The following is a 71,395-nucleotide window of genomic DNA, read 5'->3' on the forward strand; positions in this document are numbered from 1 at the left end:
AAGTCTCGAACATTTGAAGAGTTAGCAACTCGCGCGCATGACATAGAGTTGAGCATTGTTAGCCATGGAAATACAAGCCCTCTCATACCTGAGGAAATGAGAAAAGAAGTAAGGAGGAATGACAGGAATGTAAAAGGCAATCTCAAATACCCAGTGGATGTTAACACTGTCATAGTTAAGGTTCCAAGAAGAAGAGCGAAGACAAATGAAAAATAGCTTGAAGGATGGCAAAAGAATGAAGTGCGTCGTCTGACTTTTAAGAAACATGAGCAAAAAGTATATCCGTTCCCTAATAAAGATGTGTCAAACATCTTAGAACAACTATTGCAATTGAAGCTAATTGAATTGCCAGAATGTAAGCGACTAGAAGACATGGGAAAAGTTGATGACCCTAACTACTATAAATATCATCATATCATTGGCCACCTAATCGAAAAATGCTTCGTCTTCAAATAACGAATCATGAAACTTGCCAAAGAAAACAAGATTGATCTAGACTTTGATGAAATTGTCGGGTCAAACCATGTGATCATTGTTTGTGATGTACTTCCAACTTTCAAGCAGGGGGCAAACACCAACCAAGCTCTCAAGCTGATCTACAATGATGATGCAAGGATCGGCCCCATTAATGGGAAGTTCCTTAAATGCTTATACGCTTGAAGATCGAGGATCGCTCCTCGGTAAGAGCTTAAATTGCCCACTACAACGCTGCAAGGGTACATGATGTCTTCCCATTACCTTTAAAAGCATACGAATAAAAAAAAAAAAAAAATCACCAAAAAAATCAATCATAAAAAAAAAAAAAAAAAAAAAAAAAAAAAAAAAAATCTTTTGAACTACATAATGGCTTGATCCCTCTCCGAGATATGTAGGCAGCTTAGTACTTTTCACTAAATTCAATCACATGAAAAAGAAGAAGGATTGTCAGTTTAGCTTGAAAAGTTTTTCCAAAGGTCGTTAATATGCTTTTGAGATCCCTTTGATTGGCAGGCGTTGCTTAAGATCAGTCAATTGCTCACTACATGATACTCAAAGATTATTGTAGTAGAAAACGACAGCTGCAAAGAATTGGTGTTACTCAGTTTTGCTTGAACTAATAATAAACATAAGTTGGTTCTTGGTTGTGGAGTAAAATAAAATCTTCAACCTTTTTTGCAATGAATGAAGTTTGCATGGCATTGCCCCTCTTCTGTGGACGTCCTCCCACGTCTCTAAAGTATGCTTTGCATCACTTATCTCCTAGGGGTATCTTCTTGTACCTTGCAAGTTTAAGCTACATCGTTTCTCTTCTAAGTTGTGCCACTTCACAATTCTGAAATTTGAATCACATCATCTCCCTTCTAAGTGGTGCTGTTTCACATCATATCTCTAAAATCTGGACAACGTCACTTTCGTCCAACATCTGAAGTTGGTGTTGCATCATCTCTCCTTTAAGGGCATGTTCGTGCAATGTCAAAGTCTCAGCAGCATTCTTCTCACATCTTCAAGGCTTTGCTGGCATCTCTTTGCATCCTCAAAGTCTTAATGGGAGTTTCTTGAAACTTCAAGGTTTTGTTGGCATCTCCTTGGATCTTCAAAATCTTAATGAGAGCTCCTTGCATCTTCAAAATCTTGTTGGCATTTCTAAAATCTTAATCTTTGGTAATAGTGCTATGTACCCTTGATGTTTGAATTTTGTCGCCTTTGAAAATTGGTGCTAATACAACTTCATTATAAAGGCCAATGTTGGTGTGACTTCAGTGCAAATAAAAGTGTTGACGTGGTTTCATAGCAAAGATGAATGTTGGTACGGCTTCAATGCAAATGAAGTATTGATGTGGCTTCATGGCTAAAATGAGCATTAGCATAGCAAAGATGAATGTTGGCAAGGCTTCGGTGCGAATAAAGTGTTGATGTAGCTTCATGGCAAAGATGAATATTGGCATGGCTTCAATGCAAATAAAGTGTTGAGGCAATTTTATGGTAAAATAAGAGTGTTAGTGCAGCTTCATTACAAAGGCAAATGATGGTGCGACTTCATAGCAGATGCAAGTGCAAATATTGCTTCAGTAGACAAAGAAATGGTGACGGTTCAATGCAAATGCAAGTGTTGGTGCAGCTTCATGACAAAGATAAGTGGTGATATGACTTTGATGCAAAGAAAAATATGGATCCAACTTCATTGCAAAGGCAAGTGTTAATATGGCTTCGGTACAAGGACAAATGCTGGGGTGGCTTCATAGTAAAGACTCTTGATATGGATATGTTGCAAAGACTCTTGATGTGGCTGCATTGCAAAGACAAATATTGATGTAGCTTAATTGCCAAGACAAAGGCTAGTACAACTTCAAAGTCAAGTACTAGTAATAGCATCATTGTATCATGAATACCGGTGATAACATTGTTGCCTAGATGACTACCGCTATGAGAACGTCAAGGATGGATATAACTAAGAGATTGTTGTTGCAAGGCAATAATTTGATAATATGGAGACAAACATCACTGTAAGAACGTTGTGTTCAATAGAATGTGAAGTCACCAAATAAAGATAGACATCAGGCTAAGAATGTTGATGTAAAACTTGACGCTAAAGCCCAAAAAACAAGGAAAGCATGCTGTATAACAAAAACAATCAACAACAAAGAACTTGTCAAAAGAAAATCTCATGGCACGTCTAAACAAGGAAAAAAAATCAACAAAGAGAGAGAGCTTCAATTTTAATATCTAGCCAACAAGTACCAAAAAAAAAAAAAAGTGAACTACAGAGCCTATGTTTAAGGGTCCGTTTGATTGAGAAGATGGAAAAGTTGGAGGATAAAAAATAAAGAGAGGATAGAAAAATGGAAGGATATAAAAGATTTTAGTTTCCCTCATTTGTGTTTGGTTGGGAGGGTAGAAAAGTGGATGAGTAGAAAACTTTTTTATTTTGTTGAAAATAAAGTTTGTATAGATTGACCATTATGTCCTTATTAAATAAAATAAAAGGTAACACATTATACTTTTTTTAAAAAAAATAATGTATAGATAGACACTAATTAAAGTATAAAAAAAAAAGCATAACAAAATGTTTTCAAAAAAAAAAAAAAGAGAACAAAAAAACCCAACCAAAATTAATGAGAAAATAAACATATGTGCACAAAAAAAGAAAGGAAAAAATAAAATAAAATAAAGGAAGCTACACCTCCATAAAAAGTCCAAGAAAATAAAAAGAAGAAAAGAAAAGAAGCTACGTTCAGACAAAAGAAAAGAAGAAAAAAATAATAAAAAATGAAAACCATCCCGTCAATAACAAAGAAAAAAAATCAAGAAAAAGAAGTCAACATGTCAGTAACAAAGGAAGAAAAAATGAAAGGAAAAAATAAAAAGGCTAACACATTAGAGATTTGAAGGTAAATTATAAGGGTATTTTTGAAAGCTCATTTCATGAGTTTCTTCCTCTTACTTTTCTTTCTATTTTAGAGAGAAAACTTTTTGGTGGGTCAGGAGAGAAAATATCTGGGCCCCACCATTTATTTTCTTTCCTCCCTACCTAACCAAACACACTCTAAAAAAGTTTTCCTTCCTATTTTCTCTCCAAAGTTTTCCATCCTCATTATTTCACCTCCAAACAAACAAACCCAAGTGATGAAGGAACGCAATAGCATGCCTTTATATAGAAAACTTTTGAAGTTACAGGTCAAAAAAAAAAGAAAAAAAAAAAAAAAAAAAAAAAAAAAAAAAGAAGAAGAAGAAGAAGGCAAGCCATTAAATGCTACCACAGAACATATAGTGTTTGAAGTCAAACTTTGCAAACTCAAATGAACTCAAAATCAAGAAACTTTACACCTAATTTTGAAGATAAAAGATGACATTCAATGAAGAGAAATAGAAAATGGTGCATCACTACCTACCTTTTGACCCTCAAGCCTAAATCTTGGCACTATCCTTTAACTTTGACAAAAAGTCAATTTTCAAAACGGACCTATCCCACTCAGTTTTTTGAGTACATTCCAATTTTGGGCTCTGTTTCTTTATTTGAAACTCGGAAATTACACAAACGTCCGATTTCTAAAAAGTTGACTTTTGCATAAATCCTAACCAAAAGTCAAAATTTTCAAGAATGACCTATCTTGCTCAATTTTTCGTGTATAATCCAATTTTGGGGTTGATAACGCCTTAAAATGTATACTTGTTATATATTTATATGGGCATTATCTCCTTATTCATATGCTTAATTTGTATAATTAATCCATAATTTGCATTAGTCTCTATTATTTATCTTTACATAATTTCTTGAATATGATGCTATTCATTGTGTGTAATTTTCTACTTTCAGGAAATCATGTGAGAAAGATGAGTTTACAGGAATTTGTGAGAGAATGGAGGCCAAATTAGAATTAAAGTGGAGCTAAAGGACCATGCTTAAATGTCTAAGGAGGTGCAGCTGAAGTGCTTGGATCCTCTACCATCATTGGAAGCTTCAAATAAGGAAAGAAATCAAAGAGGCAGAATTTGAAAAGGAAAATCTGATTTGAGCACTGATCAGTATTTTGGGCGTATCTCTCTCCTCAAAAATCCAATTTACACAAGGCCAAATGAGTTGGAACCATAATTTAAATATCTACAACTTTCCAGTTTTGAGTTTTTCGAAATTCTCAATTTTTGAAGGCCAAAATTAACTCACAAATTACTACTGTAAACCTGGACGGAAATTAAAATAGTAAATGTTTTTATTTTCTTTGGACACTTAGACATTAGGGTTTTGAAGGGAGGCTGTGGAGAACGAATTTTGGAGAGAAAACCTTGTATTTTCCTTTCTCTAATGGCAGCCTAAACTCTTTGCTAGGGCTAGGGGTTATGTTTCTTCTATACGGTATGAATATTTAATGTGATTCTTTCTAGGATTTTATCAACGACATATTTGATTGTTCAATTAGATTTCTTTTGATGTATTAGTTCTTCCATGCTTTCAATAAGTTCAATCATGTTTTTCTTATTGTTTAGATGAATTTCTAATAGTTTCAAATAGAAATCAGGATTTAAAGTGAATGGGTTTTTTTGAAAACTTTTCTAACCGCATTATCAATCGAGGTTATCATGCGTTCTTGAATTGTCTCAGTTCAACCGAATCATAAGTTTTTAATTGTATAAGAACAATCAATTATGAAATAGATGTTTTCTTAGATCACAAAGAATTTCATATCGATATAGGAAACACCCCGATGCCCTAGTATTTACATTATTGATTAAAATCAGTTTTTATTATTATTCTTGTTAACAATCACCAAGCAAAAGTATTTTTCTTCTTCACCCAAATTGTGTTATTTAATTATATTGTCTTTGAATTTACCCTGCTCCTTGTGGTTCGACCTCGGTACTCCGAGAATTATATTGCTACGATCTCCTACACTTAGAATTGAGCAAGCAGGGGTTCGTTCCTTCATTTGAGACTTGAAAATTGAACAAATGGCTCAATTCCAAGATACTTGACTTTTGTGTTGAAATCGATCGAAAGTCAAAATTTTCGAGCCAGACTTGTCTTGCTCAGTTTTTTTCGCGACTTGGAAACTGCCAATCTAACCCACTTCTCCGAAGTACTGGTAGTGTCCAAAACTCAAGCTCCTAAAATAAAATTTTGAGATTCATCCATTTAGTTTGGATTCTCTCAGGGTTATCCCCCAGACTTCATTAAGGCTTCCCTTTTAAAGAACAAATGAACTCTCACATGTATGTCTTAAACTTGAAATTACATTGGGTTGCTAGTTCAACCTACCATTCCAGTTCGGTGCCTATCAGTCTCCCACCTACCATTTCCGTTCGGTGTCTACCATTCTCACCAAAAATTATCATCCATCATTCTCGTCTAACATACCCATCTACCATTCTCCATCTCTCCGCTATAAATAGAAGGTTCGGATTCATTGAAGCTCATCAAGAAAAACACACTGAATCATGAAATGAAGATTTGCTTCTTCAAATTTTCAAATCCTCATTCTCACAACCATTTCTCGCTATAGCTTTATCATTCTTAATACCTAGCAACCAATATTGCTTCATAATCAGCTTGAACTTAACCTTCTCATGGTTTAGTAGAAACCCTCCTCACAACATCATTGTAGTTTTGAGATCCAAACAAACTTTATTTCTCCACTTAACGACCACCTTTGTCCATAAAATTTCACATAACATAGCCCGCATTATTGTTTCTTGTAGTCTCAGATCTACCTAGCCAGGAGATCTAAGGCCAACTGAATCGCTTGTTTCTAAGCTCAAGGAGCCTCCTAATTGCTTTGAGAACCTCATAGTCTCTCTCCAATTACTTGGTCTTACAACAGAAGCAGAGATTCGGAACAAACAGCAACTTGGCTGGTTTCTAAATCAGGATCACAAGTTAGCTTCATCTTTCATTTTCTGTGCTTTTCCAACATGTTGCAAGACCACAACTCCATATCTCTCAACTGACCTCTCGACCTTGTTCATATCTTTCAACAAGTTTTGTTGGTTAAGGGACGAAAGGTGTTAGGGCATCCTACAAATTTTCTCCTATCCAACACTCACAGCAATCTCCAAGGTCCCAACTCATCAAAAATTAGCCTTTAGTGTCGATCAATTAAGAATATGTTTCCACCAAAGCCACATTCCATGTCGCCCCCAGCTCGGGACACAAAGGTCAACATTTCTGGTACTTCAAAACACATGTTTCTGAAATTACTCCAACTTAAATTCTGCTTGAAGTATTTCAGAAAGTACTCTTTTGAAATTACTTCAACTTAACGTTCGTCGGCATGGTCCTATCACACAAGCGCATTCAATGACTTGCTGCCAGACCTCATTCAGCATGCAGTCAATCCCATATCTCAAAATACCCTAAAAACATCTACACCAAAAATTCCCCGACGTACAGGGCCAATTCCATGGTATTGTATGTTTCACCCATTCACCATCTTTGCTTCATCTCCGTCTTCTTCACCACCACCACCAGCAAACCCAAAATCCATAAGCTTTTGAAATTACCTCAACTTAACCTGAGCGAATAAATGACGCACGCACACTCAACCACTTTCCCACATGTCCTCTCCATAATCCAAAGTATATTCTTTTGAGATAACTTCACCAGGAGTTCTTAAAAATGCAAGGCTAGCCCCATAGCTCTGCATGCTGTACCCAGCCAACATCCTCACCTCATCACCATCTTCTACACCTTGTGATTGCCACCAAAGATCCAAAATACTCCTCTGAAATTACCTTAGCTTAATCTCTGCCGATATGATTCAATCACGTAAGTACATTCAACTACTTTCAGATAAGTTTTGTCCCACTAACCTATTTAAAATACCATGGAACACTCTTTTGAAATTTCTTCAACTTAACCTCCGTTGAGAAGGCTCAATCACACTACTACATTCAACTACTTGCTGACCATTTTGCCATCTCATCAGAACCTTTCATATGGGTAGGTATACTCTTTTGAAATTACTTCATCCTACTGAAAGCTTCACCACCTTCAACTACTTCACTCGAAGAGTTAAGTGTAAAAATCCGTTTTCGAAACTCATTCCCGCACCACACTCTGAAATTGTGTGCGTGAACAAGTCTCGAGGGGGCATTTGTAGAAAGAGAAAATTCTTAACCTATCACAAGCTGACACATCATACTATCAAGTCCACAAAATACGGCTAATTACAAAGCGCCACGTACTGGTACAAGGTTTTGTTATCACTATTCAGAAACCAACAGAAATTTGCCAAGTGTCGTAGAAATATGAACAAAAATGCATGCAAAAAAACCAATCACACATCAATGCGTGTAAGTAATGACACATGTCACCAATCGAACTTCGCCACGTGTCACTCACTCACCCTCAAACTCTTATAAATAGAAACCTTCCTAAGACATTTCTACACACCAAGACACCTTGGGAGAGATCTTGGAACACACACATGCACACCAAGGCATCCTTTCCACAAGTAGCATCAAAGAAGATTCAGAAGTACTGAAGCTCTATTGGAATCAAGCCTTGAAGCCTCTAGGAACTTCAAATGCAAAGAACATTCAAAGTAGAATCATCTAAACTACCTGTCTAGATCTCAAAAGTCACTGGAATCAAGCTCAAAAGCCTCCAGAAACCTTAACAAACCACAAATCAGCGAAACTCTATAGATTCAAGCCTCCAAAGCCCCAAAGAACTTCCAACACAAACCTTCGAATACGAAGAATATTCGAAGAAGAATCATCCAAATCATATTCCTAGATCTCAAAGTTCACTGGAATCAAGCTCAAGAAGAATCATCCAAAAAGCTTCCGCTCTATGGATTAAACCTCAGAAAATCTCTCATTAAAAACCATACAATATTATTTGGATCGGGTTGAGTCGTCAACCGGAAATGAAGGTCTCATTCAAAACTCAATGTCTACCTTCCAAATGATTAAATTTTAATATTTTATTCTACATTTAAAAATTTTCACTAACAAAAAAGACAAAAAATAAACCACAAAACTCTAAGGGAAGAGATAGGCTGACCAAGCATATAAAACACCAAAAAAGGCCTAGAAGAGCTTATATTAGAAAATCTAGAATCAATATTGTTATCCCATTCTGTCAATCTCAACTAAGAAAATGAATTCATTGTTAGGAAGAGCGAAAAAACCAAGAGAGACAAAGGAAAAAATGAAGAAAATTTATACTATCATCTCTTAAACCAAGAGACCTCTAAGCTCATTGTAACTGAAACAATAAATATAATCATACTCTATTTTATTTTTTTCTCACGAGACGATTGCTATGCTTACAAAAGAGTTGAATAGTGGGGAAGGTAGGTGAAGAGGAATGTGCAAAACAACATCACTATGTTATAAGTAATTTTGTATTCGTTATTTGTAATTATATGGGGTTTATTATTATTTTTTTAAATGGAAGTAGCGTTGTGGGGGTAGAAATTGGGTTAGCGGAAAGTTTTTTGAGTATGGGTATTTAAAAAAAAGAAAAAGAAAAGAGAGAGAGAGAGAGAGGAAGGAGTGTAGGAAGGTATTACTTGCATCCTGTCTCTCTCTCTCTCTCTCTCTCTCTCTCTCTCTCTCTCTCTCTCTCTCTCTCTCTCTCTCTCTCTCTCTCTCTCTCTCTCTCTCTCTCTCTCTCTCTCTCTCTCTCTCAAATGTTAAATAATGGTTGTTTGAATTACAAAGAAATGAGAAATTATTATTATCATTTTTTTTTGAAAATGGGTTTCCATTATTGGGGCTAGACAATCGAATTTGTGTGAGTTTGTAATTCTAGTTTTTTACACTTCCTGTTTGGGAGCTCATAAAATGAATGGAATGGAATAGAGTATTTTTAAGTAATGAAATGAACGGGAAAGAATGGAACGAAGTGAAATGAAATTAACTAATATTGTTTAGATGTTTTAAAATAAAGGAATGGAAGGTAAGGAGTTTTACTTGGAAGTAACATAGAAGGAAATAAATTAAATCATGTTATGACAATATTACTATTAGACCCATATTTTTAAATAAATGGTTGAATATATATAGGCATTTTGGAAGTTTCAATAATAATTTCATTAAATTTAATTTCATTCTCTCTAAATCCTCCTAATTTTGGAGGAAAAGAAAAATTGAGTGTTTGAGGGAATAGAGAATAATGCGTGTTCCCTCCTACTCATTCCATTTCTTCCCACTTAAACTTATAAATTAGGGAATGATCTTTTCATTTTCTTTATTAAAACTTCCAAACAAGGGATTTGAAGCAATATTTTAAAAATATTATTTTCATTCTATTCCATTCCATTCTATTCCCCTCCTCCCAAAACGGAGTGTAAATGAGAAATAAAAAATGGTTATGTTCAAATTGTGTATTATAGCTATGTGAAGCCGTATTCTCTTATTCTTCATTTGCATAAGCATGGTAGATTTTACATTTTGATTTAGCTGTACCGTTCAAATCCCTAATCTAGGTTGATTTATTACTAACTTCAATTTATGATTGGAATGAGAGAATGTGTTTGGAGGGCATTGGTGGAAGGATAGAAAGGCTGGAGCCATGGAGAGAGAGAGAGAGAGAGATAAAAAAGGGGCATATGGGAGCTAATCAATGTTAATGTTGTGGAGTGGGATATTAAATGAGTTATATTGGTTAGAGTATGCCACCTAGCAGTTTGGAGGAATCTCCTCCAATCTGGGTTGTAGCTAAGCTTTGTCCTTAAATCTCATAGGCATTTAATTTTTTTTTTTTTTTTTTTAAAGACAAAATTTGGTTACAAGCTTGGTTATAGTTTAAGGATACAATTTCCTTTAAAAAAAATTAACATTGCTACATATTTTTGAAAATCTAACCGTTGGATTGTGCATGTTTTTTACACTCTCAACACTCATGTCAAATTTTGTGCCAATCGAATGTTATTTATTATATGATCTATAAACTCATTTTTTATACATAATTTTAGACTACAAAAATTTGAAATTTTAATAGTTGATTGATGACGTAGCTATTAATCTTTTAATATATTGGAATTTTTGCAAGGATGGAGGATATAAAAAGAAAATTTAATCCAATGGTAGATTTGTCAAAATTCACATCCAATAAAAGAGATATTTTTTTGAAAACTCCAATAAAAGAGATATTAAGTGAGGTTGTAGCTAAACTTTGTCATTTTTTTTAAGAAACATTTGGTACACAGGACCAAAATAAAAATATTTGTGTACTATAAATAAAAGTTGTTGAATAAAACAACTATTCCTATTCATTAATTTGATAGTAATATTAGTTGTTATATATGGAATTTAGTAAAAAATAACACATATGGAAAATTTTTATTTTTATTTTTGAAATTATATTAATTTCAAAAGTTGTTACGCTTATTACAACTTTTTAAAAGAGAAATAATTATTTATTAGAGCATGTTTGGTATATTGAACGAAGGTTATGATACAAATAGTAATTTTTATTACGAAAAAAATGTAATAATGGGATAACTATTCGTTTCATAAGTTTGGTTGTTACTTATAAGAATTTGTATAAAATGATGTGAAAACTTTAAATTTTTTCTTAAATATATTCAATTTAAAAATTGTTACATGTAATAAGGATTAGCCACTACAATAATTTTAAAAAGAACTAACTATTTCTCAATTTAAGGAATAATTGTTTTTAAGGAATGAATTAAACTTAAATATGTAATCTTGTTTGGTGATAGACTCGAGCTTAACTCGTCTTCAAAATAACTAGTGTGGGTTGCACGTGCAAGGCACGTGCTGGCCCTTTAGTGAGAGAATTAATATAGATTTTTTTTGTTGAAGAAGTATGAAGTCATGTACTTAAATTTAAAATAGCTATCTGAATATCTATGTACTACGACAATTTCTTAGAACTTATTTACTAAATGTAATATATACTCACCAAAAAATGCAATAAAAAATGATAATGAATGTCATCATCTTTCTACAATGTTTAAATTTTCGCAATGAATGATAATATATGCTACAATTTTTTTGAAGATCTTCCTTAAATTAAATATTTGCAATCATCTACAATGAAGATTTTGTTATTCATATTTCATTCTTTATTATCTTATTTTATGAGTCTAACTACGGTGTTTAGCTTACTTATTTTTAATGAATACCCTTTTAAGTAGGAAAAGAAATTAAAATAAGAATAAAATAACAAAAGACATATGTCATCAAAGTTTTTATTAGATAAAATTATAAGTGTAGAAGATTTAAACCTAATAAATTAGTGTTCTCTAGGTAACAAATAGAACACCATATATCATCATTCTAACTTTCCAAGCATGACTACCAGTCTACTACATAAAATTCAAAATACACAAAGAAATTTTTTGGGACATTAAAATTTAGTAGGAGTATATTAGACATTGCACAATGGAATATTTTAGGAATTATAAGATTTTGTTAGGGTTTGACTAAGAGAGAAACAATAGGGGTATATGCTCATTTACAAAATATAAATGATGAAATTATTCAACTTTACTTTAGGGGGGAATGCAACTACCCCGAACATAAAGGAGAAAAGTGTTACTTCGTCAATTTGTGTGTGTGTAAAACAATATGTGTGTGTGTGTGTGTTTTTATTTTTATTTTTTTTTTTTAAACTTGAAATAATGTGTAAAAAAAAATTAATGTGGGGGCCCAAGAATCTACGGGCCCGGCTCGCTCACTTATAGGGAATCCACAGGCCCCCAAACTAAAGGAGGCCAGGTCCCAAGCCCGAAAGTAGTGAGCTCGATATGGCTCAAAGACACGTCCGAGGACCACTCCGTCCTCGGAAAGCCCAGGATCCCACTGACGAAAATGGGATACAGGCGAGCTTGAGAGGTCAGAAAATATCTCATGGAAATAGTCCTTAATACCCTTCCTTGACATAACACTGCCCCTAACAGAGCCGGGATCTTAGGCTTTATGGATCATCTACAGCAAATTTGGGACTAGACTGATGGGACAGATATCTGTCCCGGAAAGATCGACCCTACACGTGGACGAAGGACAACTAACGTAGGCTAGTATAAAAGAGAATGTTATGTGACCAAAGAGTGGGGCTCCCATCTGGCTTCTTGAGAAAGACTTGATGAAAGTGAGTGTCTGGATAAGACACGCCGGACATCACCTAAAATCCCACCGATGGGTGACCGGGAACAGCGCCCTCACGCCTCGGATCATATCCGAGGAGCCAAATCCTCCTAGATACAAGATTGAAGGGCCTGAATATCCAGCCCGAAGCTCTTCCTCATGTCGGTATGCCTGTAGTCCGGCCCGAGATGCCACCCCGCGACCCAACGCTGGCCTTTTTTAAGCCCACTCTCTACAAATATCATTGTGAGGGATTTTCCTTGCGCGAGCCCAACAACGTTGATGGGCCGCTGAAGATTTTGTGTCCCTACAATTGGCGCCGTCTGTGGGAAAGGGCTTGCGCGTTGGCACGGGTGGCGCACGAGTCAGCTCTCCAGCAAGCAGAGGCTCACGGGTTTTTCCCATTCCCGGCGACGTACGGTTGTTACTCCGCCATGAGCCACCGCTAGGAGCTGCGCCGTGCACTGCCAACAGAGTGGACAGCTCTAGGGGCTTGCGGCCTCGAGCCAACTCTTCCCTCTCTGGTCTAGGGGCTGACCTTCAAGGAATAAGTCAGTATAGAGAAAAGACTATCAACAACGAAGAACTCTTATAAGTAATGGACAGAACCAAGGCCTTGCATGGTCCTCGGACCCAAGCCTGTGGGGAAACCAAGTACAAAGAGGACATCTTATAAGTAATGGACAGAACCAAGGCCTTGCATGGTCCTCGGACCCAAGCCTGTGGGGAAACCAAGTACAACGAAGAACTCTTATAAGTAATGGACAGAACCAAGGCCTTGCATGGTCCTCGGACCCAAGCCTGTGGGGAAACCAAGTACAAAGAGGACATCTTATAAGTAATGGACAGAACCAAGGCCTTGCATGGTCCTCGGACCCAAGCCTGTGGGGAAACCAAGTACAACGAAGAACTCTTATAAGTAATGGACAGAACCAAGGCCTTGCATGGTCCTCGGACCCTAGCCTGTGGGGAAACCAAGTACAACGAAGAACTCTTATAAGTAATGGACAGAACCAAGGCCTTGCATGGTCCTCGGACCCAAGCCTGTGGGGAAACCAAGTACAAAGAGGACATCTTATAAGTAATGGACAGAACCAAGGCCTTGCATGGTCCTCGGACCCAAGCCTGTGGGGAAACCAAGTACAACGAAGAACTCTTATAAGTAATGGACAGAACCAAGGCCTTGCATGGTCCTCGGACCCAAGCCTGTGGGGAAACCAAGTACAAAGAGGACATCTTATAAGTAATGGACAGAACCAAGGCCTTGCATGGTCCTCGGACCCAAGCCTGTGGGGAAACCAAGTACAACGAAGAACTCTTATAAGTAATGGACAGAACCAAGGCCTTGCATGGTCCTCGGACCCAAGCCTGTGGGGAAACCAAGTACAAAGAAGAACTCTTATAAGTAATGGACAGAACCAAGGCCTTGCATGGTCCTCGGACCCAAGCCTGTGGGGAAACCAAGTACAAAGAGGACATCTTATAAGTAATGGACAGAACCAAGGCCTTGCATGGTCCTCGGACCCAAGCCTGTGGGGAAACCAAGTACAACGAAGAACTCTTATAAGTAATGGACAGAACCAAGGCCTTGCATGGTCCTCGGACCCAAGCCTGTGGGGAAACCAAGTACAAAGAGGACATCTTATAAGTAATGGACAGAACCAAGGCCTTGCATGGTCCTCGGACCCAAGCCTGTGGGGAAACCAAGTACAACGAAGAACTCTTATAAGTAATGGACAGAACCAAGGCCTTGCATGGTCCTCGGACCCAAGCCTGTGGGGAAACCAAGTACAAAGAGGACATCTTATAAGTAATGGACAGAACCAAGGCCTTGCATGGTCCTCGGACCCAAGCCTGTGGGGAAACCAAGTACAACGAAGAACTCTTATAAGTAATGGACAGAACCAAGGCCTTGCATGGTCCTCGGACCCAAGCCTGTGGGGAAACCAAGTACAACGAAGAACTCTTATAAGTAATGGACAGAACCAAGGCCTTGCATGGTCCTCGGACCCAAGCCTGTGGGGAAACCAAGTACAACGAGGAACTCTTATAAGTAATGGACAGAACCAAGGTCTTGCATGGTCCTCGGACCCAAGCCTGTGGGGAAACCAAGTACAAAGAGGACATCTTACAAGTAACGGACAGAACCAAGGCCTTGCATGGTCCTCGGACCCAAGCCTGTGGGGAAAACCAAGTACAACGAAGAACTCTTACAAGTAACGGACAGAACCAGGGCCTTGCATGGTCCTCGGACCGAAGCCTATGGGGAAACCGAATACAAGAAAGCGTCATCGGAGTCCCCTATGTCCCAGTCAATTGCTCAGATGGATTGCTTAGAAATCATCAGCCTTGGACGATATTCATGCGCTCATCACAGAATATACAACTGATATCTCGGTCAGTTTCCTAAGTTCGATTTATTACAAATTATCGATATAATGCCTGATAGTGCTGGTAGATGAGAGTTGGTTAGATTATACTTCAAAATAGCTTTGTTACGAATATTTTCAAAACAACACATACATAGAGCACATTCGTTCACAAAGTGGTATTGCCCAATAGATCAACGCTTAAAACATGTAAGTCAATTTCCATTTTTATTACAACGAAGAAATAGTACAGAGTACAATGAAAAGCTGGAATCAGCCTACGTCAAAGCTTACTACAGAAGCAAGAAAAAGAAAAATACAAGAAAGCTGGAGAAAGCCGAGGAGGTATGTCGGAGGAAAGGTTGGCTACAGCTCCGAGACCTTATTCTTCCCCCGCGCTCCTACATGCCCATAACTCAGGCAGCCAAAGAAACCCAACTTGAGCTTGGCACCGTTGAAGGAAAGATGCAGGGAGTGGGAAACTGAGGGGCTTTCTCTAAATATTCGCCTGCTGCTAAGCAGAGGCGCTGATGGCGGAGAATCTTTCTTCTGACATACCGAAGTGCTGGCATGAACAGAACCTGCTTCGGATTTTGACTAAAAGAGGGAGAGACGCCGTTCCCCCTCGGTGGAGATGGAGTACTCTCCTGAACTTGTGCTTCCTGTGCCCATACCTTACTGTTATAGGCCTCATGAGGACACGGCGCTTCTGCGGTGGAGAAGGTTCTTTCTTCCCAACCCTCGCTTTCCACATGTTATGCCAAGAAAGGAGAGCTACGGATATGGGAAGCGTGATATGAGAGAAAAATAAAAGGATGGGTGTATATATAAAGCAACCCTCTCTCCCTCCTATTTATTTGAAAAGACAAGATGATGGCAGTCAACTCACGCGGTGTCCCAAGGAACACTACAGACAAAGTGGCTTTGGCTCAACTTCCAACGTCAACTGCAGTCTAGAGACTCAAGAAGCCTCGTGAAGGCGCGCCTCGATCCCTGGGGCGTCAGAGAAGTACTGCGTGGCCAGAGTTTGCAGAAATGTATCTTGATCCGCGGGTTCTTGGCGTGAAGGCCTAGGGACACCCTGTTTGGCACCTCGGGAAATGCTCAATGAAAGGGAAGATCTGAACTCAAAGTCTTGGACAGAACCTAAGGCTTGCATGGTCCTCGGACTCAAGCTAAAAGGGAAAACCAAGTACTGATGCAGACATTGGTCTCGGACAGAACCTAAGGCTTGCATGGTCCTCGGACTCAAGCTAAAAGGGAAAACCAAGTACTGATGCAGACATTGGTCTCGGACAGAACCTAAGGCTTGCATGGTCCTCGGACTCAAGCTAAAAGGGAAAACCAAGTACTGATGCAGACATTGGTCTCGGACAGAACCTAAGGCTTGCATGGTCCTCGGACTCAAGCTAAAAGGGAAAACCAAGTACTGATGCAGACATTGGTCTCGGACAGAACCTAAGGCTTGCATGGTCCTCGGACTCAAGCTAAAAGGGAAAACCAAGTACTGATGCAGACATTGGTCTCGGACAGAATCTAAGGCTTGCATGGTCCTCGGACTCAAGCTAAAACGGAAAACCAAGTACCGATAAAGACACAAGTATCGGACTCAAGCCAAAGGGAAAAATCAAGCACATAAGATAAAACGCATAAGTCATGGACAAAACCCAGGTCTTGCAAAGTCCTCGGACTCAGGCTTCGCGGGAAATCGACTGCCCGAATGAAGAAATTTCTCGGTTTAAACACTGGAAAAGGTTAAGGCTCGCGTGTCAGGGAGATGGCAGGCCAACCTAATGATCGTCAACCTAAGGGGGCCATTCATCCGATGGGTAACATGTCCTCGGAAAAATACTTCTCACACTTTATCGAGCATTCAACACCCATCACTGCTAACTTTAAGATAAGTCTCATTCTTCGCTGGTTGGATTGTTATGATGAATAGTAATCTCTTTAAAGTTATCGTGGCATCTTTTTATCAAGGATTGCTTTAGCCTTAGTTATTATAGATTGAAATGCTATACTATTATGCCGAGCAGCGCTTTCACACTTGTTAAAATATACAAATAAGACATAAGAAATAGAGTAACACTAACTTTTATTAATATGAAAATTTGTTACAACGTACAAAGAAGGGCTCAAACAAGCCTATATAAAAAAATTTTTACTGTTAAAACAGTAACAATATCCGTAATACAAATAAGTAAACCATCAGGTGCCTTCTGCATTCGTCTTCAAAGTCTTTCTGAAATCTATGCCTCGGTACTGCTCCTATCAGGGGAAGATCCTTATACAAAAATAATGAAGGAGAAGGAAGAAGAATTGGAAGACATGGAAGCACTTCAGCAAGCTCTTGTTACTGAAGAATGCAAGGGCAAAAGAAAATGGAGGATATGAGCGGGAAGGAGGAGAAGAAGAGTGAAGCAATGAAAAGAAAATAAAATGAGCAAAAGAGGGAGAAGGGGAGCCTTATTAGGTATGCTCGTGAGAGAGCAGATGGAGATGACAAGGGAAGTTTTCGACTCAGTCACACCAGAACTGGGGTGTGACGAGTCCCTGCTTCGGATTTTGGCTAAAAGAATAGGGAAGCCAGTCTTAAGCCTCCTCCATCCTTGCCCAAACCGAGCCATCTCGAGTTTTGTTGGGATATGGCGTTTCTGGGAAAAGAAGGATTTGTTCATGGTGGATTACTGAGAAATAAGTATTATAGAAGAGGGAGCAACAGGAAGGAGGAAATGGACTCTGGGAAGAACGTGGGGGATTCTGATATGAAAAGGTCACCCCCCGTTTTCTCTCTTTATATAGAGGACGAAGAAGAGGATATGTGACACATTCGGACCCTCAAGGAAATCCAGAGTACGACGCGTCGCTTCGTTCTCCCACACCATCAGTAACCGTTACATCTGGAAGGTCTCGTAAATGGCAAGGGATTAAAGGCACGTTGCGGATAACCACGCGGCATAACGGCAGCGTACGTAAATCTAGGAAAAACGACTCGTAGACCGGCGCATTCCTCGGGGAGGTGAAGAGTCACCAACGTTGATCAAGGGCCGAAATTAAATGAGCCACAGTTAAGGCTCGGAATTACCGAAACCCACCTCTCCAACCAGGACGTTGGACAGCAGGGTTTCGAGGGGCTATTGTGGGGGCCCAAGAATCTACGGGCCCGGCTCGCTCACTTATAGGGAATCCACAGGCCCCCAAACTAAAGGAGGCCAGGTCCCAAGCCCGAAAGTAGTGAGCTCGATATGGCTCAAAGACACGTCCGAGGACCACTCCGTCCTCGGAAAGCCCAGGACCCCACTGACGAAAATGGGATACAGGCGAGCTTGAGAGGTCAGAAAATATCTCATGGAAATAGTCCTTAATACCCTTCCTTGACATAACACTGCCCCTAACAGAGCCGGGATCTTAGGCTTTATGGATCATCTACAGCAAATTTGGGACTAGACTGATGGGACAGATATCTGTCCCGGAAAGATCGACCCTACACGTGGACGAAGGACAACTAACGTAGGCTAGTATAAAAGAGAATGTTATGTGACCAAAGAGTGGGGCTCCCATCTGGCTTCTTGAGAAAGACTTGATGAAAGTGAGTGTCTGGATAAGACACGCCGGACATCACCTAAAATCCCACCGATGGGTGACCGGGAACAGCGCCCTCACGCCTCGGATCATATCCGAGGAGCCAAATCCTCCTAGATACAAGATTGAAGGGCCTGAATATCCAGCCCGAAGCTCTTCCTCATGTCGGTATGCCTGTAGTCCGGCCCGAGATGCCGCCCCGCGACCCAACGCTGGCCTTTTTTAAGCCCACTCTCTACAAATATCATTGTGAGGGATTTTCCTTGCGCGAGCCCAACAACGTTGATGGGCCGCTGAAGATTTTGTGTCCCTACAATTAACATAAAAAAATTATGCATTAAACAATGAATTTTAGTTCAACAAATTGAATAAACCAAAAAAAGAAGTCTAGAAACACAACAACAAGTCACGATATTTTTACAATACCTTTTATTTTTAGCTATGGTGGGTCCTAGTCTAATATTTTATTATTTTATTTTAGAGTAATGTTACGTCTACAATATTTTCATAACAAATATTAGGTGGTAAATTGATACTGGTTTTAAATTGGGCTAACCACTTTTAACTGTGTATTTAAAAATAAAATAAAAAGCCAATTGAAGAAAATTGTGCCTAAAACAATGAGTTTTGGCTTACTAAATTTGACTAAACAAAAAAAGAAGTTTAGGAACACAATAAAATGTCACACAAAAAAGAAGTTTAGGAATATAACAAAATGTCACAACATCTTTGTAATATTTTTTATTTTTAGCTGTGGTGGGTCCCAATTTGATATTTTATTATTTAATTTTTACGTCCACAACATTTTCACAACGAATCTTATGTAAAAAATTATTACTGGCTTTAAAATTATGCATTAAAAAAGAAGAAGCAAAAAGACAATATAAGAAAATTGTGTGTGAAACGTATAGTGAATTGGTTCACCCAATTTGACTATATATACTAAAAAAGAAGTCTAAGAATATAACAAAATATTAAAAAAATTTCACAATACTTTTATTTTTAGGATCCGAATAGATATATTTTTATTTTATTTGAGAAAAATGCTACATCCATAACATTTTTAGAACAAATTATAAATGACAAGTTATTATTGGTTTTAAATTGAACCCACTACTGATATCACTTTTTTATCCTTCAAAAATACCTTGCCACATAAAATTTGTTACAAAATTATTGTGAAAATGTTGTGAACATAACATTTTTATTTTATTTTATTTTATTTTGATCTATAAGGAACTAAAATTTTGTGATTGTGAAAATATTGTGACAAGAAGAAGATGTTATAACATTTTCATAATACATTTATTTTTAATTGTGATTGTTCTCGGTCTCTTATTTTATTTTGACCTTTAAAAAATTGACACCTCAATATATACCACAAAACATTTATTTTCAGTTGTGGTTGGTTACAGTTTCATATTTTATTATTTTATTTTGATTTATAAGAAATTGACACCTTAATAATTGTGAAAATATTGTGAAATTTGTTGTATCAGTATAATAATATATATAAAAGAAAAAAAAGTACAAACAGAAGGCTAAAAAAAATAAATGTAGCTACTGTTCAAAACGTTTAAAAAAAAAATGTGGCTCACCAAAATATCACTATAGATGAACAGTGAAATACGTTGAATGAACAATGTCGAAACACTGTAGCGGCATAGCTGCTTTTTATATAGTTAATATTTTTACAAAACATTTATTTTTAGTTATGGTTGGTCACAGTTTCATATTTTATTATTTTATTTTTACTTATAAAAAATTGACACCTCAATAATTGTGAAAATATTGTGAAATTTGTTGTGTTAGTATAACAATATATATAAAAGCAAGTGTCACAACATTTTCACAAAACATTTATTTTCAGTTGTGGTTGGTCACAGTTTTATATTATATTTTTATTTTGACTTATAAGAAATTGACATTTTAATAATTGTGAAAATATTGTGAAATTTGTTATATTAGTATAACAATATATATAAAAGAAAAAAAAAGTACAAACAGAAGGCTAAAAAAACAAAATTGTAGCTATTGTTCAAAACGTTAAAAAAAAGAAAAAAAAAGTGGCTCATCAAAATATCATTGCAGATAAACAGTGAAATGCGTTGAGTCAACAGTATTGAAACACTGTAGCGATATAGCCGCTTTTTATATAGTTAATAGAAATAGAATGAACAAATTTTAATTTTTAATACTTAGCCCAGTTTCGCTTGTTTATAACAATAATCAAAAGGATAAAAATGAAACTTAAAATACTGAAATACATTTTATTTATTTTTAATAATTTGATACTTACAATTAGATGGAGGGGACCAAAAAGGTACTAACAAGTTGGACAGAACACTCTTAAAAGACAATTGCCAAATTTAAAAGTTGTAATTTGTATTTTTACAATTAAAAAAAAAAAATCTAACAATTATATTGTCTTTTTTGAGAAGATAACGAATATAATTTTATTTAAAAAAAAATCTTTAATTTATTTTTTAATCCCTGAGAAGAGTCTTCAAGAGGACACTATGATGAGAACGTCATAGGAGAGAGAGAGGGAGAGAGAGAGAGAGATAGGTGGGCTATAATGAGATAATCCACTGGTTGAAGAGTCTCGAAACTCGAATACAGAGAATATCTCACAGTCTCTATAGAACTACAATAAAAAAGAAAGGAATATATAATTTTTATTATTATTATTATTTATAATTAATTCATCATTAATAATATATTAGGGTTTCGAAAAGAAGAACCGCAAGCAACAATCGAATCGAGTTTGTTTGGAGTTAGAGAAAAGAATACGCAATCGTAGTAGTAGTTGTTGGGTGGTAGATAAAAAAAAAAAAAAAAAAAAAGAAAAGCTGGGGAGCAATCGCGCTGAATCTCGATCAGGTTTCACGCAGTGTTTCTGTTGCACTGATTGGCTGGTGCGCTACTGGCGCCGCTCATCTTCCGCTTCCGCTTCCGCTTGTGCCATGGATAACATGGACATCGATTCCTCTTTCGATACCAACACTCTCAAGCCCCCTGATCAAATCCTACGGGTACTCCTCCTTTTTTCATTTCATTCATCTCTGAATTCCTTTTGTGGTGGTTTGCTTTTCCTCATAAATCGAACAAACTTGTATTCTTGTCAAAAAATTGAAATTAAATTCTTGATGCTATATGCATATTGGAATTTTAATTTACTTTCAAATACGTGGGAGATAGGGTTTATACCATAATTTGATTATAATGCGTTCCTCAATGTTGCTCCTTTGGCATCAACACAATCCGCAGTACGACACTGATACCGCATCATGCTAATTTTTGAAAAATTAGGACACGACACGGCGGGGATTTGTATATTGATTAATTATTAACTATGTTTTTATTTATATTTTTAAATATTGTTAAGCATTTATTTTTTTCATATATAATGTTAAACATATATCAGAGCAATAATGGGTAATTGAATTCATGACTAATAAATGATGTTTAGAAATTAGAATACAAATCAAGAATAAGATTTAAAAAGAGTAAATAAGAGATAACTAGATAAGTGTTCAAAATTGAAACTAAAAAGAAATAAAAGATTAGTGTCCCTGCCATGGCTGGCCCTGTCCTGCAATTTTTAAAAACAAAAAATAAAAAAGGACATGGCTAGGACACGTGTGCAGAAGTGTCCCAAATGTGTTCCTTGTCTGACACGGATACGACACCCCAAATGAAGTGTCTTACACGACAACTGGTTTTGGTAGATGGGGTCAGTTGTTTGTAGGCTTTACACGAGAAAGGTTCCATACATTATCAAAAAAGATTCCTATATATTCGTAAAACTTCTGCTTGCAAACAGTTTTTCTTACTTTGGTGAATGTTTTGTTGTAAATGTTTAAGTTTTGAACCTTACTAAGGAAGTTTAGTATGCATGTGTGTTATTGTTGTTATTTGTAAAATTTGGGTTTATAGGTCTTATAGTTTCACATTTTGTATATTCATTTGAAACCAGAGGCTTGCTCTGATTGGAGTTCCTGAAGAGGTATCTGATCAACCTAGTTTAGTTGCGTTTGTCAAGGATGACAAGTCTCGAATGTTAGAGCTTGTATCTGCTATATTGCCTACTGATGAGGAAGTGTGGGGAGCACTCCAGGATGCTAAGTCAGGTTCTAGAAGATCTTCCATTAGCATGAAAAGACGATTTCGAGAGAGCATGTTGTGGTTACAATGGTTGATGTTTGAGGGTGAACCAGCTAGTGCCCTAAAGAACCTCTCCAGAATGAGTTCTGGGCAACGTGGTGTTTGTGGTGCTGTTTGGGGAAATAATGATGTAGCGTATCGGTGTCGGACTTGTGAACATGACCCAACATGTGCAATCTGTGTTCCTTGTTTTCAGAATGGGGACCACACTGGCCATGATTATTCTATTATTTATACGGGTGGTGGTTGTTGTGATTGTGGGGATGTTACGGCATGGAAACGTGAGGGCTTCTGCTCAAAGCATAAGGGTGCAGAACAAATACAACCCCTTCCAGAGGAGGTTGCAAACTCCGTGAGACCCGTCCTTAATGCTCTTTTTATTTGTTGGAAAAAGAAGTTATTAGTTGCAGAAACTATTCCTCAAGAAAATCCTAGAGCAGGTGATCATATTTCAGAGCAAATGAGGGTGGCAAATGAACTAACATTTGTGGTGGTGGAGATGCTTTTAGAGTTCTGCAAGTACAGTGAGAGTTTGCTCAGTTTTGTTTCCAGGATGGTCTGTTCGTCACTTGGTTTATTGCAGATTCTGGTGAGAGCAGAGAGGTTTTTGAAAGATGACATAGTGAAGAAGCTCTATGACTTGCTTTTGAGACTGCTTGGAGATCCTTTCTTCAAGTACGAGTTTGCTAAAGTATTTTTAAGCTACTATCCAACTGTTGTAAATGAAGCCATAAAAATGGGCAATGATAATGGCTCCATGAATTATTCACTACAATCTACATTCTCTGTGCAAATCTTTACTGTACCAACTCTGACACCGCGCCTTGTAAAGGAAATGAACCTACTTGTTATGCTGTTGGGATGTGTGGGAGACATTTTTGCTGCATGTGCTGGTGAAGATGGTCGTTTGCAGGTAATACATGTTTTTTGTTTCTCCTTTGCAAGTGGTAGATTTCTATCATCATGGTGGAATAAATGATATCTGTTAAAACATGCATGGAAATAAATATTGCCTTAGAAAATATTTCGAGATTAATTAATTGATAATTATCTCTCTCCAAAACAAACAACATAAATTGTTTTACATGGTTTTAAAATCCATCCTGTTTTATTTTTAGGGGATAGAGATTTTCCGTTTCTTTTCCGCTTTATTTCAAAAGATTGTTGATGAATTATTCCTTTGCAGATTGCTAAGTGGGCAAATTTGTACGACACTACCATTCGTGTGGTAGAAGATATTCGTTTTGTTTTGAGCCATGCTGTAGTGTCCAAATATGTAACCCATGACCAGAAAGATATATCAAGAACTTGGATGAGACTTTTGGCTTTTGTGCAAGGGATGAACCCTCAAAAGAGAGAAACAGGCCTCCATATAGAAGAAGATAATGAGAATATGCTTTTGCCTTTCGCTTTATGTCATGCTATTGCTAATATCCATTCTATCTTTGTGGATGGGGCATTTTCAGTCTCTAGTAGCAAAGAGATAGATGAAATTTTTTCTAGCACATGCAATCAAGATATGGGTGATGGAGATAGCCCAAGACATGCAAAAGTAGGACACTTATCCCAGGAAAGCTCTGCATGTAGTGCCTTAGCACGTACATCAAAGCTTGCTGAAGTTAAATCTGATACTGATTTTTGTTTCTTAATTCCACCACCTGTCAAGTGGTTAATAAATGAGTGTCTGAAGGCTATTGAGAATTGGCTGGGAGTTGATAACACATCTGGAGCTGCTCTTAACCTATTTTCTCCAATTACTACCAGTAACCCTGGTAGTAATTTTTCAGCATTTAAGGAAACATTATCTAAGATTAAAAAAGGCAAATATATTTTTGGCAGACTTGCCAGTTCAAGTGAAGATCATGGTAGGCAATATTCTTCTCATGTCCACTGTGGTGATATGGATTTTGACTCAGAGAATGGTAAAAGGGATACTGTAGCCTGTAACTCTGCCAGGTCTAATGACATTCTGATGGAAGTAGATACGATAGATATAGATGTACTACGTGTTCTGAGTTCGTCTGATTGGCCAAACATAATATATGATGTTAGTTCACAGGAGATCTCTGTTCATATTCCATTGCATCGGTTGCTTTCCTTGCTTTTGCAGAAAGCATTGAGAAGATGTTTTGGTGAATCTGCGGTGACAAATGTGACTATTGGTAGTTCTGCTAATTTGTTATCGACAAGCTGCATTGACTTCTTTGCACATGTTCTTGGGGGCTGCCACCCATTTGGATTTTCTGCCTTTGTAATGGAGCATCCTTTACGGGTTAGGGTCTTTTGTGCTGAGGTCCATGCTGGAATGTGGAGAAAGAATGGTGATGCTGCCCTATTATCTTGGGAATGGTATCGGTCAGTTCGGTGGTTAGTAAATCATGCAATGTGATAAATGTATTCATGTGAATATAAGTTTGTTTTTTGCATATTCTTTTTCCTTGGGAAGAGAGGCAGGGGGTGATTCTGTCTTTTGTTTTTGATAATTTCTTGCTACAGGTCTGAGCAGGGTTTAGAGCTTGATCTATTTCTGCTACAGTGCTGTGCTGCGTTGGCCCCACCTGACTTATTTGTCAATAGAATTCTAGAACGCTTTGGGCTGTCAAAGTACCTTTCTCTGAATCTTGAACGGTCTAACGAGTATGTGCTCATTTTTTTAATTTCTATATGATATTACAATTTTTAGCTGTCAAGCTTGCAACTTTATCTGTCTTGTTCTATGTTTCTTTTAATGGACTGACTATTGTCTATTAGAACCCTCAGTTCATGCACCTTTTAGTGAAATATAGATATCCCCTGTAATGTTTCCCTTGGAGATATTTTTCTATTATGTGTTGAAGTCAACATAGTGGTATTGGTCAGTTTACCCAATATTCTTACATTTGGGTGAATATTATTCTTTCTTAATATCATCTTGAAGTTTTACTCATGAGTGTAGCCTTTTGATGTTACCTTCAGAGGTTGCGTCATAGGAAGACTGAGTTCATATCTGATTCAGTAGCATTTCTTTATCTTTTTCTTAAAGAACACTTGTTTTCAGGTATGAACCAGTTCTGGTGCAGGAAATGCTCACTCTTGTTATACAGATAGTTAAAGAACGGAGATTTTCTGGGCTAACTACAGCTGAAAGTTTGAAAAGGGAGTTAATTTGTAAGTTGGCCATTGGAGATGCCACTCGTAGTCAATTGGTGAAATCTCTCCCCCATGACCTCTCTAAGTTTAACCAGCTTCAGGAAATTTTGGATACCATTGCTACATATTCCAGTCCATCTGGGTTTAATCAGGTTTTCCTTAGTACCTAAACTACCTGTTAGTTTTCCTAAGTTGACATGCACTAGTCCTGATATTTTTTGTATCGCAGGGTATGTACTCACTGCGATGGACATATTGGAAAGAACTGGATTTATACCACCCTCGTTGGAACTCACGGGATTTGCAAGGTGCGGAAGAAAGATACTTTCGCTTCTATAGTGTCTCTGCATTTACCAGTCAGTTGCCCAGGTGGACTAAGATTTATCCTCCACTCAAAGAGGTAGCTAAAGTAGCCACTTGTAAGGTGGTCCTTGAAATTATCCGTGCAGTGCTATTTTATGCTGTTTTCACTGATAAACGGGCTGAATCACGTGCTCCTGATGGTGTTCTTCTTACTGCATTGCATTTACTATCGTTAGCATTAGATATCTGTTATCAGCAGAGAGAATCTAGTGATCAGTCATGTTCTACTGGAGGTTTGGTTCCCATCCTAGCTTATGCTGGTGAAGAAATCCGGAAGGGATTAGAGAATGATGCTGGTAAACAAAGCTTGTTGTCACTTCTTGTTATCTTGATGAGGATGCATAAGAAAGAAAACGCAGACAACTTTTCAGACTCAGGCAGTTGCAACCTTTCTTCTCTGATTGAAAGTATATTGAAGAAGTTTGCTGATATTGATTCTGGATGTATGGCCAAATTGCAACAACTTGCACCTGAAGTGGTCAGTTATCAAACACATTCCAATTTTAGTAGTGATGCCAATATCCAAGGGTCAGCTTCCGATGGTGAGAAACGCAAGGCAAAAGCACGAGAGAGACAGGCAGCTATTTTGGTGAGATTCATTCTATTACTTCTGTGCACATTTGTTCCTTCAACTTCGCCAGAAACATGGTAAACTAAAGTGTGTGCCCATGTTTAGCCAGAGATGCTTGATTTGAATACCTTATTCAGTAGGAGAATTCCTTGTTTCGTACTTTGTTGATTGGCTAATTTCCTGGATGTAAAAGGTGATTGTGTATCTGGTTGTCTGTTCACCTGAGTATATCACTTATTGTGCTGACCCTAGGTCGGTCACACTTTGCTCAACAATTCTTGAACCTTTTTTATGTAGAAAAACTGAACCTACCCTGATCTGACTGTATCAGTTATTCTTTCGTTGCACTAAATAAAGTGTTGCCCTGATAAGGGTTAACTTACTGGGTTTGTCATGCAGGAAAAAATGAGAGCTGAGCAATCTAAGTTTTTGGCAAGCATTGATTCTGCTGTGGATGAAAGTTCAAAATCTGGACAAGAATTAAGTAGCTCTGATGTTAGAGATGATTCAGATGAGTCTGCACAAGTTGTTTGCTCTCTTTGTCATGATCCCAACTCCAAAAATCCCATATCATTCTTGATTCTTCTTCAGGTTAGCAACTCTTTCATGTCTCTTCTTATTTCTGTTCCTTACTAGGTTTGAATAATATCTCTATATGAGCTGATGTATATCATTCGCATCTTGAGTAAAGAATTGATGATATATTGTTTGTTCTTGGAACAAGAAATCTAGGCTTGTGAGTTTCATTGACAGAGGTCCCCCATCATGGGAACAATTTCACCAGTCAGAGAAGGAGCATGCTTCTATTGCCACAGACAAGGTGACTAATGACTCTGGAATAAGCACATCCTCAGATGGTTCAGGTTTGATTTCATCTTCCCCATCAGCACGGTTGGTTCAGAATGCAGATGATGGATTTTCTTATTATGGGAAACCTGAGGAAGTCGAATCTTTTGAGACATTGGAACAAGATATGTACATCTCCATACGTAAAGAAGTGCATGATAATATTCTGGATTCAAATTTTATGGAGGACAATAAACCTTCTACTTCTGAAGGGGGCTTAGAAAGAAGCAGAGTTGCTGAATCTGTCTTGCTGAAAAATTACATAGCTGCTCTTTTGAAAGAGACAAAAGAAAGTCCTTCAGCGTCTGAAGATGCTCAGAAGGATAAGTCTTCTGTAGAATCTACTTCAAAGTGTCCAGCATATGATGGATTTGGACCTACAGATTGTGATGGAGTTCATCTTTCTTCCTGTGGGCATGCTGTGCATCAGGGATGTCTTGATCGCTATTTATCTTCAGTGAAGGAGAGGTAAGTCCCTGGAAAGTGGAAATTCAACATTTATTACTATTTGGAATTATGGATCTTCCTGATTGCTTTTTGTCTGAACTCTGGATATCTTGTCTTTGAAAGAGGGAAGTTGAAAATTGAAATATGCCAAATCTTTGGTGATTCTGTAGATATGTTGAAACAAATTGAAATGATATCTGTGGGTTTATTGCATCCTATGTGTTGTGAAGGAGAGACTTTAATGCGTTTGTTTATTTAAATATCTAAGATATGTTCTGATATTGTTAACCCAGATATGTCAGAAGAATTGTTTTTGAAGGAGGGCATATCGTGGATCCAGAACAGGTAAATCCTCCTGTCTTTAATTCTCTGTAGTTAATGGAAATGGGTTATTATTTCTCATTTTTATGTGCCTTGTACTTTTTTGTCAGGGGGAGTTCCTCTGCCCTGTATGCCGCCGACTTGTAAATTCTGTCTTGCCTGCTTTACCTGCCGATTTTAAAGAGGTTCAGAAGCAGCCTGTAAGTGCAACATTGAGTTCCTCACTTGCTGCTGGACCTTCAATCTCATCATCTGAAGAAATCGGTTCTCTTCGCATTCAGCAAGCCTTGGCTCTCTTGCAATCTGCAGCCAATTTGGTTGGGAAGGGTGAAATTCTTAAAGTTTTCACCCTGCGGAGAAATGGAAGAGTGCTGCCAAATCTTGAGCCTGTTTGTCGGGTGCTCTCAAAAATCTTTTATCCAAACAAACAGGATAAGTTGCCAGAGTCTGTGAGGATAAGCCACTCAATGCTTATGTGGGATTCACTTAAATACTCCCTGATATCAACGGAGATTGCTGCACGTTGTGGAAGGAATCAAATGACTCCAAATTATGGTATAAGTGCCATATATGGGGAACTAAAATCTTCTACAGGATTTATGTTGTCCTTGTTGCTAAAAATTGTCCAAAATACCCGAAGTAAGAATGCTATTCATGTGCTTCAAAGATTTATAGGCACTCAGCTTTTTGCGGAGTCTATTTGCTCCGGCATATCCGTAGGTCATGGAAGTGGCACGCTTGGACAAGGTACAGTTGTTACATCTGTGCCCTTGCTTATCCTTGAGAGTTAAAATTCCTTTTGTCTGTTTCTTTTGAGCTTTCTAGGGAGTTTATATTTGCTTTTGTTACTTATTAGGGCAGGTATAGAACATGTGCACAGTGAGTGTGTTTTGTAGTGAGAAGAGGGAGGATGGATAAAGATGAAAGGGAAATGGAGTAAATTGCTTTTTTTTTCTTCTCTTGTTTGCAGAGTAGGCAAGAAAGTAAAGACCGCCCGCCAGGGGGGGGGGGGATGTGGGGATTGGCCTTTCTCCATCCAGCCACTGCCCAAATTTAATTATAAGTTCTGGAAGCAACTTGTTATAGGATTTAGGGACCGTTCCAGGATTATGAACAGTACCTATGAATAGTGTTTTGAGGATTTTGGAGAGCTATTTGATGCATGGGTGTTTTAGGTTTTCAAGGGTTAAAATTTTAGGGTATGAATAGATGCAAATCCAGATCTAATGTTGGTTGAAAATTTGGTGAGAGCTCACTAGAAATTTCAATGAAAAATAGAACGAACTAGGGTTTTTCAGCATCACATCTTGGAATTGGAAAGGGTTGCATTACACAATCCTCAAGAGGAATAGTTACTGAATTCTCCATAAATGTGTTATTACTCCAATAGAAACCCTTACATCCATATATATATATATATATAGGCAGCACACGTATAGAACTTGGACTTCTTGAACCTTAATAAGACTTGGTTTCCTTGGTCTTTTACTACTAAAGCCCAAACTAAATAACTAATCTAACAAATAAAAACCCATTTATTTAATAAAACTCAAAATAAGACCCAATAGACTACTAGTACATCCCCTGTAAAGAAACCAGAAAATTTCAGAATTTCCTGACATTTAAACCACTGAGGATATATAAAAGGTGCTCCAAAGCTAATTCTAATACAACAAGCCTTAATGATGCAGGTAGATAAGGGCTATGTGTTTAGGCTTGGATTTAGAAAGAAGTGAGAGTTGATTAGAGTGGCTTATAGGTGGAGACACCTCTGCAGAGAGAGTATTTCTTTGAAATTTATCATTCAAAGCTAAGTAAAATTCTCATTTATCAAATCTGAATTACAAATCATTACTAACACTATTTATACTAACTAATTCAAGTTGCCAGGCTTTGCTTGATAGTTGGAACTGTAATTAACTTCTGCAAAAGAGTTAGTTACAGCTGCAACTACCTCAAGCTTACAACAAACTGAAGCTTAGCTGATTCTAACTAAATGCCAGCTCACCCACATGTACCTAAGAGTTACAATCAATTACAATTTGAATACAACAATTAACATGCCTAAATTCTAACTGATCCATGCAAATGAGAATGTCATGATGTAGATGCTCCTGCATCACTTAATCCCAAATATTTGGAGTTGGCTATGAATCCTTAACAGATTAGTTAGGTTTGGCAACGTGTATACTTTTTCCCTATTCTATTATATTTGAGGTCATACTCACTATCACTTCCTTAATTGTGGAGTCTTTTTTTATTACTTATGGTAATGTTAATTTGGGTCTTCCTCTGTCCGTCTAACTGACTCCCTGTTTTAGGTGATCCATCTCAAAAATATAAAACATCCTTTTATACAATAAATCCTAAGTATTATTAGTATCAAGTTAATTTGGGTCTTCCTCTACCTTTTTTAATTCCCTTAGCTTGGATCAACTCTTTCTTACCAGTGAATTAATCGTTCTCCTCTAGACATGACCAAACCATCTCAAATTACTCTCATCTTTTCATCAATAGGCGTTATCCCTATCTTTAAGGGGACAAAGCTAATTCTAATATCCAAGCATTAATTTCGCACATGTTGAATGATGCCATGGCTTTGTTGTTGAATGTGCCAAGGCTACTTGTTTATGATGATTAACGTACTCCCAGCTACTGCTGCAGAGCTCAAGGAAATAGGCCGCACACGATACAAGACCCAGGATTGTTAGCTCTTCCGAATCATGAAGATGGAGATGGTTCAAATGAAAAAAATCCGGAAGTCATAAAATATCATCTCACACTAAGGGAGTGAAACATTTGTGAGGAAAAAAGAGCGGCAAGGGCCGCAATCTCTCACCTTGAATTAGCATACCCTCTTTAAAGGGGTGATACAGTAGCTGGTTGGCTTTTTTAGAATAGGCTTTAAAATGGATTTACATAAATGAGGCTGATTGAATGAAAACCAGTGTGATGTGTTGCTTTATATGATAAGGCAACTTGCTACAATCACGAGTTGGTAAAAACAGTAATATGCCCTTTGTTTCTGCAGAAATTTTGTCATTTTTACATTAAGAAGGCTCTTTGCAATAAAACATCTAATTACCCATCTAATTACCTATCCAAAAAAAAAAAAGTAGGTAAAAAACAAATGCCTTAGGCCCCTGCCCCCACCCCCCCAAAAAAAAAAAAAAAAGAAAGTACGTCCAAGATGAGCATTGCGGCTGTTAACACGGTTCTTTTTCTTTGTAATTAATGAAACAATTTGCTTGAAAAAGGGTGGCACTTCATGATGTGTTGACATAATGCTTGCCCAGAGAATTTATTTATTTTCATTTTCTTGGAAGTTGATTGTCAATTCTTTATGATACTTTTTGATAGATTTTATACACTTTATAAGTGGTATTACCGTTGCTATGCTTCACAGGTAATATGATGCGTATCTTGAATCAAGTTGCAATGGAAGAATCAAATTCTGATATTCAATTTTGGAATCGAGCTTCTGGTCCTGTCCTTTCTCGTGACCCTTTCTCATCATTGATGTGGGTTCTGTTTTGTCTTCCATACCCATTTTTATCATGTGAAGAATCCTTGCTATCCCTTGTGCATGTCTTCTATGTTGTCTCTATAGCGCAGGTGTGTCAATGTCACTTAATTCTTTACATCAGTAATTTCAATTTTCCATTAGTAGTTTCTGATCCTGATAATTGAAATGCAGGCTATAATTACATATTGTGGAATAAATCAAGGCAAGTCGAATGAACCAGGAATTAATGATTCCTTGATTTCTGACATTTCCAAAGTTTTAGGGGACTTTGGATATGTCCAACAATATTTTGTTTCAAACTATGTTGGCCCTTCTAGTAATATGAAGGATACAATTCGTAGCTTGAGTTTCCCTTATTTGCGGAGATGTGCATTGCTGTGGAAACTACTTAATTCTTCTGCCCAAGCACCATTCTGTGAGAGGGACATGTTTGATAGATCATCTCTTGCCATCAATGATATGATGGATATCACTGATGGTTCTTCTCTTGTTGAGCTCAATGAAGTTCAACGGTTAGAAACCATGTTTATGATTCCCTCACTGGATGTTGTTCTGAAGAGTGAAGGTGTGCGGTCTCTTGTTTTGAAATGGTCCCATCACTTCCGCAAGGAGTTTGAAGTTCGTAATTTTGGACGTGTCATGCACATAACACCTGCAGTTCCCTTTAAGTTAATGCATCTTCCCCATGTTTACCAGGAAATCTTGCAGAGGTTTGTTTTATTGTTCCATGTCAGATGTGAGTACTTAAGGCACTTTTTTTTCTAGAAAATCTACATTATAAAATATTTATGCTTTATCAGGTTCATAAAACAGCGTTGCCCTGACTGCAAAGCTGTCCTTGATGAGCCTGCATTATGCCTCCTGTGTGGTAGATTATGCTCTCCAAGTTGGAAGCCATGCTGCAGGTTCTTGTTCCACCCATCCTTGCAGTCACTGTTACCTATAATGTTTCTCAAAAATGCACATACACACACTTCTGATCTCAATGTCACAGGACATCAAATCAAACTTTTTCACAGTTCATGTTTTTGATTTAATCTCAAGTTGTTTAGATGCTTATTTTTCAACTACTAACTGGAAATTTGATAATTTGTTTATTTCTTCTGAAGCCAAAGTGGATGCCAAACTCATGCAATGGCCTGTGGTGCTGGCACTGGAGTGTTCCTTTTGATCAGAGTATGCTTTATATGCATCAATATAGTTTGTTTCGGGAGTCCTAAATTGTTTCTCATGTTTTATTTCATTTTGAGTTCTCTCTTACCTAGAGGGTGGTTTGTTTTTTTCCTTTTCTTCTCTCTGGCAACTGATAAATGATACTCTTTGTTATGCTAGAGAACAACAATCCTGCTACAGAGATCTGCACGTCAGGCTCCTTGGCCATCACCCTACTTGGATGATTTTGGTGAAGAGGTATATATGTCTTGCTTCTGTTGCTTTCTTTTTGTTTTGACGTACTAAATAAAACTTTAGGTTTCTTCTGCTCATTTTTCTACCTCAAAAGGTATTTTTTTGGGTTCTAAGTCTCTTCATTTTTCTCCCTCAATTTTTTTTTGGGTTTTAAGTCCTAACCAAAAGAGTCTTTATAACAATAATGCTCTGTTTTGATTGGATGTGAAAGTTTTAAAACTTATCTACCTATGCGGTTTTGATTTATTCTTAAAAATTCACTTGCTAATTCAAACCAATTTAGTTGCTTGCCCATGGAAAGATATATAACTGTTAGACATTTTCCTAATTTCATGAAAATTCTGCAATATTTGTATTGAATATCAATTTACTTAGTCAGGATTTCCAGGGGTCTTAGATACTACTGCTGAAAAATGAAGTTCTTGTTTAGTTGTTTGAAGTTTTGTAGCCTTCTGCTACTTTTGTTGTAAATTGGGCCTTTTATGTGTGTATGAAATTATATTTAGAGGCTTTATGCTACTTATGCGTGCTTCTCTTATAATTTTAATTTTTCCATATTGCAGGATATTCAAATGCATAGAGGAAAGCCATTATATTTGAACGAGGAACGCTATGCTGCTCTAACTTATATGGTGAAGAAAGAAATTCTCTCTCTCTCTCTCTCTCTAAATTTAAAAATCCTCATTTTAGGTTGGGAAAGAATCTTTTGTGTTGTTTTATATTTCTAACATTTCCAACAATGGTGCAAGTACCAAGCATAAACACTTAGTAACTTAAGCTTTTAATTTTATTGTTTACAATCTTTTTTTGGGGCGGGGCGGTGGTGGGTGGGGTGGGGTTTGGGGGAGAGGGGTGCCTTCTGTTCAAATTTCTTTCATTTATTTATTTTTCTCTCTGTCATGGATATTTTTGCTTGATAGGTTGCTTCCCATGGCCTTGATCGGAGTTCAAAGGTTCTTCGCCAAACTACTATTGGTTCTTTCTTCATGGTTTAGTTTGGATTACATGTAAATCGTGGGGAGGTTAGTGTTTGCACCGTTTTATGGTTATGGTTAAGTACAGCTCATTTAGGTTAGTTTGCTATACTTGTGTTTTGTTTCACTTGCCTCTTCCTAATTTTTTTAATATATTATTTATATTTAAGCTTCATTCCAATAAAAGCCAATCCCCCTTTACCCTTTTTTTTCCACAAGTTTAAATTTTTTTTGCTAAATTACAAATGACACGCTAACTTCTAAAATTCAATTCAATTATCTGACTTTTAACTTTTTTCAATTTAGTCCTTCCGTCTAATTCAGTTATGTGGGTTTCGTTAACTACCAAAAAATGATGTAGTTTTGTGTTTTATTTTTATTTTTATTTTTTTGGAATTTTGTAAAATTAAAAAAATCCATAAATTATTTTTTTTTTAAATCATTTTTTTTTTTTTGTTCATAATTGGAAGAATACAAAGAAAAGAAAAAAACGAAAAAAGCTCTTTCATGTTTTGGAAAACCAAGAACTCCTTTTTTTTTTTTTTGATAAGTAATAGAAGTTTTATTGAAGAAAAAAAAAATACTTTGTGTTCACAATGAAGAATACAAAGTACTTGAAGCAATTACAAGCAAATCAATAAGAACAGAAAGATGGAAATAAAAAATTGAACTACATTGTGTAAAACCCCAAATTCAAGACAACGTAAACAAAGTCCCAATTAGCAAAGATTTCAAAAGATCTAAAGGTCTCTCATATCTTCATATCTTTAAATGTATGAGTATTGTGCTTCTGCCAAATTAACCACATTAGAAAGCTAGTACCAAATTCCAAATATTTGAAGAAATTTTCCCAACCAATTCCTCCATGCAAATAGAAGAGATGTGATTGTCTTTGGCATCACCCATTGAACCCCTACCATCAGGATAACTTCACTCCACAACACATGAGCAAACTCACAGTGGAGCAAAAGATGATCCACAGTTTCCCCATCACAATGACACAAGTAACACCAATTAAGTAAGAGCAATCCCTTTTTAACAAGATTATCAATGGTGAGAATCCTACCCCAAGCTATTGTCTATAAAAAGAAAGACACCCTTTTAGGTACCTTTACACACCAAATGTTCTTCCAAGGGAAAGAAGCAATAAGAGGACCAGACAAAGAGTTATAATAAAAGTGCACATCAAAAACACCATTCCGTGACAACTGTCAAGTCAAATTATTATCACTCTCACCGCTTGGCATTTGGAATAAAGAAACTCAAAGAAAGTATACACTTCCTCCAACACACAGTTATGAAAGGCTCTGTAGAAATGTATACTCCAGCCTCTACCTCCCCCTTCTAATGAAGAAATAATCAAATCAGAAATCCAAGCATTTTTAGAACAGAGCAAGAAAAAAAGGTCGGGATAAAGATCCTTTAGAGGAGGGTGCCCACTCCAAGGATTGTACCAAAACCGAATACGATGACCTGCTCCCACCGCATACAATACATCCAGAGAGAGTTTCTAAATTCTTTGCACCTGCCCTAATATTCTTCCACATCCCACAGCCATGTGTCCTAACAATTCTAGTGCACCATCTCCTTCTAATTTCCCTATTACCTGATGCCATAAGAAATTGACTTCAATCCCAAAATACCATAATCACTTTCCAAGCAAGGCTTGGTTAAACAACCCAATCCTCCGGATCCCCAAACCACTTGCCTCTACTAGCAAACAAACCTTTTTCCATGCGAAAGGATATTTGAATTCATCCTTAGATGTCCCCCATAGGAAATTCCTTTGAATAATTTCTAATCTAGTCGCCATAGATTAAGGGATGGTAAGCAAGGATAAATAATAGGTTGGAAGACTCGAGAGAGTACTTCTTAATAAAGTCAGTTTGCCACCTTTGACAAATTTAAACGTTTTCAAGACTCCTCTCCATTATTTATATGATAGGGTTCCATATCGAGAAGGCCTTAAATGAGCCCTAAGAGGCATACCCAAGTAAGCCATGGGCAGGCTGCCCATTTTACAACACAAAACACTAGCCAGAGCATTCAAATTCCTTACCTTACCTTTTGGAACAATCTCACTCTTGCCAACATTGACTTTCAAGCCCGTGATGGCTTCGAAGAAAATCAACACCATCTGAATATGTTATAATTGTTTCAGGTTAGAACATAACTAGGAGGCCTCACAAAGTGATATCAATCTCACTTTTACAACAGCAAAAATCCTAATATACAGATATTAAAACACCCACTAGCAAAATCAATAACTAGATTTTACATTCTAAATCACAATAAATCCAAAAATAACTCAGTACAAAAATCTAGAAATCCAAAGCGATGATCTATGGGCAAAGAAACCCATCATCGACTCCTTGGACATGATTGGACGCCTCCACAACCAAAACTCCTAGTCCGGACTCGATCTTTGTTCTACTGGTTACTAGTTTTGGTCTTTGTTTCACTTAGGGCTGTCCAAGCCACCTGCCCGCCCAACCCACCCAATCTGCCTGCCGCTTGATCTGATGACTTCATAGGTATACGGCGGGCCTCCCTCCAAAAACTGATGGTGGTGGGTCTATTCCTCCCAAGATCTGACTTGACCCAATTTGATTGTCCAAATTGCATACCCTAGTTTAGAAGGGATATAAGCTTAACCAATCTCACAATTTTTCCCTTTGACCTGGGATATAAGCTTAACCAAGTTCTGAGATAGCCATTGTAATTTTGTGTTGGCAAAAATGTCCCTTCTCTCTTTGTCTCCTCTTTAAGTATTGTTTAAAAGATAATTATTTCATAAGCAGGGGGTTGGATATTTAGTTACCTATTTATCAGTTTTTCCCTTGTTAAATTATGCAGTATTTTTAGAGTTTGGTTTTGTAAGATTATATCTACTGCTGCAAATATGGTAGCCATGGTTGTTGAATTTTTCGTTGTTTGGAAGCCACATTTCATTAGTTGCCCAGAGGAAGCCTCCATTCTGATGAACACAATTATGAGAATTGTATAAACATTATTTCCTCCTTTTCATGCAGTTAGTGAGATGGATCATCTTTGCTAAGAGTTACTTGTTCAATTTCTTTTTCTGCTTCGGCAAAGTTTATTTTTTGCTACCATCTTTGAATTTGCCAAAAAATGAATCCAGGCCTAGTATCTCTGTTTGATGTATTTCGCTGCTGTCGATGGATGTACAGTTCTTCATTATGCTTAAAGAATACTTGCAATTTTGTTCCACCTCTATTTATTCGGCTGTGGTATGTTTCACCAAGTAGGTGGTAATAAATCATCGCATTAGTGGTGAGCTGCTGCAGCTCCGGGGATTCTGTTGAAATTTTCGTACTTCACTATTGTTCCTCTTATCTATTTCTTGTTTGTGTTTATGGTCCTATAACCACAACTAGCAGCAATAATTACGACGTAAAAGGTGCAAGGCAAAAATACCTTTTTGTCCCTTTAGTTCAAGGATATTTTCAATTTGGTCCCATTTTATTTTTTTGGGAGCCAATTTGATTGTTGAGTTTTGAAATCGTCATCACTTTTGGTCCCTACATCTCATTAATGAAAAAGTTGACGTGGTTGATGGATTGTCCTACTGGCACATCTAACTTATTTAATAACAATTTAAGGGAGCTACATCAGAGCTTAGATGGCAAAAAAAAATCACATCAGCATTTAAAAAAATATATTTTTTCTTTAAACAATTTCTTGCTGTTATTTATTTTTTCTTTTAAACTTTCCCATACTTTCTTGGTAATCAAATAGATCTAAATTTATCGACTCCTTTATTTTTGTAGATCCAATAATCACCCAGATGAATCCTTGATTTCACCTCAAAAATCAGATCAACTTATAAGGAAAAGAATGTGGTGATCAAAGACGAGAGTGTGAGATTTGGAGGCAATGACTAGGCCAGAGTGAACGCGGAGGCTGTGCTTGAACCATAAGGATTGAGGACGCATTTGTTATTTGAAACCGTTTGGCGGTTCTGTGGCTTCTGAGGGGAAGACTTAGAAACTTAGACGAGGGTGTTAAAGGAGTGGAGATGAAAGAAGGCAGGTGTTTAGGGAGAGGGAAAGTGAGCAAGTGCTGATGGATCTCATTCTCAATCCATTGACCACACTTGGATCTGATAAAATTCTATAGCTTTTTCTTTTGGTGTAAATCATATTTCAGATTATTACCTTGAAACACTTTCTCCTTATCATTCCTTTTAGGAGAAAATGAAAATGGGTTCCAAAGATCCCTTGGTGGGGCTTGGGCTGGCCCAGTAACTCACCAGCCCAACCTGATACTATTTAGTCCCGTGGATAGCCCAGTGGAGCAGGCCATAGGGTTGGTTTTTTTGCCCATGTGCACTCATTGGGCTAGCATGTTTAGCCTACCCTATTAACCTGTAATTTTTAACAAAATAATTTGTGGTTTGGGTGGTTGAACTTTCGACATGAGAGAGTAATATTTTTAAAGCACGCACTTAATCACTTGGACACTTTTAGTGATTTTGCTATATTATGTTTTCTATATATATATATAGAAAACATTTAATAAGTTTTGAATTATTTGATTTTTTTTCCCTAAAAATAAATATAAATAATTTGATTCTTTCATTAAAAAGAAAAAAGAAAAAAGAAAGAATTTCATTAAAAAAAAAAAGTAAAAAGAAAGAAAGATTGGAAAGCCAATTAGAAAAGTCCATGGATAGCCCATTAGGCCTAGCCCAGAAGCTCAGCTTGCTAAAGTCAAAATGGGCTTTACCCATGGGTAAGGGTAGCAACAGACCAGCTATTATGAATAATCAACTTAGTTTCAATGGTTTTGGGCCTATAGAGACACTGGGATAAGATGTTACGCTAGACAATTCCCAAATTGGTCTCAGTGCAATTACTGCAAATCAACTATAGGCAATTCATGGTTATCGTATTTTCAAGATGGTAAAATTTATCTTGAGGAGACCTTTGAAAGATGATCCTTTGCCTTTAAATAAAAATATAGAAAAGGAAAAAAATTGGTTAAAGCAAAGGAAAAATAATTTTAAATGCTGATGTCTTTGTTTTTGCCTTCAAAGTAGGGTTGTAAATAAACCAAGCCATTCATAAATAGTTCGGGCTTGACTCGATAAAAAACTCGTTTATGTTTGTTGGTTTATAAATAAGTCAAGCTTAAACTTTAGTTTTAGACTTGTTTAATAAACGAGCCAAGCTTGAGTAAAAAATATTGTTCATGAACAAGCTTGTGAATACCAAAACTCGATACAAAAAGTTGAGCCTAGGCTTATTTATGAGTTTGGTAATAAAATTAATATAAGTTTGACAAGTAAACTCATATCTTTCTAAAACTTTAATTAATTATAAGTTGAGACCACTCATTCAATCCAAATAGGCTAGATAATATACTTATGTTGGATCTCAAGCTCAAAAGCATGATATTGAGTTTCAGTTTGGGCTTGATATTGTGATCGAGTTTGGCTTGACTAATGAATCAAGCTAAACCAAGCCGAGCTCAAATTTTTATACTTTAAAACGAGCTCAAGCTTGAACATTACTTGTAGGTTTTGTATCAAGCTCAAGCCAAGCTTGAACATTCTATTTTTGCTGTCAAGCCGAGCTTGAACATTCACTACTCGACAAAGCTCGGCTCGTTTACAGCCCTACTTCGAAGTGTTGATATTGCTCCTTTAATATTTATTAAGTTAGAGCGCTAACATTGTGATCTATCAGCTACATACGGAAAATTATTGAGTACTCCTAGAGTACTATAAATGTGTACTCTGCCCTTTCACATGAATTGTGGGTCTCACCATAAATTTAATTAGTGGAACCCATAATTATGTGAGATGGGGGAGTATGCATTTAAGGTACTTCAGGAGTACTCAATAATTTCCCGCTACACACACACACACACACACATATATAAGGACCAAATTGAAAATAGTCCCTCAATATAAATGTATTTTCAAAAAAGGTATTTTCGGCAAGGTGTAACGAGTGCATGTAAGTGATTGGGATAATTAGAGGGGTCTCTTATTTTAGAGAGAGTTTTAATTTATGGCGTTCGCTTTTGATGATAATTCTTTATCATCAGACCAAGATACCTATTAGTTTTTGGTATAGGCGGGGATTAAACCACAAATCTCTTATTCAACCCTTAGAGACTTTACTAATTAAGCTAACTGGAACCCATAGTCTCTTATTTTGAAAAGTTAAAAATCTAAATGCCTTCAAATATAATTATATATTCTGATTATTCTATATATTTTGTTAATTCTAAGAAGTTTTGTAAGGATCATTTATTATTTTTAAAATATCTAAGACAAGTTAAACTTGAAATCATGGTTGTGAAAACCGAATTAGTCAAAAAATTGAAAAAGGGAGCAGTTCTCATGGTCGAACTGGTAACGTCATAAATAATTAATAGATATATTTTAAAATTATAAAATAAATAATAGAATATATTATAAGTTTATACTAATAATATATAGTTTAAAAATATATATCATTTTTTTTTATAAAAAAAACATGGGTTTAGTTTTCGCATGTTATATATAGAAAATATAAATAACAAAATCTACATTTTAAGTATAATAAGCTTATTAAGTATCAAATTTACAATACATAATAACAAAGTTGTAGTGTAAAGTTTATAATTGTAATTTTTTTTCTTTCCAAATATAAGTATAATACCTATATTAATAAAACTTGAATTTAAGGTAATCTTTTGAATGTTTATCATTTTTGTTGCTTTTTAATGGCCTATATCTCTAATTTTTAATGCCTATTTTTATTTGTATTTTTAACCAAAAACTAAATATTTTAGCCCAAATAGAATAAAATTTCATATTTTTTAACTAGGGGCTAAGGCAGAATTTCAGTTAAAGGGGGCAAGATCAAAAGATAATAAAAAAAAACAAAAAAAAAACTTATAAATATTAATTGATATTACTAATAAAATTATAAACAATAGTAATTGTCATAAAAAAATATATAAAAATTTAAACAACTGTAAAATAATTAAACAATTGTAAAACAACCAATTCATAGTTACTAACAAATAAAGTAATAGATTAATCTATATATACAAAATTTAGACATCTAATTTGATTCCTTAAAATAATTTGAGAAGATAAAATTTCAACTTTTATTCTTTGTATTTCTAATTATTTAAAATTTAGATTTATGGTAAAAACTCAAATTTTGAAACTATGAAAAAAGAAAAAGAAAAAAGAGATGGAGGTAAAAAGGATAATGGATGCTTTACTGCTTAGTATCATACAAGCCATTATTTTATTAATAATAATTATTATTAATAAAATAATGTCTTGTATGGTATATGAGTGAGGAGGTTCAAGACTGTGTACACTATGACCAATATTCAAGCTTGTGTACACTTTGACCAACTTGTTTGGGTGGCATGTGCAAGCCACGTGCTGCCTCTTTGAGTGAGAAAATTGAGATAAAACATCTATTTGAAGAAAAATCAAACCATATATTTAAACTTAGAGTAACTATTTTAATATATGAGTATTTATTTGCCGTGATAGTTTCTTAGAACCTATTTGCTAAAAGCAGTATCCATTCACTAAAAACTTCTAAAAGTGATAATGAATATCATCTTCTTTGAATAATAAGCAATTGGGCTTTGTTAAGACATTGTCACAGTATATAAATTTTCATAATAAATGATATCATATACAACAATTGAAGGTCTTCGTAAAATACTTGCAATTATCCACAATAAAGAATTTATTATTCATACTTTCAATTTTATTATCTTACATTTTATGAGTCTAGTCATAATGTTTAGCTTACTTAGTTTTTAATGAACACGCTTTTAAGTAAGAAGAGAAATAAAAAAAAGAAGAGAATAACAAAAGGCATGTGTCATTGAAGTTTCAATTAGATAAAATTTTAAGTCTAAAATATTTAAATCTAGGAAAATCAACGTTCTTTAGATAACAAATAGAATATCATATATCATTATTTCAACTTTTTAAGTATGATTACCACATAAAAATCAAAATACACAGAAAAAAAAAATTGGGATATTAAAATTTAGTATGGGTATTTTAAACATTCTACAAAGGATATTTTAAGAATTGTAAGATTTCAAAATGGTTTAACTAAGAGAGTAATAGTTAGGGGTATTTCCTTGGTTTTAAAGTTTAGGGAGGAATAAAATTACCTCAAACTTAAAGGGCCCTTCTTTTTTCTTTTTCTTTTTTTTTTCTTTTTTTTTTTTTCTTTTGGTGTAAAATTGTCTTTTTATTTTTTATTTTTTATTTTACTTTAAATTTTAAATAGTGTAAAAAAAATTAACCCAAGATAATTGTGCCTGAAAAAGTGAATTTTGGCTTACCAAATTTGACTAAACTAAAAAAAATAAAAAATAAAAAGTCTAGGAACACAATAAAATATTACAACATTTTCACAATACCTTTATTTTCAACTGTGGTGGATCTCAGTTTAATAATTTATTATCTTATTTTGACCTTTAAGGAACTTGCACTTCAATAGTTGTGAAAATATTATGATAACAATAAAATGTCATGACATTTTCACTATACAACACCTTTATTTTTAGTTGTGCTAGATCTTAGTTTGATTTTTTTTTTTTAATTTTTTTTTAGTTTGACCCAAAAAGAATTGACATGTGTCACAACATTTTTACAATATCTCTATGTTTACATTATACGTACTTGTGGGGGCCAGTTAATTAGGAAGTATTGTAAAGGCAGTATTAACTGGGCCTATGGCCCGATCCGACGACGTTAGACCATCCGAAATGGTCCAAATAAGATTATGAGAAGAATAGAATAAAGAGAGGAGTAGAGGCAATATGAGATATGTCCAATAAGTGTCCGAGACAAAAGCCTTCTCGACAACATGTGTCCGAGGTCTATCTGAGTGCCATATCATCACAGACTTACTTCGGAGTTACATCACAACTAAGAGTTGGACATTGGACTAGGGGTAAGAAAAGAAAGGTAAACAAATATCTTCAAAAATTGCTACCTCCGCATTAAATGCCTCTCAACCAACTCTCTGGCCACATTAATGTGGAAGTGATGCCTGAACAGTAATCAAGCAGCTTTACAGCCACTGGTTGATGGTTTTAGGAGGTGCTGGATGGGACAGGAAGGAGTCTCTCGAATTTAACCTACACGTGTGTGGTAAGGATGACACCAAGATTGTAGTATATAACATGAGAAGATGTACTAAAAAGGGGGATTGAAAAAAGAATCAAGCAATTGGAGAATGAGAGTACGAACTCTTGTATAATTTTGTGGTTCAACAAGACAGTTTAATATAAATTCCTGGAGTTACTCCGAGGACAGATTTTCTCATCCTACTTGTGTCTAACAGTCTTAAATTACCAAATTTAATCGTTTTTCCTTCTGGAATAGATCTAGTTCTTTCATCCACACTCTACAAATTTATTGTTTGGGCCGCTTGGGCCAGAACCTAATCCTATTTTGGGTCCAACCCAATTTCAGTCCTTACAGTACTTATAATGTGAATTTATATTGTAGACACCCAAAAATTGGCAAAATGTTGTACACATTTGCAAAATTTGTACAATATTTACCATTTTTTTTACAAATATGTATAATATTTGCCACTTTTTGTGTGTCTACATTTTACGGTGTAAGCTTACATTGCAAAGTACAAAGTAAACATATAAAAATCATTAAAAAAAATAAACAAAAAACAAAAACAAGCTCAAGCCAAATTGGCATAATCGAAGGAAAAAAAGAAAAAGAAAAGAAGAATAGAGCTCACCAATTCTCGATATTTTAAGGCTTTTAGGTAATAGTATTAAATACTAATTGTTACATTTGTAATATTTTTACAATATTTTTACAACAAATTTTCAACGGTAAGTTATTAATGATTCTAATTTGAACCCACCACTAAAATTATTTTTTCCTCACCAATAATACTCAATAATAACTTGCTATTTAAAATTTATTGTAAAAATATTATGGACATAACATTTTTTTAATATTAAAAAATTTTCTTTCTCACCTAAACTCATCTTTTTGGCTTGTTATAAAAAAACAAAAGTTGAATAAATTAAGAATCCCGTAACTAGAGCCATTCGCTCTTTTTATATAGTTAGTAAATATATTAGTAGATATGCTTTACTAATTTAGTACCATACGAGACATTATTTTTCAGAATTTGAGTTTCACGGATGGTACCTGAAATGAAAGGAAGGAATTTGGATAAGAAAAAAAGAAAAACCCTTGAATATTGTCCAAAGTGTACACAGCCTTTAAATTAAAATAAAAGGTGATAGTTGCTGTTGGTGGCCACTTATTTCGGTGTCAGGCTAATTGATAAAAGTGGGAGTCGTTGTTTTAGTAATTATATAAAATCTCACAATATTTTTACAATGAATTGAGAAGTTAGTATATCACAGGTCAAAATAAAATAAAATATTCTAAAATCCATCCCAACTAAAAGTATGAGTGGTGAAAATATTGGGAAATTTTGTTGTGTTTCTAAACTTACTTAAGTAGGAGATGTGTTTATTTATTTATTTTTTCATATCATGGTACAGTTTGTGTACAGTAGAAATAAGAAAATAGTTCTTTGTTTTACCATTCTAACATGAGGAGGGGCAAAAAACTACACTAAGTATAAGTATATATAAATGTTTTCAACCCAAAAATTAAGGAAAAAAAATTTAATGAAAACATTTAAAAAAAAAAAAAAACTTGCCAAAAGAATTAGTTTAAGCCCAAAATGAACCAAACCGGGACAGAATTGGACGTAATGGACCAAAGTAGACTAAATAAACCAAACTGAACCAATTGGACCAAAGTAGATCGAAATGCTACACTAATGTAGTTTAATAGGAACGTAGATATTATATTGATTGATAAATTAGTTAACAGTAAAAGATGGAGATGGTAAGAGAGAGGTAGTGCTGCTGATTCGTGGGTGGATGTCACTACTCGCCAGTAGAGAAGCAACGTGGATGTTTGGGTTGTTTGGCTACAAGAAAGAAGTGAGGTCTGTTTGAATTGTTTAACTATAAGGTAGCTTGTTTGGGATTTATTTTATTTTATTTTATTTTATTATTTTATTATTTTGTTTGGTATGGTACAAGTCAAAGAAAATTAATCATTTTCATGTTCTATTCATAAATCCTTGCGTGGCCTCTCCTGCTAGCTCTTGGAGTTCCTTTCAACGTTGGTGTTGGCGTTACCCTGAGGCAGTAAAACCTATGGAACATGGCTTTGAGAACCTACATGTCTTCTATAAGAGCTGAATTATCTAGGGAAGAAGGGTTATTGGCATCGACAAGTTTCATTATGTGGTATTCTTGCTTCACCCTTGCCATGAAAAATACCCTTTCGTGATGGACTGGCCTGAGCGGTTCTTCATCACATAGGCTCCTCCATTCTAGCGGGTTTGTCTCTGTAGGAAATTACTTCCAATGATAACTAGTACCGTACCTACCATGATTTGCAGCCCTCCAAAGCATAAAGATACACCTTCTTTGGTTGTTGTGTTCATCTCAGTATCTTGGGATGTCTCTGCATAAGTCCATTCTCTCGTGTGGTAGCGTACCATGTGATGCGCTTGGTGGACATTAGGCGTATAGTGCTCAAAAACTACCCTATTTCTTGATTGCCAAATAATACATAACACTGCACGTTTAATTGCCACATGCTTCATAGCATTTCAGCCAAGTGATAAGTTTTGATTATTTTTCCAGCCAGTTTATTAGCGACATGGGATTGATTATTTCTGTTTGCAAAATCTGTGTTGATCTGAATCATATTTTCTGGAAAAGGGGCATAAGAAGAAGAGACGATGGTCTAAAGTTTACATTGGGAGGCATTTGTGGAGTATTTTCTATTGTTGTTTGTACTGTACTACTGCGTATTCTTCAGAATTTTATATACTTGCTTGACTTGGTAAGTTTCCTTTGGGTTTAATTTCCAAACTTGGATTCCAAATTTTGAGTGAGCAGTTCTAATGATTTCTGCTATATATCCTAGTTAATTTCTCTTCATCCTATGTTCCTATCCTTAGGTCCATGAGGTCCTTGACTGTTCCTGTTTGAAGGTGTAAGCGCTCTAGGGTCTTAGGTGACTGGTTTAAACCAAAGTGTGTCTTAAAGCTTTATGTGATCACCCATCCCCTACCTTCCATTTATCCTGGGCTGTAGTGGGGTGTCCTTTATATTTGCTTTTAAGTGTTGTGGTCACTAATAACTTGGGGTTTTCACCAATCCTCCAAAATTGTTTGGCAATCAACACTTTATTGAAGCATTCAGTGTGTCTTAGGCCCAGTCCTATGGCTTCCTTTGGCTTAGTGATATTGGTATGTGCAATAGCGTGGAGTTTTTTAGTTTCTATATTGCTCTGTTACTATTAGTCCTGATGATTCTGTCCGGTTGTTGACAAGTTATTTTTGGAACAGTATACTGACATGGCGTAGATTGGCATTGCTTGCATGACTAATTTGATCAAGGTAAGTCTCCCAGACAATGACAGTAATCTGCTTTTCTAGCTTTGTAGTTTACTCGGGATCTTGTCAATGATCTCGTGTCCTATTTCTTCCAGTCTCGTATCAATATCAACTTTCAAACCAAAGTATTTCCCAATGTGTGGTTGAATTTTGAGTCTTATTTTGTTCTCTGATTCTTCTTATGTACTTTCATCACAATTTGGAACGACTGTCATGATTGACTTACCCTCATTGATTTTTTGCCTCAACATGATGCAAAACAAATTCAGGGCTTTTCTCAATTTTTATGGGGTTTGTTTTTTTTATCTTACAGAATATGAGGATGTCATCAGCAAACAGAAGGTGGGAGATAGGTAGTTCCTTTGGCTAATTGGCTTCCATATCTAGCAGGATGTATGACAATGCATTTGTACATACGATGAACAGGTGTTTTGAAATGATCTGTTGGTGCTCCGTTGATGAGAATGTTGTAGGGGACTGTTTTAAGTTTTAACACATTGCATGATAAGGCTTGTCCACCTTCGGCCAAAGCCCATAATATGTAACACTGCTTCAATGAAGTTCTAGTTTAATCAGTTGTAGACTTGTAGGCTTTGCTATATTTAAATTGCAGCTATCTTAATTCTCATTTTCTTCTTTCTTTTGATGATATTAAGAAGTTCATGGGCTAAGATGAGGTTATCTCTAATATTAGTCCTCCTTTGACAACATTCTGCTATTTTTCATAGACTGATAGGTCTATAATCCCAACCAGTTATAGTGCCATCTTTGGGATTAGGGTAATGAATGTTGTGCTCAGTTTCTTTAATATAAGTATGATAAAACCTAGTGTGACTTGAATGACTATTGATCCCACTATATCCTAACATTTTTTTTTTTTATAAAATAAAGTTAGGATTCTGCGTGTGCTCATGCTGTCGTCTTGAAATTATCTCAATGCTTGCGCCGCCATCAAGATTGGTTGGGTGGCTTTGGATTGGATGAAGCCGAATTGGTATGGGACTAGGTTTGAATGGGTGATCACGGGTTTGAAAGAATAAACAAATAAAAAGGAAAATATTTTAATAGAGTAGAGAGAATTAGGCCCTGTTTGGTACGCGAGTTCAAAAACATGTTTTCAGTTTTTAAACAACATTACACGTATTTCTACACACTTTTTTTCCCACACATATTTTCGAAAAAACTGAAAATTGTTGTTTAAACATACGTACCTAATGAGCCCTTAGTTTATGAGCCCTTAGTTTTGTTTTGTTATGTACCAAAAAAAAAGAGAATAGTTTTGTTGGAGGGTGTGTAAAACCTAGAAGGAACGTAGTTAACATAGAAAATAGGATTTCTAATAAAACTTTTGCTAGAACCATGAAGTTTATTGTAAATGCCCTAATCTGCCTATCATCAGTACTCACCAACCTTCGTACAAGGGCTTGTGCCATAAGCCAGTGGTCCCTGTCAATTTGGGTAACCTGCCATCAGCAGCCCTTGGTAAGTCTGCCAATCACAATTCTTAAAGTGACGCCAACATTTTCAATCTCCTCTCAAGTCTCACCACTCAAGTCTCACCACATAAACGATAAAAATCAGTTTTAATAGCTAGAGCTGGATGTTGACAGGTTGAACTCGAAAATTAACATTTTCAATAGTTTAAGAACAAAAGATGAACTTTTCAATACTTTAGAGACAAATGAACTTTCCACTAATTTAGGTATGATAAACAAACTTTTGGTAAAGTTTAAAAACCAAAATAGTATTTTACCTTTTTTATTTTTTATAGGATGTTGCATTGGAACCTTGAAAAGGGGAAAATACACTCTTATATTTATCCTCTTGTGCATTGAAATAAAATGAAAATAATAGTGTCTTTCCATTACTATTTACGGGATTATACATGCATCACCAACCACAAGAAGAGAGAAGGGGGGGCGGGGGGTACCACTATAAAAATTAATATTCACCATTGAAAGTATCACTAACACCTCTTTTTTTTTTTTTTTTTACTTTCAAAATACATGGTTCCTATGACTAAAATTACATTGCTACTTCCACTTCTAGATTATATGTAGAAAAGAATCAAAGAAGACATGGAAAGGGGCTACGCTTTATTTTAGAATTTTTCCAGGCATCATTTTTCCTCTTCATGATGGGATATCTCATATCTGTACAAATCCAGTACAGTCAATATATTTTCACATATAATTTAGGACCTATTTTTTCTTATTTTACACTTACCAAAATCTAACTGCCACTCACTTTTGTCCGTGTGGATATGACGAAAAAAATTGTCTGAAGTACCTAGTATCTGCAAGATGATTGTGGCACTGACTATTGAATATTCCGTGGGCAGAGTCAATTTTGAGTTTTGAGCAGCTTCTATAGAATCTGAAAATTGGTCGTGAAGGATACTGTCAGCCAACTTCAAAATACGTCCAGCCTTTATCCCTAAATCAAGGAAAACAAACAAAAAACATATTAGAGACTTATATGAGAAACGTGTTTACAGTTTCATCTCATCAGTCATCACTAGATTGGGGACGCATTTGCACCCAATGAGCCTTAAACCCATGACCTCGCCTTCCACCTTGCTTTTTATAAGGGGAAAACAATGATCGAAAAGTAGAGAAGAACGAACTCAATAGAGAAAAGTATAGCAAAGAAAACAATGATCCAAATGGAGTGTGAATATTTAAGGATTAACTTCAATTTTCCATTGAATCCTTTTAGAGGAGAACAAATGAAAAACCCCTTCATAACTAACCAAGCAAACCCTAAGGCTCTTAAAAGAACCTCGAGACCAAAGGAAATTTGTCAAGCTGCTACAAGTCCTTGCATAATCTTCCTAGAAACAATTTATCATGACCCTTGAGTAATCTTAACCGTAACAAAAATAACTAGAAAAGACTCAAACTACCCTTAAATAACTTAAAATAAAGTAGTTTGTTACAGGACTACATGAATAAAACCATGAACAATAAATTTTTCTATTCCAAATCTTGTCCTGCAACATCAGCAAATCTAAGCACATGTTACTTCTTTTTACACAAAGGCTTGAGGAGTACTTAATCTACTTCATAGGAGCCAAAAAGTTCATTCATTCATGTCTTTGGAAGTCCAATGCATTAATTCTTCCATGAGACCCTTGTGCTTTCATTTTATATTTTATAGTCTCTTTGATGCTTCATTGTTGGTCTTCAATTAATTAGATACTACAACACAAAAAATATAGAAGGCTTAGTTTATACTTCCTTAAAGTCCATGTTCCCTTCCTAGAGAGATCCAACTTACTTACAGGTTCTTTAACAAGCCCAACAGGTTATTTCTGAAATAATAATACACCAATTTGAATTATAAGTAATATATGTCACTGATCCAAATGCGTCAAGCTGTGGATTGTGCAGTCAACTAGCTTCCACCAGCTCCACATGGGTTCAAGATGCAGTCAAGCACTGCTCCTAGTTTAAGTGGGTTCAAACTTCACTGATTAGGTGTTGGACCAATTTAACGCCCAAACTAAGGCTGAGTATTAAAATTTTAGGATTGTTTATTTAATTTTATTTTGAATACAAGCCAAGCTCGAGCTCATTGCCAAACTAGATTACATATTCAAGATCGGTTTATTTTCTTGCCGAACAAGTTCGAGCTTGTTCATAAACTACTTGATTAACTTATGCTATTCCCATATATAATAAACAGTATGACTAAAATTTTTTACCCCTTCACAAATATATGCTACTAATTAATAACTAAATTATAGTTGAAATTATATTATTTAGGTTAATTAGATGGAACAGTTTTCGTTTATGTACCAATAAAAATTAGATTTTCCTAACTTATATTGTTAAACATTTATATAAGTCTACTATAATATTATCAATAGATTACAATTAATTTGATAACCTAGGAGCTTATTTACAAACTTACATAATCTAACCTTGAGTTTGTATATATATTCAACATTTATTTTTTTTGATAGGTAATCAGAAAACTATTATTAATGAGAAAAAAGGAAAAGTACAAGTTGTTCATGATGATGAACAAGAAGAAAATATAGAACAAACAGCACAACAAAAGGAGAAATCAGGAAACTAAGCTAAGGGAAAGCATAAACTTAGTGATAGAAGAACAATTAGTAAAACCCCAACAACGAGACCACTCCAAAAGACTCCGTTGGCATAAAACCTTTAACTCATCCAACATTTATACCTATAAACATATAATATTATGTATACTTTAATCGAGTCTCATACTAGAAAGCTTATTCAGGAGCACATTATTATGATTGAGCTCAACTTGTTTAATAATAGAATCTAAACTTAGGCTTGAGATTGGCTTATTTGCTAAATAAACAAACATAAAATAAAAAAATAAAAAGTTTTTTCTGAGTCAAGCCTGTACTGTTTATGAATGGCTCAATTCATTTGTAGTCCTAAAAACCCACAAATTTGTTAAGCAGAATATATAAGTAGAAACCTAGGAATATATGCTTAAAAAAATCAAGCTTTGTTAAATAAGCTTGATGATAGAAGAGTAATCCACATCAAATAAGCATTATACTTGGCAAGAAAAAAAACGTTAAGCTTGATGTTAGAAGAGTATAATCCTGTCATAGTAGAATTTTCAAGCTGGGATCCATTTACATATTTTATATTCTACAACTCTCTATTTAATCTGGAAAGGGAGCCACAACTATGCACAGGGATTTCCACAGATTACAAAAGACAAAATTCTTATCAAGCAGGTTCAAGTTTAATTCCCTACAAGCATTTTTCTATTGTTACATCACATTAACTGTGTTGTGAAGGGCTTTCTTCTAAAGGTTAAGAAAAAAGGAAAAAGAAAGACTCATAAGGGAAAGAGAAACAATATGAGGTGGTATATAATGTTGTTAACAGGGAAGTAACTCTGAAGTCCTAAACCATAAATGACAGAGTGACATGTCGCAGACTCAATCCTTCACCAGAAGATTAAGGTGTAGTCACAAACTCTCCTTTGCATGTATCCAGCATTTACTGAAATTTTGAGTCTTTTACTAATTACAGCGTCTATATGCAAAACTTATATAGAAATATGACACAACATTGTTTGCTCAAATAATGTAAATTTCTTCATAAACTCATTAAAAGCATTGCAAAACAAGTCATAAAGTGAAAACTAATTGAACTCATCAAGAACTTTCATCCAAATAAATAAGAGTTCTCATTGTAAGATCCAGTTTCATCTTCAAACAAAACAAATTCACACACACACACAGATGTGTGAGAATAATGATTAAGTTCACATTTTCCTAACAACTTAAGCTTTTGGGACATTTAGTAACAGCTGAAGCTTTTGGGACATTTGGTAATTTATACACGCACACACATGCGTTAACTGAAATGAATGATATTCAAAGAAACGAGCCACAGTGGAATATTTAATCACTTGTTAGAACAGTAGCTCAAACAAATGATCTGACAGAATAGAATGTAAAAGAACAATAATTAGAGAAGGAAGAACTTACGATTAAAGCCCTAGGTCACTCCAATCTTTGCTGCATGCGAGCAATCTTCAGTAACAGGGGAGCTTCCCTTTGTGGATAATTCCATGGATTTGGTGTTACCATCACACTTCTCTTTGTCAAATGTGAACTCAAGTTGTTTCTCCACAGACTTCAAAACAGCAGTTCGTTTAGATCTTAACCGGTATGGAGGAGATGCATTAAAAGCCTTACCATTAGCCCCAGCAATGCTGTTGCCATGACAAGTAGGACTCTCACACAAACTTCCATCTTGCGATTCAGACATCTCCAAGCTGTTGATTATTTTCTGTTCATCAGAAGCATGAACAACATCCTTGACCGATTCCTTATCTGCTTTTGCAATTTTATCAGTATGCAGATGCTTTTGACCTTCTGTCTTCCTCTTTCTAAGTATGGAAGGAGTATTGGGGAAGCTCTTAGCAGCCATTTTCAATATTGATTCAGGACTCTGCATGCCTAAACCACCGCTCTTCACACAAGGTGGAGTGAAGAATCTAATAGGTGATAGAATCGGACTAGAGTTGATGTAACACAATTTTAAAAAATCGGAATCTAATGGATTACAACCTTCTAACTGTGGTGGCTCATAGTACAAAGAACCATATGTTGGAGTTTCAATAGTCAAAGGTGTTCCAATAAATTTGTCTTCATCAATTTCGTTGTTGATTTCACCTCTCTCAAACATTGGTTCATCATTGATTCCACAATTATCAATAGTTGGCTTGCTGTTGGTTGTACAACTCTCAAACTTTGCCTCACTGTTGAATCCAGAATTCTCAAACTTTGGCACCGACCCTGAGTTGCTGCGGCTAAGATCTATATTAAATGATGCTGCCTTGCATTCTTCACATTCTGAATCAGCAGAATTCAGAATGACATTTAATGAAGCACCCATATCACGAGGTGGGGCAGAGGATGCTAACTGATCCTTGCTATTTTCATTCGTCTTACAAATGTCTGTAGTTCCTGATGACGATTGAGCGGTTGAATCTGAGCCTTTATTTGAACTAACAAGTAAGTTTTTTGTTGCAGTAGATCTACTAGTATCTTTAGCACCATTTTGGGGACTGTTCTTTGCAACTACTGGAAGTTGCCCAGTAGCCAAAAAAAAATCTAACTTTTTCTTCAAGGAACTATTCCAGTGATTCTTAATCGCATTGTCAGTTCTGCAAAAGAAAAGTCACATAGAAGACCTTGCTTAAACTAAAATATTAAATAACATTCATGGCACACTAATAGATTCTATGTCAGGTATTATGCATGGGATCTCAGCTGAGCTTTTTAAAAAAAAAAAAAAAAACAGAGGACAACATTTGCATATTTCAACATCATTAACTACAACTCTGTTTTAATTGGCTTCAATTATTGTTCTTAGGGCTTTCATTTGAAGAACAGATTTGCGTGACCTTAAATTGATACTGAACAAAATCAAAGGATTAATCTCCCTCGAACATCCATTTGCCTCCTAAATATATCAAACCATATAGTTAATATAATATTCAGAAAATTCTGAATGCGGTCAACCAGATTGGTGTATAGCACAATAAGAAAGAACTCCCTCATGCAGATGCAGCCAATAATAATTATTATAGATTTACACCCTCACTTGGAAGACATGTTTCCCCCCAAAAAAATAGTCATGTAAGGATATAGCATTTGGCTTCAAGAATGAATATGCACATCTGCTGGTGGGAGGGAGATGGTACAAAATATCTAAAGTTCTTATTTTACCACGATCCACAAGTCACAAGATTGAGACTGTCAGCCCAAATCAGCAACATGTCATGAGGTTGCAAAGTAGCACTAGATTTTCAGGGTTAATCTTATTGATACCTTAATTTAGTGATTTCCCTGACAAAAATTATAGCTCAAACAAGAAGCAGTACCTTCCAGGTAGAACCTTAGCTATTTCAGCCCATTTGTTCCCATGTATCCGATGGGCTTTCATGAGAGCTAATTCCTCCTCTGGTGTCCAAGCATCCTTCTTTATATCTGGATTCAAATGATTGTGCCACCTGAAGGAATCCGAAATTTTGCTTTCATAAGTATAAACAGAAGTTAAACCATTGATCATATTTACAAAGTCCATGCCATATAAAAAAAATTATAAAATTCATAAATAACAATCATCCCATTATATAAAACCAAGAGAAATAATCAGTTGGCATTTGCGCGCACACAATCAAAAAAGCAATCCAAATGAATGTCATGTCAACATGACAATGTTCAGGACTTTGAAGACCATATTTGGGAAAAACATTCAACATATATTAATAATTGCAAACTAGCATTATAAACAAAATTACCCAGCTAATTATAGTCAGTTATATAAGCTACCTCTCTCGACATTGTTTCCCTATACGACCAGGCAAAGACTTGGCTATCAAAGACCACTTTGTAGGCCCATATTTTGATACCAGTTCTATGATTTTATCATCCTCCTACAAGCCACAAAAATAACAGAAACTTTAATGTTTGAATCACAACAAGCAAGAAGGAAAAATACAAGAGGAAGGAAAAGGCCAGGTGCCAACCTCTTGAGTCCATGGTCCTTTTATAAGATCTGGATTAAGAACTTTCTGCCATCGATGCAGACATTGCACTTCTGATCTATCAGGGAAAAACTCAGCTGCAAACACATTGTACCCAAATTATTCAAACTTTTTTTTGTTTGGAATTTACACAGATAGTGTTAGTACAATGAATGCTAGACATTACAAAGTCAAGGTTATTAATCTATCCATTTATGTATTCTTCATGATGAAACACAAATGACTACACCACTTTTTCTTTTCTTTTATTGGGGGGGGGGGGGGGGGGAGAGGAATTTAATGGATAGATGTTAAAGAAATTAATAACTTTAAATCAGTGTAAAGATTAGACATGTGTAATGATTAAAATTCATATCTATAACTACAAACTATAAATTTATATGTACACTCAAATCCCCTTGCTAAAGAAGATTTGGTTGTTCAATTGTTCTGCCAACTTCAGCTCTATTTGTGCATAATATTACTAACTTCTTTCTGAAAATGTTCAAATACATGACAAGTAGTTGGGCCTGACAGTATTTTGCAAGATATGATGGGCTTGATACGAGGAGTTCTAGTAGAAAATTAGGTAAACCAAAGTAAGTTTACTCTTACCTCAAGAACCATATGATTCAAGATTTATAAATTATGATTTCTCAAACATTTTTGCAACTCCTAATTTCGTCAAGTCAATATGTTTTTCAGTAGACTCACTGCTAAACAGTGAAGCAAAAACAACCACCAGGAATCTGTAAAATTGAAAACTCCCAAGAGATGCAATCTAAAATTGCATACAACTAAAGCAGCACAGATTTAACAATCAATATCATAGGTACTACTTAGGAAAGAGAGAAACCTATTTTTTTCCAACTCTTCCCCTTAAAAGCTGCAACAGCATTCCTTAATGTCTCATCCTGTTGAAAACCGAAGGCATTGTTAGTAATTACATATAGACCCCGTAAGGTCAATGCTTTTTCTTTTTTTTTGATAAGTCCGTTAGGTCAATGACTAATAAAAACACAAGCAGCATATAGCAGAGCAACAAGTGAACACAGGTGAACACAAGCGAATTTGGGCTACATCAACATAATATAATAGCAGTTTCAAAGATCTTCTAGATCCACAGCTATGCTGCTGATAACATCAGAGGTAAACCAGTGGATTCTAAGCCAAAAACCAGATGAAGTCTTTCGAGTAAAGTTGACTTAACAACTGCCTAAATCAATCTCAGCCTTTCATAAAGGTAGTTGACATACAGGAACGCATGACAAGCTTCTAGATCATAATACATAGAACTTCACAAAAACATGAAAAATACAAACCTCCTGTGCAGTCCAACCTCCTTTCGCTCGTCTGATTGGGCCAGTGGCTCTCCTGTAAGGTCAAATTCACATAATTAAGCTCATTAACCATATAATATGTTAATATAACAAAAAAATAACCAATTAGAATGGTCATAAAGCATCTCATATGTGCTGAGCACAGAAACCTAATCCAAAAAAAGGCAATTTCACACCTTCTAAGACATCAAACAGATCAAAAAATCAATGAAACACTAAACAATTTGATCCCAATTTTCAACCAACATCAAAACAAAGCTATAACTGAATGCAAAACTTAAAAAGACTTTGTAAACAGATAGTACCGATGAGCTGGAGATGTTGGAGCCGGGCTACACACCCCCGGGGACTTAACAATTGCACTGCCACTGCCTTCAGATGAGGTGGAGCTCGAAGCCGCGGTGGATTGTTTATTCTCAAGACAACACTCTTCTAGTTTCAACCCAGCCATTTCATCATTCTACAATCATCTCCAAAACCCAAAATCCCAATCAACAAATATAGCAATAAAAACAAAAACCCTCCAAGCAAAAACAAAAACCAATCATAATCACTAAAAAGCCCTAAAAAAAACCCACCCATGTCAGAAATTTCCAAAACCCCACCTCTAAAACACGAATTCAAACAAAACCCAGATCTCAGAATCAGTTAACGGATCAAAACTCAATGAGTAAAACAAAGAATCTTACACAAAGAACCCCATAATTCTAGGGTTTCCTGAACAAAACCCATTGAATCTTTCACAAGTCAAAGCCTTTGGGTTTCCATAAAATAAAGAATAAACAATCAAAAACCAAAAAAACACTATAAAAACATGAAAAACAAAACCAGTTTTTTTTTTTTCCCAAAAAACAAAAACAACAAAAACAAAGAAATTGAACTTTTCTGACAAAAAAAAGAGTACCGTTGCTTCAGCAGTAGTGGCGGGAATCGAAGTGGAGCTCATCGACGAGATGAGACCGAAAAATTCGAGTCCAAGAAAACTATCTCAGAGAGAACAGAGAGAGCTTTTTTTTTTCTCTTTTTTTCTTTCTTGGTTTCGAAAAATTCTCGCCCGTTGAAACAAAAAGAGAGAGAGAGAGAAGTAGAAAGAAACTTATATAATTAATTAATTAATTATAAAATGCAAAAAAAAAAAATTTGTATAGTAAAATATAGAGAGAGATATAGATATATAACGAATATGTAAAGCACCGACGTCTCCGTTAATTACCGTTGTGTATCTTTGAGGCTTTTAAAAAATAAATACTCTAAAAAATAAAACCCTATCGGTTAACGGCAAATTTGACGGTTCATTTTTTTTTGATCTTAAACGTTAGAAAGTTTGAACCTCAAACGGCACTCATTCTTGAGAAAATGAGGGTTTTGGGCTTAGGCTTGATCTTGGGCCTTGTTAAGTGTCGAACATGTTTGGAGTTAGTGGATGGGTTGCGTGTTTCGCGGGTAATTCTTGACCGTTGGATTGGGGACTGGGGGTTTGGGAATTAAGTCGGTTTTTTTTTTTTAGATGCTAGGAGTCCACAACATTTTCACAATAAATCATAAGTAGTTAGTTGTTATTATTTCAAATTTGAACCTAACACTAAGATTACTTTTTTGTCCTAGTAATAATAACCAGTAACAACCTGCCACTTAAAATTTGTTGTAAAAATGTTGTGGACATATCTTTTTTTTTTTTTTTTTTTTTTTTGGTGTTTTGGAAAGAAACGTTTTAACTGTATTGATCAGATCTTTTTGCCTTTATTTTTTACTTAAATCTTAACCGTTAGCTGTTTGGAAAAGTTCTATTTCGACTTTTCAAGTACTATTTTGTAATGGATGATATTGGGTCAGCATCAATAGGGAAAAAATTGGGTTAACCTCATCACTATTTAGTAAGTTTGAATTTGATTATTGTCACTTGAATCTTACTCAGAATGGAATGTGAGGTTTACCAATAAAGATTTGGGATGAGATGCATAGTACTCTATTGCACCTCTTAATTTCTTTGTTTCTTTGATGTGAAGAAAGCCCGAGCTAATGATTCTAACAAAAGAAGAAAGAAAGGTTGTAAAGAGCTTTGGCAGATAAAGTCAATATCAACTAAACTCTTTACTGAAATTATCTGCAATCATAACTCAACCTATTCAGTTTTTTTTATTATTATATAATTACACATTATTTACATGTGATTGGATCAATTACATTTTATCCACTCATGATTTAAAAAAATATGACTTTGTTCACCTGAGATTAACTCTATTATGTAATTGTAATCCACTTTTATGTCTATCATTTGAGAATCAGGCCACATAATTTTTTTTTTTTTTTTTATAAAAAAAAAAAAAACCCACAAATTTGAGAATCAGGCCTGTATTATTTTTTAGTTTTGTATTTTGAAAACTTGTCTTTTGGTGGTTTGAGAAATTGTTCTCAAAAATAGTTTTGAAATGTTTTCTCACGCTAAAAATCTATTTTACAATTGTTTTCTCCTTTAGTTGTTTTTTGTTTATCTTTCCTCTATTTCATTTTTTTCATCATTTTCTTACCAAAAAAAGAATCACAGCCACTCCCAATACAAAATCACCACAATAAAAAAATATCCACGGGTTATCTCAAATCCACCCAACCCCCCAAAAACCTAACCTCGGTTGGTCAAAAACTTAGATCCATAGCAAAATTGATTCAAGCCTAAGCTCAGAGGCTCAATGGTGGAAGTTATTTTGGCAACTTGGACTCAACATCTTCACGTAAGTAAGAATGGCAATGGGTCGAGACTGGGGCGGGTTTCCTTATGCCGAAACCTGCCCCATGGGTCTACCTCGTTACTCGAACCCACCTCGTTTAATAAATGAGTTTTTTTTTAACCCTCAAACCCACCTCGTCGGGCCCCGTGGGCCCGATTCGGCCATGCTTGGCCCAAAATCACAATCACAAACACAAACACAAACACAAATCCTGAACACAAACACAAAAATTTCAGATTTTTCCTTTCAAAATCACAAACACAAAAATTTCAGATTTTCCCTTTCAAACTAAAAAACACAAACACAAAATTTTCAAATTTATGATTTTCCTTTTCAAAATAAAAAACACAAACACAAACAAAGAAATCACAAACACAAATAAAGAAAAAACAATGAGAGACAAAATGAACCAAAAAAAAAAATCACAGAGTGTGGCCGTGAGAGAGTAACTAAGGCATGATAGAGCTGAGGCTGGTGAAAGAAACGGTGAGGCATGAGCTTGAGGTCGACAAACGAAATAGTGAGGCGTGAGCTTAAGGGTCAGCAGTGACTGGTGTGAGTGAGTGAGAGTGGGTGATTGGTGAGGAGGGGCGGTTAAGACCAAAGAAAAATATATGAGAGGAAAGTGAAGGTTAGAATAGGTTGTGTGTGTGTGTGTTGGGGGGGGGGGGTGGTTTGGTAATTTTAGTTTTAATTGGGTTGGGTCCGGGTTCGAATTCGGGGTGAGTTTCACTAAAACCCGTACCCGACCCGAACCCGAACCCGCTTCGGGTTTTATTTTAAAAACTCAAATCTAACCCTATTGTTTTGCGAGACGAGTAAAACCTACCCCATTAGGGTCGGGTCAGGCCGGGTACCCACGGGTCAGGTACTTTTTGCCATCCCTACACCTAAGCCACAAAGGAGAGAGAGAGAGAGAGAGAGAGAGAACAATGTTGTGGTGGTTTCATGGATCGTAGTGGTATTTGTTGTTGGTTTATGTAGTCTCTATGGCAGCGAAGAGAGAGAACAATGTTTGTGGTGGATGACTTAGAGAACACGTAGTGTTCTATCTAAAAAAATCATCTTGGCTAGACTTTTAAATTAAATTGGGCTGGTTGAAGGCTTTGGACACTCCTATGTTCAGGTTTTGTTTTTGTAAGTATGTGTGTGTGTGTTTTACCATGGACATATAGGTAAACTACAACGGCATAGTAGAGTTAACCTTCGATGATTAAAATGACACTTTTAAACCACATGTAAGCAAAATGCAAATTGGCCTAACCCACAAGTGGATAATATGTAAATATCCCTCCTTTTTCCCCTAAGTTGGAAGACAACTTATTTAATAATTGAGATAGCGTTGTAACCAAAGTAAATAAATAAATAAAAACAAAACAAAACGTAGTTGTGTGCGCATTTGGATTGACTTGTTTATTAATTTTCTTTTTTATTTTAACATATGTACGTATAAATTTCATGTTGATAAATCACACGGTCATGAAAAGTATACCAAATAATTTATTTGTATTTATTTGTATGAAACTGGTTGACAATCCATTATTGACACATCATCACATGAATATTGATTTGATCAACAAAAAAAAAATATTAATCATGATCAATTGAACATTGCCAATACATCATAAAAATTTTAATGTCAAAACCTAATCCAAAGATACACACTAGATAAATTTAGAGAACTATCAATTGTCAAAACTAATCCTTGCCCGTGCTTCAAATTCTGTCTTCTTCAGCGTTGCATATAGTTGGACGAACATATTAAATGCTTATTAATTGATATGCTTTTAGTATTTTTATTGTTCAAGGGGCAATCCAGATTTAACATATTTTGATAAATGCTAGTAGGTTGATAAACTGTTGTTATCTCCCCAACCACCAATGTCCATTACAAAGAGTTTAGGTATTAAAGTATAAATGTAGTTTGCATTAAATAAATAAATAAATAAAGCTTAAAATAGTATTAGGAAACCCAAACATCAGCTATGATAACAGTTTGCCCCCACGTTTTTCTCTCTATCTACTACCTTATGTTTGTGAAAATGTTTCACGTTGGAGAGACAGCGACAACGAAGTTTTGAAAATGAAAATTACTTATGCTACATAATGGCCCTGCTAATCTTGAGGTTGAAGAATAAAGAAAATGAAAATTACTTATGCTACATAATGGCCCTGCTAATCTTGAGGTTGAAGAATAAAGACTACCAAACTAGATGTATTGAAAGATATAAATTATTCTTTCTCAAAAAAAAAAAAAAAAAAAAGATATAAATTATTAATGAATCACGTGGATCTAATCCTGTCATAAGAAATCGCATGCCACGTTAAAGTAAAAACAGTGCCACTTTTTTCATGTGCTTTAAAAAAAAGTACTATTTTTACTTTTGCTTTGCTTATATAAAGTGTAGCCGGCACTAGCCTTGTATTTCATTAAGTCTGGTGTTTTTAACAAAGATTTATAAGATTCAAATCCTCCATCCCTAACTTAAAAATGTGTATCCCAAAGAAAAATTGCTGCCCTGCTCTAACCCAAGTCCCTGAATTATCATTTTTTTTTTTGAGAAGCCACCCCAGAAAGAGGGGGGGAGGAATATATTAAGGAAGATCAGAAAGGTACATAGAAACAATATCAGAGGGTAAGTCCTCCATCCAAGCATGAAAATGCGAAAACTTACACGCTGATCTTGCTAAACTATGAGCTACTGTATTACCCTGCCTACAAGTATGACAAAAAGAAAAGTATAGCACCTATGAAATCAGTTCTGCATCTGCACTCAATATAAGGTACGCCCACATAGTCACGGGTCTTTCGCTCAACTTCTCAACAACCCTCTCCAACAATTTATTCCAACTGCAGCTTGAGCTGCCGGCAGTAACCAAGCCAATCATGTTATTCCATTATAGAGGGCACTAAGCCAGAGACATGAACCAAAACTAACTCCAAATATCTAGGCGGTTGACACTGGTATGGTTTTTATATAGATATATTCAGTTTGTCAGAAGAGAGAATAAAAGCGCATATAGCAAAAAAATTAATAGTAGCAGGTTGGTTTTGACTCCAAGATCAACATTCTCCTGGCTGAGACGTACTTAAGATAATTCCAACAAAAATTTAATTGTAAGAGTAGATTAAATATCAAGAATGGGAGGAGGAGATTACTGATTCCGGCAAGTATTGGTATCCAAAAAATTTGAATTAGCCGAATTTAATTTATCAATCACAGGAACTACATAATATTAAATGCTTAACTTGCAAGCCTTCAACAGACTGCTGAAGCAGCTATTTCAATAAAGCTAAACAACGAGCTGGTAAAATGGAACTAGACACTACAATCCTCTTAATCAGCAAAATTGGGAGGCACTCAAATTAAGTTTTGATTCATTCCTTTCCCAGATTATATGGAACATATATAAATATATATGTATAAATCTGTTCATATCCTGTTGATTGCCAAACCCAGTGGGCATGAACAGACTAATCAGTCTTCTTATCATGGAAAGGGAGTAACATTAATGAGCAACAAAAACTGAACTTTTAAGAAGACCATATCAGGGTCTTACAAGAGTTGTACGCCTAAGTTATTCAGAAACAACTTAATCAGTTGTAGGTGCTCCTTGGTTTAGCTCTGCAAATCTCATGCCAACACGCATTGAGTGCTTCAGGAACTTCTCAGCACACCTACGCACACACGTCTCCTCTTGCTTGGTTAGGGATTTGCGTTGAAAAGTATCCACACAGTCCGTAAAACATCTCTCCACCAATGAATTATACATCCTTAGACTGCAATTTGTTTTGATCAAGAAGACAATATGAAAGAGTCAGAGGCCTTAACACTCAAACATCATAATAAGTTTACTGTAGCTTCTACTTGGTATCAGAATTCAAAACTGAAGTAACTGGATAACACACAAGGCATTCTATAGTCAGAAACCAAAATCAATTACATGAAGTAGATCAATAAGTTCCAACAAGAAGTATAAATTTGTATTTGTGTGCTGATGCGGTATAATCCTTGCTTATAGTAAAACAGACATCATATCTTAGAATTATCTGAGAATGGAAGAATCATCAAACAAAGAGAGCCTTCTGCAGCACATGGCCTTTGTAAGGCTTTATAAACAGACTGCTAAATTGAGCAGCCACATTAATCAAGTAATTAATTAAAACTCTACACAGCCATCTCTCAGCACAAGGTCAATGTAAAATCTACAGTACTCTGGGAATAATATGCTACTTAAATGTCTGTATTTTGAAGCAGTTGTAGTTAGGGCTGTGATATTCTGTCTATACATAACTGTCTATACATAACACATTCAGTATTGATAAATTCCATAGACGATTTTGGATCATAATTATATAATCCAGACTTTTCCAAGGCCATGGAGATTAGAAGACATACTGAACCATGTATATAAAACGATAGAGGTCAGAACCAAGGGAAACATGTTGCACATGCCATCAGCTGATATATCAGGTAACAGATACATACATATAAAAAAACAAAGTAGATTGATTACTTGTTAAAGGAAAAACAAAGGAAGAGCATGTTGTTAAAGACGTTGCATCATATGTCAGGAAGGCCGAAGGCCTCCGTTGATTGCGTACAAGCACAATATGAGTTTAAAGGCAGGGAAAGAAGGGTTTAACTATGAAGATATCAACTCTTCCTTGGAACTAGTTGATGTAGGATCTATAAGAATTTGGTACTAAATTAGATATCTTGATGAGATCTTGAAGGGCTCTTGAATAAGGATAAATGTTTAAGCATTTAGGTAAAGAAAAGATTGAATTTTGAATATGTTGATGGTTGTTTGGTGTTAAAACAGGGAATAGAACAAGAAATAAGATAGAAAAACACTAACAATCACACTTAGGTAGAAGAAGGCAATCACACATTCAAAGCTTAAAACAAGCTGATGGAATGTTGTTAGAAGCAATCTCACTATGAATATTATTGACTACAATAAAGCCTTAGGGAGTGTAAAAAAGGAGCTCATCTCTGTGTTGAGTGTGTAAAGGGAGCTCGTCTCTTTGACAATTTCTCTTACGGAGTGTCGTTTGTTAATATTATGGTAGTGGTAGAAAAGAAATGGCTGAGGACAAAGTGATTGAAGAAGGTGAAAACAAAGACTCTAGTACTGCTGCTGTTGCTGCAGCTACTACCAATGGGAATGAAAAGAAGAAGCGTTGGGGAATGTACTTGGAATGGAATCTTCATACACAGCAACGATTTCAAGAAGAGGGTGCAGTACATTTTAAATGGAGAAGCCACTGTTATTGCCAGAATGAAGTGGAGATCACATTCTTCGAGGCAGATGACTCAGAATCTTATTGTATTCTTATTCTCTGTCATTGTGTATTGAGTATTTTCAAGCAGGACTAGTGTTCTAAATAATCTATTTCCTAGAATGACTAGGACTACTAATAACAAACAAAAAGGACTAGATAACATCTAAACAAAATAGGAAAATGACTCAAAAAAATAAAATAAGACTCATAGGCCTTTGGAATAGCCAAGGACAGCCCATTCCAGAAATCTGGAAATTACCAAATAGGCTTTATTCTAGTAAAACTCAATTTAAACTTTTTTAACCTAAAAACATAATACTAAGACTCAATAATCACTAAAATAACCTATGAAAGGTTCCAAGAAAACCCACATCAAAACTAGACCACAAATCTTTAATCTTTTGGTATTTAATCTGTCTTTCCCCGGACTCTTTGCTATTTGCATTTCTAGTGCCATGTAAACCATGTCAAACTATCAAATGCACAACTAATTCAATTCTCTGAATATCATTGGCTTATAGATCAACGTTGATGTGACAAATCAGACAGAATATAGCATAGATAACCTCAAAATGGCATGGTTTAAGAACTTTTTCTTCAAACTTCTTCAATTTCAATATCTTTAAGGCAATTAGTTGGATTGACAACCAAGTATCTTTCTACTTCATATTGTTTCTTTTCACTGCCCTGGAGAAGGAAATACACTTCTGCAATTCAGACCCCGGGAAGTCCCCATATTAATGGGCATCCCCCAACAACATAAGTCTTTTTTCTTTTCATGGACTCCTATAAACTAATCATAACAAAAATAATAACACTAACCCAGTAACTTATTTCAGCATATCAACCTTGATGTCTACAAGTTGGAACATCAATCTAAATGTTTAGTCCTGAGAACTCCAATTAAATAAGCACCCACATATCACTACCTAAATCCACAACAATTATCACAAACCCCAAAAAACAAATAACTTAAATGCACGCCTCAATATGGTAGAACACACCCAATCTACCATATAACAATATGCACTACCATTTATAGAAGCATCAGCCTTATTTCCCATTAAGCCTGTAAGTCAACAAGTTAGTACTCTGGTTGTAAACTTGTTAAACCATATGTTTCCACTGACCCATATCAAAATATTCCTCAACTAAACGAAAATAACTCAATACAACTTTCAAAACTCATTGAAACCAAATAACCTATGCAACACAATTAGAATTTGGTCTTTTTTCAACACTGCCAAATACAAAAAAGTGAGTCCCAACAGTTGGGAATTTTAAAGAGCGAACCTGTCGCGAATCTGAAGCTGTTCGATCAGAGTAGACATTCGAGCCTTATCTGATTCAGGAAGAGACTCCAAGTCTGCTATCATGTTCTTGTCCATCTTCGATTCAATAATTCTTCGGAGGTTTAGGCCTTTAGGGTTTAAGAGCTCTGCTTTCGCGGCTTTTAGATACAACAATCACGAAAGGTTCGGGCCTCTTAAACCCTATCATATATTTTGAAATTTTACATTTTTGACCCTTCTATTGTTTATGGCCCAAAATGCAAAGAGTCCTTGGGGTCACGTTATTAATTTTGTATTTTTTTTTACCTTGAACTGAAGTTTAAGAACCATCTAAATTGGTCCCTCTATTTTAATTTTAATTTCGTAAACTCCCATTAACAATTGATATTAGGAATATTACAATTTTTACAAATTAGGTAACTTTGAAGTTGTTATTAAGGGCCTTTTTTAAGAAAAATTCTCTCTCTCTCCCGCATAAAACATCTTGTTAAAGACATTATGTCTATTTCGGGTTTGTTACAAACCCGATCTTTCTTTCACGTTAGGAGGCAGGGCAATGTTGTAGCCCATGCCTTACCACAAAGAGTTAGACTTTTTTTTTCTTTATTTGTTTGGATGAAAGATGTTTCACTAGACATTTTACATTTTGTCATTGATGATTTTCTAGCTTAATGATAAACACCAATGAGTATGGTTTCTCAAAAAAAAAAAAAATACAAATTGATGCGTCACTAACTACAAAAAGTCATTCAAACACTAAATATCTGTGTTTGTTTCCATATTAATATTTTTTGGAACATGAATCATTTTTCAAAAAGTATTTTCTAGAAAACTATTATATTTTTCTATGTTTGGTAATAACCTTAAAATGAGCTGAAAAACTATTTATTGACTTTCCTTATTTCGCATGGGATAGAGTTTTTATTTTAATTTAACTTCACATAAGATATAGTTGTTGTCCAAAAAATTTTATTGGAAAATAACTTTATCTCATACCAAGCTAAATAAGGGAAGTTAAAATATAGTTTTTTTTTTTACCAATTTCTTTCTGATATTACCAAACACAAAAAAAAAAAAAAAATGAAAAATATCTTCACATAGGGTTTTTAATTAAAACAAAACATTAGTTTGTAAGATTATGTTGTAAATTTTGTAATAATTTAAACATTTTTCTATAGAAAATGGTCATATTATGCATTTTTTCAGAGTAAAGTGAAAAAAAAAAAAAGTATGCATATAACACAGCCATTTTCTATCAATTTTATTTTACAAAACTGAGATGGTCGATTTAGACAATAATTAAACCTTAATGGCCAAACACAAGGGTTTAAAAAATAAAAGATAGCACAAGGGTCAATTTGCAAACTGACAAGAGGCTTTTTCGCATTTTATCCTTGTTTTAGGAGCAGTTGTAATAATTAGAACCCTTGTGGACCCTTTAGCCCAACGGCAAGGCCGTGACCCCCCAGACAAATTCAAACGAACCCCAAAAAAAAAAGAAAAAAAAGCCCAATTTCTAAAAGTCTCTTGGAAACGGTTTATTTATACTATATAGTCCTCACAAGTCCCAACGGTCAAATAATTTCAAATCCTTACTCTCTATCTCTATCCCCTCTTTCCGTTGATCTAGTGCTTCCAGTTTCCAAGAAAACCAAAAACCTGTCTTCTCCATCTTCTTTCCTCTCTCTGCCAACAACTCTCTCTCTCTCTCTCTCTGTGTCTTGTCTCTCAAATCCAAACCTTTCTGTTTGAATTCATGGCAAATCAAACCGTTAAGTGTTCTACTCCTACAAAGTCCACGAACTATTCGATCTCCAAGGTCAGAGTCATTGTAAGGGTACGTCCCTTTCTCTTTCACGAAATTTCTGGCAAGAACGATGACCCGAAACCGTGCATTTCCGTTCTTGATCAAGAATGCGAGTCCTCCAGTGAAGAAGTAGCTGTTTACCTCAAAGATAAAGATACCAGGTAAAACAGTTCTTGGAATTTTTCAATCAAATTCTTTTATGGGGTTTTAGTCTTTGATTTTGATCATGGGTTGGTTTTGCTTTTGGGTGTAGCCGAAACGAATGTTATAGGTTGGACTCTTTCTTTGGCCAAGAGGACAACAATGTGAGTCAGATCTTTTACAGGGAAGTTAGCCCTTTGATTCCGGGTATTTTCCGTGGCTACAATGCCACTGTGTTTGCCTATGGTGCTACCGGTAGTGGAAAGACTTATACTATGCAGGTTTGTTAAAACAAAGAAAAATCCCATGTTGTTTTCTGTTTGTTTCCAGAGAAAACCAGGGGGGAAACCTCTTAAAGATTAAATTTTTTTTCACAAATTTTCCTTTCATTATGGTTATTTTGTTCCTTGATGTTGTTGTAGGGTACTGATGAGGATCCAGGTCTAATGCCGCTGGCCATGTCTACAATTCTCACAATGTGCCAAAGCACAGGAAGCACAGCAGAGATTTCGTACTATGAGGTCTATATGGACAGGTGCTACGATCTTTTAGAGCTCAAGGGGAAGGAAATTGCAGTTTTGGATGATAAAAACGGGCAAATTCATCTCCGCGGACTATCTCAGGTCCCTGTGAAGTCGATGTCTGAATTCTATGAGACATTTTCTTGTGGGATTCAGAGGAGGAAAGTCGCGCACACCGGGCTTAACGATGTCTCTAGTAGGAGCCATGGGGTGCTAGTGATTGCCGTTTCTACTCCTTGTGGTGATGGCTCTGAGGCTGTTGTTACTGGGAAGCTGAACCTTATAGACTTGGCAGGTTATTTCCTCACCTTTTAAGTTGTGCAATTAGAGGGTCATAGCTCAGCTGTACGTAAGACTAAAAGAGGGGTTTATTTCTGGTCTTTCCCAAATTTTGATTTGTGTAATTCTGCCTGTAATTTAAACAGGTAATGAAGATAATAGAAGGACCTGCAATGAAGGAATTCGTCTCCTAGAGAGTGCCAAGATCAACCAGTCTTTGTTTGCATTGTCCAATGTGATTTATGCACTGAATAATAACAAAACCCGTGTGCCCTATAGAGAAAGCAAATTGACCCGTATATTGCAAGACTCACTTGGTGGGATAAGCCGTGCTTTAATGGTTGCTTGCCTGGTATGGACTTCGTCTCAGCAATTATTCCTTCTTTTTTTTCTTTTTCTTTTTTCCATTTCATGTTGTTGACCCTGCAATTTTTAAGCGTATTAAAGTTTTTTAAGGGAAATTATTTTCTTTGATAATAGAATCCAGGAGAGTACCAGGAATCTGTTCATACTGTGAGCTTGGCTGCTCGGTCAAGGCACGTATCCAATTTTGTACCTTCATCACATAAGCTAGAGACCCCAAAGGTTAGAATGGACATGGAGGCCAAACTGCTTGCTTGGCTTGACTCTAGAGGCAAGACAAAGAGTGCACAACGAATTGGACCATTCAATTCTCCTTTTACGAGCAAAACTCTGGGTTCATTGAGCTCTGTTAAGAAAGCCAGTGTTTATCCCAGCTCTGTGAAAGCAAAGGGTAGTACCAAACAAGGTGCTTCTAAGGCAAAAGAAAGGTATGGATGATTGATTGAACCTTTCACAGATTAAGATAAGTAACATTCCGATTGCCTAATTTGTTCAATATATGTGCAGGTTTGCTCCCGTGCCTTTCATAAATTTAAACAACAACGAAGGTCTGGCCGATGCTTGCTTGGAGGTAAGAATCTGAAATTGTAAGATGCGCCTTGTACTGATAGCTACAGAACCACAACAGCTTAATTGTCATTCCTACAGATGACTGAAGAGCATAACATTTGAAAAGAAAATAAAGGGCCACCTAAGGCCTTCTATTCATGAAGAGCATATAACATATTAACATCAGCCTTGTGTAATCTTGAGTTAGAAATTTCAAAACAGATTTTGGTATGTTGATGGTCATTGTTAGTGATTTCAATGAAAGGAGTGTAAATAGATACAGCTCTAGGTGAAGATAAGAATATGCTGAAACACATCTAGTTTAAGTTTTCTTCATATTTAATGCAGAGAAGCAAAACTATATAAAATTTTAACTTATATGCATATTATCATTCTTCTATTGCAGACTGGGGAGATTGCTGATAAGTCAAATATAGAAGCGATTGAGGCTTCTGCTGATGGAATTGTGCCTGTGTCAAATACATTCTTGCCTGGTAATTGTCAAATGCATTCTTGCGTGACGAAAAATGAACTGCAGAGTTCTGTGAGAAAAGCTCTCTCTCCCATAAAAAACAATGTAAATCAAAAGCCCCTTAATGAACGCTCATCCACAGATCAATTATGCCCAGCTTTGTTTGAGCCAGTTACTCCCCAAAGACCTTGTATTTTGAAATCTCCAAACAAGTCGGAAATGGTTGGCCCCTCACTTGATAAATTCCATGCAAGGAGCTCCAATTTGAAGGTATATAAAAAGATTTACACCATAGTGTTTCTCCTCGGGCTCTTAAAAATGTGATTTCTCATCTCTGTAAAATTTCTTTGCAGACCTCTCTTATTCAGGAGTATATTGGTTTCTTAAATACAGCCAGCAAGTAAGTTCAGTTATTTGTTGGTTTCTGTTTGACATTTCTTAACACGTATTTATTATTATATTCTTCATACGCAAATGTTCTGAGTTTGCCAATTGACTTCTGTGATTGCAGAGAGGAGCTACTGGAGTTAAAGGTATATATGTTAGCTAATTATAGTGACAGTGTTATCCATAGTTTCTAATGTGAGTGTGACAAATCTGATATATTTCTTGAATTTAATTTAGGGGATTGGATTGAAAATGGCAGAATACATACTTGAGCTCAGGGAAACAAGCCCTTTAAAATCGGTAAGACAAGTCTGTAAGCTTTGGGCTTGGAACTCACTTATATTGATATTATTAATGCTTAGTACTTCACCTGTTGCAGTTGAGCGATTTGGAGAAGATTGGCCTTTCATCCAAGCAGGTAGATATATTAATGTGAATAAAGAATGACACAAGTTTTGGTCCTAAAAGATAACCAATTTACTAATCTACTCAAAAATTCTATAGGTTTATAACTTGTTCAGCAAAGCTGCCAGAGGAATATTTGATAGACTAGAAGATTCATCACCCAGTAGTTCAGACATCTACAAGTTAAATCAATAGCCTTGCTCTGGATAGTACTTCAAACTACTGACTTGATCGGATATGATGATTTGTCATGTCCTGGAATTTCACTTCTTACTTATGATCGAGTTTGTTTAATATTTCTTTATGTGTTTCATGCACCTTTGTTATATCCTGTAACATAATATTTATGTGTTTCATGCACCTTTGTTATATCCTGTAACATAGTCTTAGAGGTAAAAGATTCAAACTTTGTTGGTCGCACATTAGTTGCTCAGTTAACTTCATGTTGTGTTAGAGGGTTCAGAGTCCAAGCCTACACAAACAACTTTGGCCTTGTGGTAAATGCATTTCACATCTTAAAAATGAAATCATTCTGTTTGGCCTTGTGGTAAATGCATTAGATAGCTTATGAAGCGATTATTTAGAGGATTGTGATTTAGGTGATACATCGGACCATTTCTCTCCAAAATATGATAATTGACAACCCATTTTCACTTCATACTTCATAACATCATTTATTATCTATTTTGTGCTTGTAAAACCTTTTTTTTTTTTTAATAATTATAACCGCCATCTTGTGTAGGATTATGGAGACTCCTCGATCATAGGAATGATTTGAGGATTGTAAAATCTTACTTTTTTTTAATATTAAAAAAATAAAATAAAAAATAAAGAAGAAACAATAATTCCACGAATTATCCACTAAAAATATTTAAAATTCAATATACTATATTTTCAAACTTTATATGACTATATCTCTATTAGCTTTACTAGTAGTAGGACTTCAAACTTGTCAGGCCAATTATCAAACGTATTTCTATTAGCTTTCCTACTACTAGGGGTAGGGGTCTATTTGAATATCGTTTATTGCTGAAAATTGAAAACTAAAAACAGTGTAGCAAAATA

At 35.6% G+C, this 71,395-nt stretch overlaps 4 protein-coding genes and 1 long non-coding RNA gene across 13 annotated transcripts; 3 read left to right on the forward strand and 2 right to left on the reverse strand.

Annotated features, from left to right (window-relative positions):
- The first annotated feature begins 21,034 nt into the window (after window positions 1-21,034).
- On the forward strand, window positions 21,035-38,724 carry LOC126691598 (E3 ubiquitin-protein ligase PRT6). Of its 6 annotated transcripts, none has more exons than XR_007644808.1 (18): window positions 21,039-21,523; window positions 22,468-23,568; window positions 23,842-25,022; window positions 25,152-25,292; window positions 25,693-25,936; window positions 26,014-26,736; window positions 27,118-27,309; window positions 27,443-28,032; window positions 28,305-28,356; window positions 28,443-29,079; window positions 31,739-31,947; window positions 32,030-32,568; window positions 32,659-32,763; window positions 32,968-33,034; window positions 33,191-33,268; window positions 33,829-33,897; window positions 34,186-34,336; window positions 38,031-38,724. XR_007644808.1 is itself a non-coding variant. In XM_050386632.1 (18 exons), exons 1-17 carry the CDS (start codon window positions 21,455-21,457, stop codon window positions 34,258-34,260), a joined length of 6,072 nt encoding a protein of 2,023 aa, XP_050242589.1. In that variant the 5' UTR covers window positions 21,039-21,454; the 3' UTR covers window positions 34,261-34,287; window positions 38,031-38,724. The 6 variants fall into 6 exon arrangements, 4 of the variants coding, with proteins under 4 accessions (XP_050242593.1, XP_050242589.1, XP_050242592.1 ...); XR_007644809.1 differs by lacking the exon at window positions 38,031-38,724 and adding an exon at window positions 37,272-37,470; XM_050386632.1 differs by having other exon boundaries at window positions 34,186-34,287.
- A 6,674-nt stretch (window positions 38,725-45,398) lies between these two features.
- On the forward strand, window positions 45,399-47,343 carry LOC126691599 (uncharacterized). Of its 2 annotated transcripts, none has more exons than XR_007644811.1 (3): window positions 45,399-46,568; window positions 46,668-46,718; window positions 47,029-47,343. It is a non-coding gene; the product is annotated as an uncharacterized LOC126691599 (long non-coding RNA). The 2 variants fall into 2 exon arrangements; XR_007644810.1 differs by having other exon boundaries at window positions 45,399-46,159.
- A 1,333-nt stretch (window positions 47,344-48,676) lies between these two features.
- Window positions 48,677-57,180, reverse strand: LOC126691600 (transcription factor MYB3R-3). Of its 2 annotated transcripts, XM_050386637.1 has the most exons (9): window positions 57,003-57,179; window positions 56,404-56,558; window positions 56,081-56,132; window positions 55,615-55,672; window positions 54,762-54,856; window positions 54,565-54,668; window positions 54,114-54,242; window positions 52,210-53,393; window positions 48,677-49,151 (listed from the first exon to the last, which is right to left on the reverse strand). In XM_050386637.1, the coding sequence occupies exons 1-8, from the start codon at window positions 57,042-57,044 to the stop codon at window positions 52,220-52,222; spliced, it is 1,809 nt and encodes a 602-aa protein (XP_050242594.1). In that variant the 5' UTR covers window positions 57,045-57,179; the 3' UTR covers window positions 48,677-49,151; window positions 52,210-52,219. The 2 variants fall into 2 exon arrangements, with proteins under 2 accessions (XP_050242594.1, XP_050242595.1); XM_050386638.1 differs by lacking the exon at window positions 48,677-49,151 and having other exon boundaries at window positions 52,209-53,393; window positions 57,003-57,180.
- A 4,982-nt stretch (window positions 57,181-62,162) lies between these two features.
- On the reverse strand, window positions 62,163-65,591 carry LOC126691601 (mitochondrial import inner membrane translocase subunit Tim9). The gene is made up of 2 exons (XM_050386639.1): window positions 65,408-65,591; window positions 62,163-62,605 (listed from the first exon to the last, which is right to left on the reverse strand). The coding sequence occupies exons 1-2, from the start codon at window positions 65,500-65,502 to the stop codon at window positions 62,419-62,421; spliced, it is 282 nt and encodes a 93-aa protein (XP_050242596.1). The 5' UTR covers window positions 65,503-65,591; the 3' UTR covers window positions 62,163-62,418.
- Window positions 65,592-66,984: 1,393 nt separating this feature from the next.
- On the forward strand, window positions 66,985-70,873 carry LOC126691602 (kinesin-like protein KIN-10B). Of its 2 annotated transcripts, XM_050386641.1 has the most exons (13): window positions 66,985-67,374; window positions 67,467-67,635; window positions 67,777-68,170; window positions 68,301-68,506; window positions 68,635-68,945; window positions 69,025-69,088; window positions 69,473-69,560; window positions 69,681-69,808; window positions 69,892-69,938; window positions 70,050-70,071; window positions 70,163-70,225; window positions 70,305-70,343; window positions 70,430-70,873. In XM_050386641.1, the coding sequence occupies exons 1-13, from the start codon at window positions 67,163-67,165 to the stop codon at window positions 70,523-70,525; spliced, it is 1,839 nt and encodes a 612-aa protein (XP_050242598.1). In that variant the 5' UTR covers window positions 66,985-67,162; the 3' UTR covers window positions 70,526-70,873. The 2 variants fall into 2 exon arrangements, with proteins under 2 accessions (XP_050242598.1, XP_050242597.1); XM_050386640.1 differs by having other exon boundaries at window positions 66,986-67,374; window positions 69,473-69,808.
- The last annotated feature ends 522 nt before the right edge of the window (window positions 70,874-71,395 follow it).

The sequence above is a fragment of the Quercus robur genome, chromosome 7, assembly GCF_932294415.1.
Source record: "Quercus robur chromosome 7, dhQueRobu3.1, whole genome shotgun sequence".
In the NCBI taxonomy this organism is placed as follows: domain Eukaryota; kingdom Viridiplantae; phylum Streptophyta; class Magnoliopsida; order Fagales; family Fagaceae; genus Quercus; species Quercus robur.

Bases quoted from the DNA above. Each gene is read 5' to 3' on its own strand.
- LOC126691602 (XM_050386640.1), top strand. From the start codon at position 67,163: ATGGCAAATCAAACCGTTAAGTGTTCTACTCCTACAAAGTCCACGAAC. The intron at 69,089-69,472 runs GTAAGAATCTGA...CTTCTATTGCAG, and splicing joins TGGCCGATGCTTGCTTGGAG to ACTGGGGAGATTGCTGATAA. The intron at 70,344-70,429 runs GTAGATATATTA...AAAATTCTATAG, and splicing joins TTGGCCTTTCATCCAAGCAG to GTTTATAACTTGTTCAGCAA.
- LOC126691601 (XM_050386639.1), bottom strand. From the start codon at position 65,502: ATGGACAAGAACATGATAGCAGACTTGGAGTCTCTTCCTGAATCAGAT. The intron at 62,606-65,407 runs GTTCGCTCTTTA...AACAAATTGCAG, and splicing joins CAGCTTCAGATTCGCGACAG to TCTAAGGATGTATAATTCAT.
- LOC126691600 (XM_050386637.1), bottom strand. From the start codon at position 57,044: ATGAGCTCCACTTCGATTCCCGCCACTACTGCTGAAGCAACG. The intron at 56,559-57,002 runs GTACTCTTTTTT...AGATGATTGTAG, and splicing joins CCACTACTGCTGAAGCAACG to AATGATGAAATGGCTGGGTT. The intron at 55,673-56,080 runs GTTTGTATTTTT...GGTTTTCAACAG, and splicing joins GAGGTTGGACTGCACAGGAG to GATGAGACATTAAGGAATGC.
- LOC126691598 (XM_050386632.1), top strand. From the start codon at position 21,455: ATGGATAACATGGACATCGATTCCTCTTTCGATACCAACACTCTCAAG. The intron at 28,033-28,304 runs GTAAGTCCCTGG...TTGTTAACCCAG, and splicing joins TTATCTTCAGTGAAGGAGAG to ATATGTCAGAAGAATTGTTT. The intron at 33,898-34,185 runs GTGAAGAAAGAA...TTTGCTTGATAG, and splicing joins ATGCTGCTCTAACTTATATG to GTTGCTTCCCATGGCCTTGA.